This window comes from Mauremys reevesii, linkage group 23, assembly GCF_016161935.1.
Source record: "Mauremys reevesii isolate NIE-2019 linkage group 23, ASM1616193v1, whole genome shotgun sequence".
NCBI classification, from domain to species: domain Eukaryota; kingdom Metazoa; phylum Chordata; order Testudines; family Geoemydidae; genus Mauremys; species Mauremys reevesii.
In genome coordinates this window covers 22,299,790-22,370,101 of record NC_052645.1, presented here as the reverse complement: position 1 = coordinate 22,370,101, position 70,312 = coordinate 22,299,790, and the positions used below count along the sequence as shown (strand labels likewise).

Sequence of the window (70,312 nt, the reverse complement as noted above, 5' to 3'; positions counted from 1 at the left end):
AGCTCAGACCCGCCGATGGCCACGGGAGCACCTAGAGGCCCCAGGGCTGGCTCGTCATGGAGCTAGTGGCTGCTGACACAATCAGGGTACGTCTGCCTGCAGAGCAGGCGGTGCCGAGGAGACACACCCATGCTAGTTTGCTCAGGGCTAGTGCGCTGAAAATAGTGGCCCCGCGGCACTGGGAGGGGCAGCCCCCCCCGAGCCCATCCCCGTCCGAGATGCTAGGCCGGTATTCGGGGCAACTAGCCTCTCCCACCGCTCACACTGCCACGGCAATACTCCGTTTTCAGCACATTAGCTCGAGCAGTCCTAGGGCGGTTTGTCTCCTCGAGCTGGGAATCACCCCCAGTCCCTGCGTAGCCGTGCCCAGGCCGCGGGAGTCCTGCCCCGGGAGCTTGCGGGCGAAGTGTGGGAGGAAGGACAGGACGCCTGGGGAGAAGGTGTGGAGCTGAGACACAGGGATGAAGTGAGCTGCCCAATGACACACTGGGACTCTGGTGGGGCCGGGCAGCTAACCTGGCTCTCCTGAGTCCCAGCCCTGTGCAGTGAGACCCTAAAAACCTGGGGGAGAAAATCACATGGTGAGAACTCTGATTTTCCTCGGGCTGGGACCCTGCTGCCTGTCACGCGCTCCATCCCCTAGGCTCCTCCTGCACCAACCGACAGGCCAAATGGACTCTCCAGGCAGAGTGGAGCCAGGGGTCTTGCCCCACATTGCAGGAGTCCTCGGCTCTGGCATGTCTGGCAGGTGGGTCATTGTAAAACATGCAAAACTCATTCACCGCCCCCCAGGGTTTCCAATCCTCCAGGATTGTCCGGGAGTCTCCAGGAATTAAAGATTATGTCATGTGATGAAATCTCCAGGAATACGTCCAACCAAAATTGGTAACCCTCCCCTGCCTCTCAGTGTGAACATGACACAGGGTCCCTGTCGCGTCTGAGCTCTCCGATTCCTCGCGCTCCAGCCCAGGGGCTGTAACAGGGTATCCAACAGATCCCGGCTGAAGGCCAAGCACTCCCTCCATCTGCCAGCGGTGAGATTGCACCATTCACCTCTTGTCCAGCTCAGCACCTACTCCTGCCAGTGACATGCTCCTGCCTGGCTTGTGCAGATAAATCCTGCCCTCCGCTCGGGAGGAAACACGCATTCTCTCCTCTCGCAGGAAAAGGTGTTACTGAAAGGACTGGCTTTGCTGACAATAAACAGGAAAAGAAACATAAACAGCCCCACTTTGTTCTCGTCCCAGACTCCAGTGACTCCATGAGAGCATATGGTGTGTGAAGGTTACTGTTATCTGGGTCATTTGAAGTCTAGGGAGACCCCACAGCAGGAGGCTGTGTCTCCAGTGGAGACATTAATAGCTTCTTCAGGACGGGAAGTGACCTGGGTGTCTCTCTAGAATTAATTGTAGAGCAGACACATGCATAAGGTTGTTTGTTTTCTGGCCAACTGCCTGATGCAGCCCCACTGATGCGCAGGCCTCTCCCTGCGTCCAGGGTAAATCACTGCAAATGTCCCAGCCTAAAAATCACACTGCAAAACGGCCTCTGAGGTTCTGAATAAACAGGAACAGATGTGCTGATGTGCCCAACCCCCGGGCAGGAAAAGCTAGGGTCTCATTGCAGCTGAGGGTACGGCAGACAAATGTCCGTCTGAGCCAAGGATCGGAAGCTTTGGGGCTGGGGAAGGCTGAGGGTCAGTGTCTAGTTTGGCGGCCCTGTGGCATTCAGTCAGGTGGGCTCCTGTCCAGTGATTCTGTATCGAATGGTCCCATTCTCCTTCGCCTTTGTTTCCCCTGCTTTATCGCTGGTCTAGGGAAGCCTCCGCTCAGCTGAACCCGTCCCTGCTGCCAGGCCCCAGCTTCTGCCCAAAGGGAGCAACAGGAGACCAAACAAGGGAGGATTTTGGAGCATGTCCCAGTAGCCAGGAGCCTTTTCCGGTCACAATGCAAAGTTTCCTTGCCCTCCACGAAGTCTCCTGTATTGTCCATGTTATCAAGAGCAGCAAGGAGGCTTCTGCAAAGCCAGGCAGGGATTTAATGTCGCTTGACCTGTGAAATATCTTCTGAGTTTGGGACGGTCATTAAGGGGCTTTATTTCCTCCTTGGCTCTGTCTTTGCTGTTTAGCCTGCCAGCTCTTTGGGGCGGGGCCTGTCTCTCAATATACCCATGTACAGCCCCGAGCACAGTGGAGCTCCAATCTGTGCTGGGGCCTCTGGACACTGCAACTCACTCCTCACCAATCAATTTTGTTAGCTAGCGGGTTGCATGCGGAGACGACGTCCCTGCTATAACATGGGCTTTTCAGCGCTGTATTGGGTCCACCTCTGCAGGTGTGTTGCTTTAACACTGTGGCTGGGAGGGTGTAGGTCTCGTGGAGAGCAATGCTTCGCTGCAGAGGAAACACTTTGCTGTTATTTCAGGGTCTGAGCTCTGTCTCGGTGCAGGGGCAGAGATCAAAGCAATAGCGTGTGTTCCGATCATTCATTGTTCCCTAGGGGCGGAATCTGCTGTCCGAGCACCGACGTTCCAGGCTTGCTCACCCTCCCTGCCCAGAGGAGGGCACCTAACCTTTTGGGCAATCATATGAGGAGCCCAGTTTATATATCGGCCAGGTTAGAACTCAGGGCGTTTTACCCTCTGTTGCTTGAGAGAACCCTTGAGCTGGCAGCTGTAGTAGGCTTTTATCCTCTCATGTGAGCCAGCCACTAGAAAGGGCCACAGACGAACACTGGGCTAGTGTGGGTTACCAGATCACCCGCTGGACACAGCGCCCCTATATTCCTGGGTCAGTGCCCCTGAGATGACTGCACTAGCTTGCCACTCCTCTGAGCTGACGATTCTCATGCTCTGAGCAGACATGCAGAGGGTGTGAGACCCTTCCAGACTGCCCCGGAACACCCTTGGTAGGTGCAAGTACACCGGTGGGTGGGAGAAGCTGTGCTGGCACCAGGCCCTGCCCCAGTCCAGGGCCCAGCTGGGTTCGGCAGGGTGTGGGATCAATGCCACGGAGCTGCACCATGCCCCCTGTAATCATGGGACACCTGCCAAGCTGGAGCATTCACTACGGCCTGGCGCTGAAGTCACCCGAGCTCCCAGGTTGGGCACAGCAAGGCCAGCCTGGCCCAGAGAGGGGGTGATGCTGCAGATCTGCATGGGGAAGGCTTTTATTGCAGCTCATAAATAAAAGAAGGGAAACGCTGTGCAGAACAGATGGCAGGTGCCAGATGGATAGTGTCTGCGGAGCAACGTGCTATTATCCAGAGAGAACCGTCAGTTCCAACGAGCCCCACTCCAATCAGGAATTAACTCGGGCCATTAGTGCCAAACTTTGCCTCTGCAGTTTCCCCCCTTCGCAACCAGGCCACTTCATTTCTAGGGCGAGCTGGGTATTCGGTGAGAAAACGATCCTGTAATTCATTCGTAGCAAGACGCCCGGCTTCCAACCCCGTGAAAAACCACCGGATGGTATCGTCCGGCACAGGCCCCAGGGAAGGAGGGAAACTGGTTCTGTCTTGCAAGGCAGTGGGGAGCCCTCTGGTGCTGGCGTTGGCTTGGGACTCCTCCCTTAGGGGACGGGAAGGAAAGGGGGCTGCACAGGTGACATTCCCCAGCCTTAGGGTGTCATGGCAGAAGTGAGCTGGTGTCTCTTGGGCACACACTGCACAGTGCTCTGCTCCCATCCAGAACACTAGGCAAACCCCCACCCCCAGCCGCAGGGTTGCCCTCCCTTTCCTGCCTGTGTCGCCGTGATCTTAGAGCGTTCTCCTTGCAGGCCGTGGGTTCAAGTCTAGCCCAGGCCGGCAGTTTTTACTGGCTGGCTGGGCTCTCACTGGTCCCCACTGGCCAGGTATGTTCTAGGGGGAGCTCTGCATAACCTCAGTGCCTGCCTGGAGCAGGGCTCGCTGGCCCATCTCACTGCCCAGAGGGAGTCCAGGGTGGGCCGGGAATGCAGCAGCGGTCGGCTGGCGACTTTGCCGGGCCCGGCCCAGTCTCTCTCCTCTTCTCATTATTGTGCACATTAAAGGGTCGCTGTTGACACCCCCTGGGTGAGCTCAGTGCCCAGGATAGGGAGCAGCCTGAGTCAGAGTGGCCGGGTACTGGGCCAGTTCCCCCTCCACCCTGCAGGTCCTCCTGCTTCCCCAGACCTGGACCTGGACCCTGACGCTGCCCGAGGGCGGGTGAAACTGGGAGACAGATGTGGGCCCCACTTGCTAGCAGAGGGAAAACTGCCCCACGTGGGCAGCCAGGTCTAGGGAACCCTGGAGCCCCCAAGTCAGAGGTGAGACGGGAAAACTCCATGGATGTCGGGTGAGGCGCCGAGCCCAGGGAGTGCCCAGTCTGCCCCCTACCCCCCCCCCCCGAGCTACGCAGCCTGTGGGGGACGAAGGGAAGGAAGCTCCTGGTGCGAGCATTACCAGTGGCTCAGCAGCGGGGCTGGGAGTCAGGACTCCTGGGTTCTATCCTGACTGCCCCCTTGTCTGCCTCTAGCCTAGGAATGACACCAGTCGGACCGAGCCACCCCACGGGGCTGGGGAGTGATGATGGTCCCTTCCCTGTTTGAATGCAGCATTCCCAGGGCTAGGACTTAGCGGACCAGCCTGCTCCAAACTGCACCCTCCCTCCCCAGGGATGTCTGCTCGGCCTGCCGTGGGCAGTGACTGTGCATTTGTTCATTGGCTTGGTGGGAGCCCCTGCAGCAGCTGTGATCGGGGAAATGCCCAGCAGGATTGAGTTCACCCTCCTCAGGTCCATTCCCCCAGGCCAGGCTCTCCCTGTTTTTCCTGCTCTCTGTCATTCACTGCTAGCCTGCCAATTGCCCCTCCATCCCCTCCCTCTCCCGCCCTCAGGCAGGGTGGCTCTAGGGCCATGCTGGGCAGCAGCTGGGCAGCCACTTGTGTGGAGAACTGAGCCCTCGCCTGACCAGCTCCGAACAGCAGCTGCCTCATCCTGCCTCCCGCATGACACGAAGAGTTCAAGGCTGCTCCGTGGGGCAGTGCACATGGGGCATCTTCTTGCTGCACCATTTGGAACTGGAGCCCAACTACTCGTTGCTAATCGTTTCTAATGATATTTAACATCTGTGATTACCATGTCCCCAATCCCCGTTGCTGCTGCATACGATTAATCCCGTTACCACGAGGCTTGCAACCTCAAGAGCTGCATTTAGCTCATCCAGGCAAACAAACCTGAGCAATCATGTACCGTCTGGCTGTTGTCTCTGCCAGCCCCACCGCCCAAGTCCCATCAGATCGAATGCAGCCCATCCACCCCCTCTCCTCTGCACAGGCAGAGCGTCCAGCAGCCTCCACACTGATGTGCAGGGGCCCTGGCCTTTTTCAAATCAGATTCAGCCCCGTGTCCTGTGAGCTCCCTGCAATAATCACCTAGAGGCTTCCCAATGAGTGCAAGAAGCTGTGTGTCTATATTGAAAGTCCTGTCCTCAGCCCCTTCCAATGCCAGTGTCGGCTTCAACGTGATGCTCAGCTGCAGCTTTTCCTGGCCTGTTCCCCACCCTGCGCCATCCTTATCTCTGCAGAGAGGAGCCATGTCCCCCTTAGACTGGGAGAGTTTCGTTGGGTTAGGCGCAGTGTGATTGTCCTGCGAAGGGCTAGCCATCCCTGGAAATGAGCCTGCATGGCTGGAGAAGCCTCGCGAGTGGTTCCCATTCCACGTGATGCCGCTAATGCCTCTAATGGTATCGATGCTCACTCTGATGGCCTGTTCCATCACTGGTGTACAGGACATAATGCGTCTAAATGCACCCAGGGCCATTCCCTAGAGCAAACTAATGGAGACCTTTAATTTTAACAAATGTTACAAACACCGCGTTTGCACACTGCCGCCGATGCCATTATTTCCCCCTTGACATATGCCGCATGCCAAGCTTTCTCTCTGTCTGAGACACTAAATAGGGTACGAAATTCCTCTTTAAAGTGTGCCCTGTAAGTGTGAAATGGGTGGGGGTGTGTGTGTCAATTTTTATGAATTTGCTGAGATGCTAGTTAGGTTTTAAAGCTGAAATCTCAACATGACAACCCCTTTTTACTGAGTCCAGTGAAGGGGAGCTTATGAAGTTTAAAGCTGTGTCCTTTTCAGGTCAAGTTTTAACTTAACAGTATTCCTCAAATCAGGACACTGGCTTACTCTGAATGAACCAACAGTTGACTAATTCACCCAGAGCCACATTAGTATGCAATCAAATATTCCCCACTCAAGTGTAGACACTACACAACCAATGTTCTAGGTGTGCGCTGAACACACAATACAATCTTGCAAGCAATTATCACAGACTGGAGTTGATTCTCGGCCGTTATCTCAAGCAGCAATGCAATTTACCAAGATTTCTCATTACATTTACTTACGGTCATCAGTTCTCAAGTACCTAACACACTTATCACACATCTTTAAAGCACTAACAAGTGTGTTTATTACTGTTTGAATGGACCGGGCCCAAACAGACACATTTAGAATTTAAGCAATTGCTTAAAGCTATTATTTTCAGTCTCTCTCTGGCCAATTTGCTTGGCCTTATAAAGGAGTTGAAAAGCTAAAATAGAGTTACCTGAGGTTTTGCTAGAGAGAGCAGACTTAACAAGATATCCTACTGTTATTTATAGTAAAGAGTAGAAGAGGAAAAACAATCTTTGGGATGAAATCTCACCACTTCTTCTTATCCTCAGACCCTGGGCTTGGGGAAGAGCCTTTCCACGCAGTTGGTCTGTACATCGCTCGCATTTAGGGTTCTGCAGCTTCTGGCTGGATTCAGTCAACTCTCAGTTGCACACATGGTGACCTCAGTTTTATATACCCCAGTTTCAGGGTTACTTTCCAGGTTCCTTCTGATTCCTATTTGACATGTGCCAAATGAGTCCTCAGATTTTAGCTCTGTTTTTCTGCTGCTTCCGTGGGTATCCAGCAGATTTAGAGTGCAACAGTCATTGACAATGAAAACCAGCGGAATCCCTTGTAATCCCCACAATGTGGAGAAAGTCTGTACGGTCAAAGAAGGCCTGGAGTTTGCATTTCACAGTATTTAGGATTTACAATAGAACAAGAACCATTATCCATGTAGAGAAAGGTGTAGCTCTCATGCACAAGACAAACAAATGTGCAGCTTCTAATTTGGCACGAAAGACAGATTCTCCGGGGTCTATTTGATTTACAGGGGAAAACAATGTATAGTTTATAATTTGGGTGAAACCCTATGGCTGGGGTTTCTTGGGGGTAACTGGTAGTTTGTCCAATTCGACTGCCCATCTTAAGCCAACCATTTCTAGTTTGCTTAACCTGCAGTTTCCCTGCCCATCTCTTGATCACTCTCAATGTGCAGTGGCCACTTTGCACAGGAAAACAGGGAGTCCCCCTTGCTGGGTAACTTGCAGTTCTTTTTAGTTAGGCTGGGAGGGAGAAAGAGGTTTTATTCATGTGCAAGTTGTGAGGGATTCTTGCCTAGGTGAGTAACAATACTCTTGTTTAGCCATTTGACTTTCTATTCCCGGAGAAAGGAGCTCTGGCCCCTGGCTGATCTGTGGGTCCTTAGACAAAGTGTCTTTCATGATGTGAACCATTTTTTTATTGTCTTTGCCTGTTTTGGGATAAGCAGAGGTGGATAACTTTTCTCATTTCTTTTTGAGGGCCAGAAGGAATCAGGTGTTATGAATCATTCAAGGCCTATCTGGTTTCTATAGGTATGTCCCAGTTCCAGCCGATTTCTCCTATCTAAAGCCTGGCATTTAAAAGCAAGGTGACAGGACTGGTTCCGAATCCCAGTCAGACACAAGGCGTCTTGGAAAGTCTGGGAAAGCCTTTAAACCAAGAATTATTATTAGTTATGATCCTGCCTACAGGTCACAGTGAGTGCCCCATCGCACCAGGCCCTGCTCAAACACACAGAGAGAGGCACTCCCTGTCCCTAGGAGCTCAAAGCCTGGAGAGACAAGACAGACAGTGTACAGTGGAAAGGAGGCCGGATATAAACGTTATCCGGTTGAGGGGTGGTAAGAAGCATGTTAGTGCCTCAGGTTTTTAATTGTCTTGATTTGCTTTTTTTAGATTAAACTGCAGCTTCTGGGGGAGATTTTAGAACCATCTGTAGCTGCCAAATGTTCCATAGTCTGGGCAGGCTGAGCAGATCTGCTAATTCTGCCTGATTTAACCAACCATCTACCCACAGAGATTGTGTGTGTGCTGGTTCTGTCAAAGGGAAAGCACAATACACCGACGCACATAATTATAATGTTCATCTATCCGCAGCAGCAGCATGTGTAACCCTGCCATGAGGATGGCTGCTACATTCCCATGGGATTCCCATGGAGCCTCACACCACTGATTCTCCTCTCACATACACTGGGGCAGCCTGACTGGCTCCTGCCAGCTGGAGGAGGGGGGTTGTTAGTTAATTTCAGAGGCATTTGTTATGGGTGATGTTAAGTGGAATGTTAAAGTGATTAGAAGCTCCACCATTGTCAGACCCAAGCATTCATAGTCATGAGTCCCCTTCCCCCCCAAATCATGAGATTGGCTGTAAAATGAGGAGATTTTTTTAAATGATAAATGTGAGGTTCTTTTTATTTGTGTCCCGATGCTGGAGCCTTTGGGGGTCACGTTCTCAGGCCTTTCTCCACAGCCGTGAGAATTAGAAACTTACTTTGTATTTAAATGAAAGTGGAGGGTCTCAAATGATCACAACTCCAGCAACCGGAGGGTTGAGGAAAACACCAGACTCACGAGACTCACGATAAAAATCACTAGAGTTGGCTCCAAGAACCTACCACCAAGTTCAGCAGCTTCACTAGCCCAGCAAAGAGAAGCAACAGCCTCAGCCATGCGAGCAGGTCTGCTATGTGCCAAACAGTGGGTCACCCACACGCAGGCTCACACATGTTAGTGTCTACACAGTTACATGGGTGCCACATGCTGTGACTTCTGCATTGATACCTGTTAGGCCCGGAACTGTGAGAGACCAGAAAGCAACAGCACAGAAGAAAGTCACCCTCCATATAACCACACACTGCAGAGCGGTTACTCATTAGCTAGTTTCAGAGGAGCAGCCGTGTTAGTCTGTATCTGCAAAAAGAACAGGAGTCCTTGTGGCATCCGAAGAAGTGGGCTGCAGCTCACGAAAGCTCATGCTAAAATAAATTTGTTAGTCTTTAAGGTGCCACAAGTCCTCCTGTTCATTAGCTAGTGCTGCCTTTGGGGTTCTCCAAAATGCCCTTCGGTGCGCTCAGTAAGTCTGTGAAATAATCCAGTGAGAGCAGGTAAATGTGTTTTAGCCCTGACCTTCCCGACAGAGACAGGATGTGGAACAGGAACCAATAGAACAAAATGATCGTCCCATCCTGACAGCAAACCTGTGGGGATGCAGGATGGCCTCCCAAGGGAAGTGCGGGAGCCCCAGTGGTTGGGGTGCCTGAAAACAGGCTCTTTTCCACAACTCAAGCTCAGTCTGTGGAACTCATTGTCACAAGATATCACTGAAGCTAAGCGCTCAGCGAGATTCGGAAAAGGATTGGACAGCTCTGGGGATAAACACCAATGTTCAGAGCTAGCTATGAGAATTGCAGAAAGGCAGGAAGCCTTCCCAAAGCAGGGCATAAGCCAATCTCTAGGACAGGGGGGATTAAGAAGAAACTTCTCCTTTGGACAGATGGATCCATTGGGGAGAGAAGTGCCTCTTATCACTGAGGTAGATGCAGTTCCCTGCACCTGGCCTGGCTGACATGGGATGACGTCCTGCACAGCTGGGGCTGGGACTCACTCATAGCAATGCTGTGGGAGTGCGTGCGCAAAGACTTTGCTATAGATCGGGGGCACTTCCAGGTTTGCTGAAAGATGCTTCACAGTTAAGATAAAGAGTTTTTATGTGGCTCTGCTCCCCTGTAGCTGCCTGTAACGCATGTGCATTGCTGTGCCAGCTGTTGGATTTGATCCATCAGTTTCCATGTAAGGTGTGGGAGTATGAATTAGATTTCCACCTTCTCCTTGCTGGGATAACGATGCCTCATTTCTGCAGAGGCTGGCCAACGCAGGCATGTCACTGAGCACGTCCGCAACCCGTGGCAAGTAGCTCCTTGCTTGCTAAGTTCCTGTGGAGAGCTGCATTGTCAGTAATAGGTTAACACCAGAAAGAGAGAGACTCTGTGTGTGTGTGCATGTGTGTGTGTGTGTGCAATCACTGATTCGCAGGCCGAGCTTTCCTCCCAAGCAGCCTGCTCCAGACAGAAGGCATTTTCAATTGCCTTTTCCATCTAGCATTGATTACTGTCCAATTTCTTGTGCCTTCATCGGCAGTCAGCAGAAGCAGGCTGACTGACACTGAGGAAGAGCGACTCATCAGATCTTATCAATCAGGCTCCATCAGAATTCAGTTTCCCAGGCTCTGGGGCCACCCAGTCGCAATCAGTGGGAATGAAGCTTTGAATCTGAAGCAGAGATTCTCACCTGCCCCATCCCTTCCCCGTGCCTGCGGCAGGTCAGATTTACAGGCCAGCTGTGTGAGATGTTCCACTCCCGGCAGTGCTGCTGGATGGTCACAAAGCCCGTTTCAGAAAAACGTGACACATTTCATAGAAGATGTTGAACAGTGAATTTCTGGCTCTGTCCAGATTGACTGGGAGACATTATTGAAGAGAGATCTGCAGGGGGGAGACTCGGCCTCCTGCTACACATAGAGCCACTGTCTCTATCTCCTCATTCCTGCACCCCTGGGTGCCCTGAGGGAGCCCCGATTCCAGGGCTGGGAGGCCTCAAGTGCCGAGCGTAACTCCAGCTGCTGCAGCTGCCATTTTCATCCCCTTCCCGGCACACAAAGGGGACAGGAAAAGCTGCTGTTGGGACTGTGCACCCTGGATAATGCAGGCTAAGCAAGTGCCCCCCTAGACTGAGGGGAGGGGGCAGAGACCTACCCTGTCCCTCCTGGTCACTCCTTGTCACTTCCACACCAGATTGTTCAAAACCCGCCTGCTGAAATCAGGCTCAAAAGCCACCCAAAACTCTGAATACAACCACATGCAACACGCCACATGTTAGCCAACCAACCGTGCGCACGTATTCCACGCCCCACCCCACAGATCCCCCCTGCCCTCACACGATATCCCGAGGGCCAATATTCCCTGGGGGGGGATGCTGTTTGCTTAGAGCAGCGATGTCCCTGGCTCCCAAAGAACCTTGCTGCTGAGTCTGAAGAGCCAGAAACACACAGCTCTTTAAATAGCCAGTCACAGACCAATCACTGACATTCACTTTCTTTTTTCAAACGAGTGGGATGGCCAATCACATGCCTCCGCTCACTTTTTAAAAACAATTGTTGCAGCCCATTGGCTGCCTGGCAGAGACGAGGGCGGGGCCAAGGGGGTGGTGTTCATGGCGGGAGAGGAGCAGGGCTTGACTGGAGCACACAGGAAAAGCCCAGAGGGAAAGGAACAAATACGACGATCACACTGGGTAGATGATCAGCTTTGTAATGATACCTCACAAGAGCCTTTTGCATGAAGCATATTCCAGTTACATTATATTCACTCATTAGCATGGGGTGGGGGTTTGCCTACTGTTCTGGATGGGAGCAGAGCACTGTGCAGTGTGTGCCCAAGAGACACCAGCTCACTTCTGCCATGACACCCTAAGGCTGGGGAATGTCACCTGTGCAGCCCCCTTTCCTTCCCGTCCCCTAAGGGAGGAGTCCCAAGCCAACACCAGCACCAGAGGGCTCCCCACTGCCTTGCAAGACAGAACCAGTTTCCCTCCTTCCCTGGGGCCTGTGCCGGACGATACCATCCGGTGGTTTATAAAACCATACAGACTGCAACATCACAGGAACACAGCGTGACTCAGAGCTGGAGGCCTGTGGAAGTTGCCAGCCCCAGTCTCTGGGTGGAGGTTTGTGGGAACGCAGTGACTGAACTGGACATGGGATGACATTTGTTCTATGCCAACAGTTCACTGCTGCCGGGAGGATGAAGCGGCTCTGTCTCTCTCTCTCCTTGGCAGCTCCAGTGCAGAGAAGGGAAACTCATCTGTCTACTCACAGAGCTCCAGCAAACACAAAGCAGCTCTCTCCCAAAGATAGACCAGTCACTTGCCTACGCCATGAAACACGTCCCAGTTGACTGCTTGGCTGGCGAAGTAGAGAGCAGCTGAGTGCACATAACTCAACATGGGTTCCAGGCTTGCTAGCAACCCTGGATGAACCTGACATGAAGTTAAAAGCTTCTGAGAAGGGCAGGGGCCTGGTGGGATTCTGTGAGAGGCTCTTGTCTCCACGCAATGGCACTGGCATTTCAGCAGGGTCATTCCTCTCCCTGGAGGGACTCGCTGCCTTCCCCCAACATCTTCTCCTCCTGGCTTTGAGCTACAGAGTCTAGGGCCATTTCCAGGGCGATTCAGAAGTGATTCAAAAAATAATAGCTGCACTGTTACTGAGCGCTGGTACCAAAGTCCTGACCTGGCCTCTTCTCTTCACCAGGAATAGCAAACAGTGCTCAAGTTCCCCCGTATTCTCCATCCATGAACATCTGAGCAAATGGGTGAAGGTTTGCAGAGGGGCCGTTCCTCAGGCGAATGCCCAGCTGTACTCACACGCCAGCAAGGCTGTTCCTTATCTGCCGTTTGCTAGTTGCTCTACTTTCCTTAAAATGTTTCCGGCACCCAGTCAGGAAGCAGAAGCAATATCATGCAACCTCTGTGACCAATCACCCCGCCCCAGGAATACAGAACAGTGAAGAGTTGAAGGGAGCAGTTAGCAGAAAAGCCAGAGGCTCAGATTTTTCACTTCAGCTGTTCATTGAATGATTGCAAATAGATTAATAAAAGCCGAGGCTTTTTCATGACTCATTTGCATGCAGAATAAAGGGCCAAATGCCCCACGGCTGCCATTCACAACGAATGACTGTCCTTTGCACATCAGAAAGGACGATCTTGTATGTTTTGTTCACAGTGAAGCTCAGCTGATATTACTTTGTCTGGTGAGTAACCCGGGTCTAGTCCACACTAGAAGCAGCTGTAGCGCGTCTGGTGAAGATGCTCTATGCTGATGGAGCGAGCTCTCCCATCGGCATAATAAAACCAGCTCCACAAGAGGCGGGAGCAGCTCCCCACCAGCAGAGCACTGTCCACACGGGGGCTCAGGTTGGTGTCACTTACATTGCTCACGGGGTGGGTTAGTCACACCCGAGAGCCACGTAAATAAGTGGGAGTTGGGACAAGCCCCCATTAGCAGCAAGCGCTGCAGTAGGCAGGCTGAGTGTAAGAGAGCTCCACTCACTGTGCTCAGACTCTAGAGCTCACAGGGGCCAGGCCTGGCTCACATTTCAATGTCCCTGGCTGGGGTCCTGCCAAACTGGGTCTCCTGTAGTCTCCAGTGAGCATGGAGGTGCAGAGCCCTTTCCCAGTGCACATAACTAGCCCAGCGGTGTCTCTCTGCCCTGCCTAGTCTTTAATAGCCTCTAGGTGCTCTCCTTGTTCCCTGGCCCTTTCCTCATGCTCCTTAAATACCAGGTTCATCCCAGTCCCCCTCCCCAGTCTCTCCTTTCGCAACCTTTGGGACAACGGTACCTGTTTGACTAGCTGGTTCTTTCCAAATCCCATTTCCCCTGCCTGCCTGGTGACTCCATCCAATCCCATGCCCCAAGCCTCTCTCCTCCTCGAATCTGTCCAGCTGCACCTGTCACCTCCACCCCACATGCCCACAGCCACACCAGCAGATGCTACCAATAATCTCCAGTGCTGGCTGGAGTTGGCCGGAGATAGGCTGTAATTAGCTGTCACCCCATGGTACTTTTGTAGGAGTGTTACTGGACAAGGATAAATTATCTTGTACTTAACCACCTGCTTTGTGCATCAGAAGCAAGAGGCAGACACGAGCACTCATTTTAAGATATAAGTATCCTCAGTAGAAAGCTTTCCTCATTCCCTCCATCTCCTAGCTCCGGCCACGGCACTGCCCCAGCGATTTCCATGCGGGGTTACTGACCTCATGAACAAAGAGGGGTAAAAACACAGCTCAGATCTCTGTCATGTTTCCAGCTGCCACATTATAGAAAATGAGTTAATTTCAAATTGTGTCTGAGCTGTTTCGGCTTTCCCCTCACTGTGGTATTGAGCAGTTCAAAATTGTCAGGGTTTGTTCTTTATAAGGAAGGTTGACCCATAACTAGTAAATATTGATTTTTCCCTTGAAAGCTGCTCTCAGCTCGTTGCCATAGGATTATGCAGACACAGCGATACAAAAGATAACAAGCTGTATAACAACACTGGACTGCAACACAGATTTTCTCTCTGAAAAAATAAACAGGGACTTTCTCAGGGTGGAGTTCAATGGTTGGTTGCACTAAGGAAGCTGACTGTGTGTATTTTGACTCCATTATATGGGAGAGAGAAAGTGTGCATGTAACTGAATCTGCGCTGGATTAGCTAGCATGGAGAAATTTGTTTTGGAAAAGAAAGCCCCGAATTTCATGCTCTTTCCAAACAAGTAAAAGCAAATACACATTTGCATTCTGGTGCTCAGCTGTGTTGTTCTGAGGTGTGGGGCTTTCTCTCACCTGTTACTGCTCTCTGAGCAAAGGAGTGTGACCAGCCTGAGTTCAGCGGTCATTCGTGTGCATGAGGAATGCTAATGGTGGAACATTAAGAGCTCCATGTACAGAGTTTCACACAGGAAGCCATTTGCAATGCACAACAATTACCCATTGGTTCTAGAAAACCTGAACAATGCTGTGTATGCTCGAGTGCCATCTACGGGAGCCTTGTCTATTAACTGACCAGCTACCTGCGTACAGACATCACTTTTGTGAGCAACCTTGTAATGAGGAGTAAGAATTAGAAGCTGGATTTCCAACCTTGCCAACTCTTACGATTTGATCACAAATCTTGTGATATTTAGTATGTTTCTTAAAGCTTTAGCTCCTGGAGTCCTGTGATTATGAGAGATTATCAGCTCTCAGGCATTGTGATTGGGGAGGAAAGCTTGAAAATGTGAGCTCTCAAGGCTAAGAACCCAGAAGACAAAAATAACTCACTTTCACTCATTCTTTCCCTGCTGCCTTCTTCCTACATTTGCCCTCCACTTATGTGAATTAGGGCCAGTGAGTGACCTGGGGATAATGCAGTGCTTTGAAGCAGGGTTCTGTGGGCACCTGTCAGACACATTTCATCTCAGCTCTGCTAATTTAAGCACTAGCAGAGCAACTACTCTTAGCCCCTTTTGAGCACTCAGAAGCCTCTAGCCCAATTCCCAGCCTCCCAGAAACTCCCACTACTCCCTGAAGAATGACCACTATCCCCTGAGACGCTGGGGGGTGGGGCCCTTGGATCGCTGCTGCTTTGCATGCTAGGCAGTCACTGACACCTGTGCAAAGTGGGTGTGCCATGCTACCATTCTGATTGGCTCTCATTCTGCACAGGTGTGATGGCCCAACCCAGGCTGCAGGGCCCTGGAAATCCTGTCCCAGGCGGATGCTCATGGCCCACAAGAAATGGCTTCATCTACCAGGGCAACTAATGAGTATTTTCCTGCCCATGCTAGAGCCCCATGTCCTTCCACAGCAGCTTTCTCACGTGGATGGAAAAGGTTCTGCTTCCATCCTGAAGAGCAGCAGTTCTGCCTTAGCTGCCCAACCCCCTTAAAAGAATGGAGCCATCATTTGTGCAAGGGTAAGAGGAAAGGCCCTGTGAATCCTGCTTTGTGCTGGCGGATGAACGTCCCTCTGCCAGCTCCTTGTGCTGCCCCTGTAGAAGTTTCAATGGGTTTTTCATTTCTGCCCTAGACAGACCTAAAACCTGTTGTTTCGGAAAGGAGCTGCTGGCACCCACTGGGGCTCTGCCCCCGCTGCCCAGGGGGCTGCTGCAGTTCAGCACCATGTAGAGGGTGCCCCACATTCCTGCTTGGGAGCCCAGGACACGGGTTGGTGTTGTGCAGTGCAAGGACCTCAGCGTCTGCCGCTGCTGCCTCTGGAGACCAAACCCTTGTATGTTTGTTGTGTTGCTATAGCTGTGCTGGTCCCAGGATATCAGAGAGACAAGATAATATCGTAAAAGCAGCAGAGAGTCCTGTGGCACCTTATAGACTAACAGACGTATTGGAGCATGAGCTTTCGTGGGTGAATCCCCACCTCGTCGGATACCCCTCTGATACTTGACAAGATGATTTCGGTTAACTTAGAGAAGCTGGTCCGATAAAAGCTGTTACCTCTCCCACCGTCTCTCTCTAAACCTTCCATGGCACACAGGGACTGAGCAGCGAGTTCCTTCCTAGGGTGGGTCACCACCAAGTGTCCCCTATTCCCATCCAGACCCAGGCAGCTACTCGCACTAAGAGAATTCCTCTTGCTCAGCTCCTTGTCATCCTCAGCTGTGCCCGAGACTTGAACTTCTAACCCAGTTTGGAATCACACCTTTCCCGCTGATTGTTTCTCCCCCTTTATGGGAAATTACTTTAATCGATTACACTGTAACAGGCAATATCGACTTTGATGGGGAGGCAGAAAGGCTGCCTGGGACTGTCGTCTGTGTGTGATTTAATATTTAACAATTCCATCTAATCTCATTTTCAGTGCGATCTCCCATCTCCGCTAGGTCTGTGCGAGGTCCTGTGCCTGATGGCTGCTAATTTCTTGAGATGAAGTAGAGATTTTCTACCTGATCTCATCAGAGCTGGGGGTGAAATTGCTCTGAAGCCCGTGCCGTTGTAAGCTTTGCTTCCTATTCCAGTATTTTAAGAGGGCATTTATATTTTGCTCAGCACTCAGATATGACAGCCGAGTCACGGTGCTCTGCAATTCCACTGCTCTGAAACCGACTCCAGCCACATCAGTTTTCATATTATCTTACTGTAAATGAGATTCACTGGACAATCTGGGTCTGATTTGCAGCGCAGCTGTGAAAGGATTCCTGCCTTTAAGAAACCCACCATCTATGAATAAATTGAATATACTTATTTTGAACTCTTGACAGAATCAAACTTTCTGTTGTCTGAGCGTGTGAAAAGAAAAACCCGGCCAGCTCTACAGGGAGGAAGAAGCAGGTACTGCTTTTTAAAGACAATAGTCTGTTTACATGACAAGAAAGGGCCTTGAATATGATGTTGAGAAGCGAGTGGATTGTTGGAGGGCACAGAATGAAAAGCCCACTGTCAATAGAGCAGCTTTCAGTGCACCGATGGGTTCACTGCATTGTGTGAGCCCAGCATGCGGCCTGGCCTGAGAGGCCTCGCAATCCTGGGAGGGGGGACGGGGAGTTTGAGTCAAAATGATTCCCTTTTCAGAGGGCTTGGCCATTTGTATAGCCAGCTCCTCCATTTACCCTGTGAGTAAAAGGCCAGTAACTAACCTCAGAGCTGCTCCATGAGTTCCAGACAAGGATTGCTAAGGAAAATGTCCACTGCTTTACTGGAGAGGATATGAAATCTTTAGCTCGCTGGCTGGAGGGGGCCCAGAGAGCAGGGTCACTGGGGATGTGGGGCGTGGGAAGGGCAGTTTGCCCTGGGTGCTGTCATTTGAGAGGGCCCCAAACCTATGGGACGTGAGTGAGTGGCAGTGTGACCTGGCGCACCGGATCACAGGGCCACGCGGGTTTGGTCCGGCCATCCCTCTAGCTGACAGAGGACGGCCAGGCCAAACTGAGTGACCTTGTCAATGCTGGAGGGCAGACCCAGGCCTTCATTGTGCCCGGCTTTCCTGGCCGGTTAGCCACCACACGCTACGAACCCAAGCCGCCAACTCAAGCTGTGTTCAGGACTGGTAGCTATCAAGCAGCTGAAGAACATTTGGGTGTGTGTGTGTGTGTGTGTGTGTGTAAGTTATTAGCTAGTGGTTATAGATCAAATTGTTATCATAATAAATGTGGCACCTTTGCCTTGCCCCCTGAAACAATCCTGTGTAGTTTTGTCTGCAGGACATTGCCAGATATGTGTTTGCTGTTCTCCTTTCCCCTAATCTTCCCCCTGCCGGTCCTGTTTTCTCTCTTGCTCTCCTGTGGGGGCTCAGAACTGCCGCAAATTGGGCCACCTTGGTTGGGAGCCTAATCATGGGTTCAGGAGCCAAACTTTAGCTAACCTGGCTTAGTAATTTTAGCCTTATTTACATGTTGCTCCTTGGTGAGAGGAGTCTGGAGCCTCGCAGGTAGGATTCCCAGCACAAGAGAAATTGGTGAGGTGGCGTCTAGGTGTACTCCAAGTATAATAGTCTCATTTACACACGCACCAGTCCTGGAACAGTGGTGATCACAAAGGCGTGCAGGGCAATTCCTTCTCCCAGGAAGCTCAGCCCAGCACCAAGGCCTGGTTCCTGAAGAGCAACCCTGCCTCATGAGTTTATGCCAATCAAAGACCAAGGCAGGGCAAACTCTCCAACTGCTCACACAGCTCCCTGGGTGCAGAGCCTTGCAGAACAAAACTAGCAATCCCAAGACTGAACATTTGCTCACAAGCTAACAAAAAGAACTTGAGGATTGTGTGTAGCAGAGCCCCTGGGGACACCTGCCATAAGAGAGCGTACACGCGTTCTCCCCCTTTTATGAAAAGAGATGGGAGAATTCACCAGTCCTGAATGACTTATCCCTCCTCTGCCTAGTCATTAAAAGAAATGTCCCAACAGATCACCCTGGTCTACTCTTGTACATACACACGCACAGAAAGTGGAGCAACTGTATAGCAACAAGCCTCTGCTTTCACTAAACATGTATGTGATTCATTCAAAATCCTGCAGCACAACCAGTCGAAGGAAAACAAACTGCAGCTGAATTCCTGGCAATGAATTGCTGTTTGATTTGCATTTCTGATATCCCTGTCACCTGCCCCACATGATACGGGGTCACATACAAAGGCCACGAGGTCCCTTAGGTTAGGAAGTGATGGGTGACAGTAGTGAGGACCCCACCGGCCTGGTCCTGCATGTCAGGATCTGTCTTGACACCGCTGGTCACCATGTAGCACAGCTTCAATTCAGCGAGGCTCCAGCCCTCTGAAAGGGCAGCACCAGTCACATCTGTTAATTACTGTCTGCTTAATTAAGGGCTCGATTGTTAACTGATGTTAGTCAGGTTAATTAAATGTTAAATCTTTGTCAGACAGCAAATACCGGAAAGTTACAGGAGCTTAAATTGCAAAACACGTGAGTAATGCACATACCTAGACGTACCCCCCAGTAGGCCCCAGAGTCAGCACCAGGGACCTTGAGGAGCCCAGGGAAGTGGTTTTGCTCTTTATCCCTAACCCTTCCCCCCAGTCCTGCCACCGTCCTTCTCTGCACTAGAAGGGTTGAGCACTGGCACCCAGTTCAGCAAGGCTTCACCTGAAGCAGGGCAGCAGTCCCACTGACTCCAATGCGAGTGGGTTTCACCTTGTGCTCCAGGGCCCCCAGGGCCCCCCCAAACGAAGTCTAAGATTCCCAGAGGGGCCCACACCTCCGTGTGAAATGTTTGAGGGGTCCCCACATGAAAAGGGGTTGAAAACCACTGGCTAAGTAAAGCCTGGTGCCAAGCCCTTTGCTGGATCGGGCTAGTGCCCTCCTGAGCTCGCAGGATCCCCGACTTGGTGTGGAAACAGGCTCAGAGTGGGGGTGTTGGGATGAGTGAGCACAGGCAGCATGGTGACCGTTCAAGCCTCTGACCTGGCTGGGCTGGGAAATGAAGCAGTTTCTCTTCTCCAGCAATGGGATTATACACAGCTAAGAGCCACGGTAGAAGAGTCTCGTATCAGTGACATTTTACAGCACAGGAACTTAAAATGAGGGACAGAGCCCAGCCTCTCATCTCCAGGCACCTGACAAGCTGCAGCTGTCAGATAAGATTCCAGGTAACACATCCTTGCCCTGGGGGCCTCCTTAGACACAAACGTACAGATTTCCTGATGGTAGATTGCTGCTTCCTGGGGTGTGGGGGAGTTCCCCTCCTTTTCTTACTGCCATCACCTCTCATTTCCGGAGAGGATGCTGGGCCAGTTCAGAGATGCCCCAGTAACTACCAGTGCTGGGCTGAAGCAAAACTGAAACATGGCTCATTTCTGAGCTACTCCGTGGCCTCCCTCTCTGAGCGAGTGGCTTTCTGAGGCAAGAAGAGCTCTTCAGAGCTGAATCCCCATTTTTATCTTGTGCTCCCCCATTTCTTGGGGCAGCCACCTGTCATTTCTCATCCCTTGTTTACACTGTCAGCTCCTGGGGGCAGGGACAAGCTTTTTATTATTCTATATATGGCTGTTCAGTACCCAGCACAATGGGGCCCTGATAAAGAGCTCTGGCACAACTGCAATGCAAATAATCAGTCAACCCCACTAACTGCAGCTGTTGCTGCCAGTATAGTCTCCTCCAGCAGGAGCAAGGTGAGAAACAAAATGTAGAGAGTTGCTAGTGTCACTAACCCCATCTCAGCTCCTCTGGAGTTGCTAGAGAAGCGGACTGTGGACGGGAGAAGTGACACTGCTCTGCATTGTCAGGAGAGGTGAAATAGGGCCAGACCTGCCCTGTGGCATGCCAGACACTCCAGGCTGCCATTTCATTATTCTACCACCCTTCATCATCCTGATGATCCTCAGCATCTCTCCTCACAGCAGATGGATTCTCTGCCTCTAATTAATGCAGAGTCGGGGCCCCAGCTTGCCCAGGTGCAGGAAGCAAACAGCCTAGCAGGGTCCGTGAACACAGATACCACGTTCCCAAGCAGACATCTTCTAATAGGGACAAATATTTTTCATTTAAAAATAACCCCCCTGCTCATTATTCAGCCATAATTTCCAATGTGGGAAGCATCCAGCTGCCCTGGGGTCACAGTCCCAGCCAAGCTGCAGTCACACACAATGAATCAGCTGGCAAGGCTGAGTCCAGCTAGAATATCATTGAGCAAATTTACTCTAAATAATGCCCCTCAGCATCCAGTCACATCGGACCTTTCACCCCTGGAGACCTCAACAGTTCACTGTTGCAAGGATATCTCTCCAAGATTCAGCCTAACTCGTGAATACCACAAGTGAGTAATATGTTTACATACTCTGGCTGGGACAGTTTGTTACTACAGAGTGGAGTTGGGCAAATAATTAGCAACAGATAATTTATGCAACAAATTTCACCTGTTCTCACTGTCTGTGGACCCATCAAAGAACTCTGGAATTTGTTCATGAATTCCATCAGTAGATAATTCTTGGTCTGCAGTATAGTCTAACTGCTACTTGCAAATACTACAATAGAATATAAAACTGATATTTATGCTGCAATTTATGCCACAAAACTAATTAATTTGGCACAAATTTCAAACTGTGCATTTGACCGTATCCACACTTCCTATAAGTCACCCAATCAGGGAACAGAAACAATGCACATCACCACGTAACTAACCGATACATCACAAACTGCAAATTGCATTGTGTATTTAATACACATTTTGCCACTTTTTGCTCTTTCCAGGTATTCACTGTAGCTGTACATGTGTATTGGCAGAAAGTTAACACAAAAAGGCTACATTTCTAATGAGCATTCATGGATAAAGTGTGGTCCTCATTTGATCAGTTCTGATGCATCACCCTAGTACAGCGCTACATTAAGCACAATCCAGAGCAGGCGATCCCTTTCTTAATACACAGGAATTGCTTGTTCACGACTGTCCTTCCAGCCCAACCGTACTGACATTCCCCACTCCTTTGAGCCCGTACTACATGCAACTTCTGAACACACTAGAAGGGTTAAAATTCATGGTTAGCTCAGGGTCTAAGGCAACCCTGAGCCCTGGAACCAATATTCTGCCATTTTGTAGTTATTCACTTTAACTGGGAATGAGGTATTTTCCCCTGGCTACTCCAGATGGAGCAGCACAGGGTGAAAGATTGTTGTTGGGAGGGCCAGTGCCAAAGACTTGTTAAGACCACAAAGGGGCACAGATTTTTCAGAGGATGTTCTGTCCAGTGAAAATAAATCTAGGCAGCTGCACAAATTACAGAGCTATGCCGCTGACAGAAAGGCAGCATCTAGCTTCACCTTGCACCGCAGCTCAGGCATGGACTGCACTCACGAGCAGCACTGGTTTGGTCAGGCAACAGATGGTTGGTTGTTTTCCAGTGACACAATGCTACACTTTTCAAGGGGCTGATTTCCGGAGAGGCTTGGCACTGGTTTCATCAGTGGGAGCGGGCAGGTATGAAGTCATAGAGGGAAATCTTGAGAAACCAAGAAAGCAAATTTGAACTGGAGTTGGAACATGGCCAGGAAGGATGGCCTTGAAGGTGATGGATAAGGACACATGGTCACCTTTGCCATATCACCATCACTGCTCTGCAGCATTCCTATTCCGTTTCCCAAGCCCTGCTGCTGAGTATGTATGGACTCAAATCGAGTCAGGTCAGTGGCCCAATACCATCGGTCAGGATGCCATTTTAGTCCCCAGAATCAGTTTCATATGATTTTTAAATCTAACAAGTCTCTAGCCCTTATGGTGGCAAAGTAAAGCTTGAAAACATGAGCCACGTGTAACTGATGCAGCGATGTTTGCTGACGTTGGGAAAGAGCCTGAAAAACGTTCGGAGAGAATAGCGGAAGGCATTCCCTATCCAGCTCGATGGGATGTTAACTGGGGATTAATAATGGGGTGACTAATTAATGCCAACATTAACTATTTCACTGCGGGTCCCAGTTTCTAAGAAAAGACAGGGAGATTTATATGGTGAAGCTTTACACACCCTGCTGAGTAACATTTCATTTTAGTGGCAAAAGTTAGTTGAGGCTGGAAGATACACCCCCCTTCTGACCCTGGGCACATGACAAAAATGACTTGACTTTGGGTATGAAGCAGACATGTCAGCTAAAGGAGGAGCACATGTGCTACCCTGCACCTTTAAATCCAAAACTCCCACAGAAAGTGAGTGCCTAGAGCCATCTTGAATGTGTTCTATGCTCTCATCCCTCTATCAGCAGGCAGGGAATTATCATCTATTTACGTCTTACAATGTCACCGAATTGGTGACCACCTGCAAGGTGTCCATGATGATAAACGCTTGCTTTACAGATGGAGCTATTTTTGACAATGCTTGATAGCGCACATCTATCAATTTGCCTAGAAGAGCCCCCTATTAGGATCATTATCTAACAGAATCCCTTTGTGGGAAGTTCAATGTCAGTGCATCTTGGGAAAGATACCTTGGTGGGTATCTTTTTTGCTCATTATATTCCTGAAGATTAATATTATTTCAGATTTCCATTATAAATTTGGGCTGAACTTTGGAGTTTGATACCCAGAACGAAATTCACGGCAAGCAAAGGTTGGAGCCTGCATACAAGAGAGAGCTACCCCGAAGCACGGCTTTCTGCTGCTCCCATCTGGCACAAGTCTGAACTGCTGTCCTGAGGGCCGGGTGAGCTTTACAGGTGGGCGGCTGGGAGGTGAATTTTTCTGTGATGTTCTTGCTCTCCTAACATGTAAACACCTTGTGGGAACAAGGCAACTCACTGCTGCTGCCTTGCTTCATGGTGGGTCACCTACACACTAGGGACCAGCACAGGCTCTATTTCTGCCCAACCCATTAGAGGAGAAACTTTTTAAAATGCCAGGGGCCCAGGAAAGCTGCTTGGACCCTAAAAAGATGTGCTGGGCCCCAGCCACCTCATCTGCAGGTAAATAATGAAATCACTTTTCCAGATTGCTTGTTTCATGGGATTGCCAGGCTCCTCCCAGGAAAGACCACAGCTCCCAGCTTTGGCAGAGATACCTCTGCGCACACCCAGCACCACTCCCGTTCCAGGGAACTAGCCCTGAGAAGTGGAGGTCTCCCAATGCCTTCTACTTTAAAAGAAAAGCCTATAACCACAAACCACTGAACAAAGCCCTGGAAGTGTTTTTGCTTTGACTTTCAAGATGAATATTTGCAGATCCGCTGTTCCTGGGCTCTCTGTGTGGGAAAGAGGCACCAGGCCTCTCCTCCTCCTTCTCTGAGGGGTGTTCCCTTGACATAGCACAGTCCATACAATCATTGATGCCCATCCAAAGGAAAAACTCTCAGGTCTAGCAGTGGCAGCAACTGTGCATGTAACACACGGCTGGTTTCAGTCTCATAGCAAACACTCAACCACCCGTCAGTGATGCATGCAGATGCTTTTTCAACTTGACAATCGTTGCTTTGCTGCATTGCTTTTCATTTCCCACGACTTAGTTCGAAAGGGCAATGCTGGCACTAGCCAGGCTGGCATGCAAATAAACGCACACAAGCACAAAACCCCTAAGCTCCTTCCTTGTAATGTCCCAGTAATCCCCGCACTGAGCAGAAAAGGGCAGTTGTAATTATTTTGTTAAACAAAATGCATCTGCCATGTAATGTGCAAAGGGGCCAGAAGTGTTGCTAGTAATTTACATGAGCGATAGAACAGCAGAAAATGAACTACTACTTACCCGTGTTCCAGAGAGCAAACAGCACAGGCAGCATGGGGAAATGGACTCAGGTAATGAATGGGTTTATCTATTGGCTGCCAGGTTGCTTTAATTCATGTCTGGTCTAATTAACTCTGGCTAACACCAGTTGCAAATGTAGTTGATTATCAGTATTCTTTGCTGCACTACAACAAAAACAGAGTCATTCTCAGAAGGTACCGACCCAGCCCCAAGGAAGGCTGCAGCTAACGCACCCTCAGACCCCACAGAGCAAGTCCATCCCATGCTAGGGCCTAGAGGCCAGTACGAGTCACAAAACAACCCAAACAGAAACAAATTAGATAGGGATCCTAGAAATGCAGCCATAAAACATTAGGTCCTGCTTTGTCCCATTTGCCAGGGGGTAAAGTTTGCTATGGCTGTTTGTTGCTGCGGGTGTAAATGCTGTGTTAATTCCTGTGCCAGCATGGATGCAACTGCCTTTCATTGCACAGAAACATCAGAAATGTATAGCAAGATTTCAGGGACACTGCTCTGAGGATTAGGACTTGCTATGTTCAGCTGAAAAAAGCAGCATTGCTATTCCTAGGGATCAGTGCCAGTTTTAAAGTCCAGTAGCTCAGGAGCCACTAGAGCTAGGACTGAATGCAGTATTCCATCACTGGAGCGCTGGGAAGGCAGGCTACGGGTCTAAGGCATTCGTTTTTGTCTAGGGTATGTTCTGAGACAACAGACCATAAATTCAAGTCATTCCAGTTAGTATCTTGTTTCTTCCCATCACCTGCTTTTAATATCTGCAATCTCAAAAGCTACTAGCACTAGAAACTGATGCTTTCTATGAACGGGGAGCTAGTGAACCCAGTGTTAGAAAGCTGAGAGGTAAGTGTCAGCAATCAGTGGAAGCTGGAAGTGGAAACTGTCTCACAGCCTTAACAATAGTGTATCGAATGGAGCTGCATGAAGTTATGTATAGATACACCATTCAGTACAGAGCAAAGCAGGAACAAACTCTGCCTTCATTTGAAGTTTGACTTGTGCACCTAATCTTTGTCATTTCTAAGGGGCTCCTCTCCATAGCACCTTGGGTCAAAGCAAGTACTTAGTTAAATGACAATCCAGGTGCAAAAGCACCATGCCATCCACGCCTTGTAGTTTGTTCTGGCTTCAGGGTATTTTCTGCAAGGGCCATGATCAGGAAAAGGCTTGCACAGAGCTTTCTTGCGCTTTTGAGTTCTGTCTTTCCACGAAAAATGCCATGCTCTGGCTCCTGAGTATCTGATCAGCAATAGCACTACTGCAGCTCACTGGTGGGCCACAGAGACCGACGATTCTAAAGTAATTAGGTACAAGCCAAAGTAGGTAGAACCCTGTGCGGATTCATCCGCTCCGATCTGCAAACGTGGTCTGCAGACAGCTGCAGATTTGCAGGACTCTAAAAGTAGGGCCTTGAAGACTAGGACCAGGATGTTGAATTAAATCCAGGATTTGATAGAGAGCCAGTGTAGAGGGCAGAGAAATAAGGGAAATGTTTGATCTATGCTGGACAAATTTGCTTTTCCATGGAGAAGCACTGAAAGATGAAAAACATACTTAATGCAGGTTTTTGGCTTTGACTTCTGTCTTCCAAACTGCAGTATTTACAAAGCAATTAGATTCTAAACAAACATGATCATTTTCATATTTATGTGTCAGTGGAATTCAGCAAAGGTAGTAAAGCTGAGACAAAGCCCTGAGGCTTAATAATTTGCACAGTGCCACCTGCAGTTAGGATTTAGAGAAGGCTGCCAAAACCATCAAGATGTGAATAACTGAGCTCCTTTAGGGTATGTCTAAATTGCAATCGGAGGCGTGACTGCGGCTGAGGTGAGTATACATGTGCTAGCGTGGCTAGAAATGAAAACAGTGGCACAGGCTGCCCAAAGCCTGCCCTGGACATTGCCTGTGGACTCACATTGCTAGCGGACACCGCCGCATCCACGCTGCTATTTTTAGCCGTGATAGCAGATTAAAGCTAGCACAGGTATGCCGACCCTACACTATGCTCATCCCTTCAACTGAAGGGTAGATGTATCCCAACTGTATGCAGCCAGTGCTTGCACTACACGCTGATATGCTTAGCTACTTTCTAGCCATACTCATACTTTGTATTAAAATATTCTTCACTGTGGGCTGAAACTAAAGAGGCAGTGAATTGCTGGCTACCAGCAGAGAGAAACAGTGCTTTCTGTGAAGTGCTATCATTTTCTAATCTTTGAGGCCAGGTTATTCTTACTGGAGCAGGGAGTGTGCGTGTGTGGTTGTTTCAGAAGTAGCAGTCCTTCCATATAAATATATGGGCTAGAAAGGGGTTATGTTTACATGTTTAAAAGGAACACTGTCCACCTAACACACAAAATCACATTTCTGCCTACATTTTTGCAACCACTATTGGCTCAAGTAACATTATGCTAAAAGGGGAGTCAAAATGTTTTTCCTATTTTTTCCAGCTTGCTGATGTTATGCAGCTGGTTAGCTATCTTCACCTTTCTTTTGTGCAGATTTTTCAATCTCCTGAAAAATGAAAAAAAGTGAGGAATTTCAAGTTGATGGCATCCCTTGAATCCAACTGCCTCATGAAGCTGCATAGAAAGTATGATGTGCAGGATGAACAAAGACAGGGTAAACTATCCCATTCAAGACAGGGATGTGGCTCCTAAATTCTGATCATTTCCCCTCCAAACCCTTGCAGTATGATCACCATTAAGAGCTACAAAAAAGTCCAGCCTTTCTTCCAAACCCTGCAGGTTGTCAGATATGCAAACAGACGTCTAGTGTCTTTCCCTCTATGTTAAAATAGCCTGTAACTCTGCCACTCTAACAGTTCAAAATTTCCTCAGCTTGGAAAATGTTTGCTGTTCTAGGTTCTCTGAAGTTGAAGGAATTTTGGAAAGTTACAGAGTGGCAGAGTCACAATTTCATTTTTCCTTTTGCAACTCAACTTTTCCACAGTCGGAGAAGGATTTGAAAAGTTACAGCAGATAAAGGATAACTGAAAAGAAATAACTGAAAAGCCAAACCCTGGACAGTCATCGTATTGCAGTCAGTGGAGGGGAAAAAAGCAAAGGGTGGTCTGGAAAGGGAAAAAACCATAAGTTTGAAATTTAAATTCAAATAAAATCTAAATGAAAATTTTCCTACAAAAAAGTTCAAATGAACTTTCTTCCCATGATTTTTTCCCCCCCAGAGAGTCCCATTCCCTTTTTTGACAAGATGATAGTTACCTTTTGTAATGCACATTGAGAATTATAGCCAAGTGCTATGTGCTAAGTGTCACTGGAATTATGTGGTGGGAGAGAATCGGGAAGACGGCATGTAGTTTACTGTTAAGAACTGCCTTAGTTTATCTAATGTTAAGTACACTATAGAAAAACAGATATTAGAGGAAAAGGGGTTGACGAGCCATTATTCTTGTAGCTCTGGAATGAAGCCCAGACAATTTGGGGCTCGTGTTCCACTTTGGAAAGACACAGAGTGTTAACTCTTGTTGCTAAGTTCAGCTTTCTGAACTTTTATTCTGGCTTCTTAAAGTTACTCTTCAGAAATCTGCCAACTATGTGTAAAGACACAGAACAGATGATGTTGTTCCAGGCCAGGTTTCAGCCAAATGATTCCTACACAGAGGTTATGAAGTGCTTCAGGCTTTTTCCACCACAGAGATGCTGGAGAAGAGTAAGGTGCTGGACACTGACCATTCTAATGCATCAGTGCTGACCATGCACTATTAAGCGAAGCAGGAATTTTCTAAAACAGTAAAAGTCAATGAATATGTAACTAATTTTATTTCATATATAAACAGTATTTATTACGTAAAACGTTTTTGGTTCATGAAAAGAACGTAGGGAACACCCCAGTGGAGACCCAGACATAGTGGAACTTGGTTCTGCCACATCCCCATCTCCTCCCTAGGAGCTGGTGCAGGAAGCAGCAGAGTTCCCCTGTGCAGAGGGAGCTCTCCACCGGCTGTCCCCAACCACTCTAAAGGGACTTGCACCAGTAAGTGTATGTGCCTTAGAGGATTGGAGTTCTAGATTGTTTTTGTAGATAGAAGCTTTAAAACTCAGTAAAATTATGGGTTTAAGAACATACCAGTGTATTCATTTCTTTAAAAACAACGGCAGGATGTACAATAAAAGACTTCAAGTACATTGTTCACTGTAAACTGGAAAGCAGGATCGAAAGTTCAGTGGCTGCTGTGAGAACAACAAAACAAAGGATTCGTTGTACCACTATCACTCGTGGCAGCTTCATTAGCCAGTCTGCAAGAAAATATTCTTTTAGCACCCGCCTGTTAATTACTTGTAATTGAAGTTCATATTCCAGCTCTTAGACTACAACTAACTAGCGCCTTTCAACGACGACATCAACAGACAGAAGACTTGCCTGGTAATAAGTGCAATGAGCAGCTCCACCGCTTTTGCTCCCAAATCAGATACGACTTTTGTCAATCACACCATAATCCAATAGGTCCCATTGCTTTGATCTTCTGCAAGTTGCAGGGCAGCTGTATCCACCTGACATGCCTCTCATGCACTCTGGAGGATCCAAGGCCAAGGGGTAGCTAGCTATCTTGAAACAGGAAACTAAGTAGTTTTTTCTGTACAAAAAGAAGTCAACCTATTCTAATCACATTATATATTACAGGCTGAAAATCTGTTCCTAACCTCCACCGTGTAACAGAAAAGTAAAACAGAGTAAGAATTCAGGTTGTAGTCCTAAAATTGATGTTCCAGATGTACAAAGAAAGTCAATATCCCTGAAATTTCATCTTTGGGTGTTCGTGCTGCTGCATGCTTGTGCAAGACGAACCTAAAAAGGAGAAAGATGAACAAATAGAACTTGTAAAGAACACATGCTGCCATATCCTAAAGTAGGGGTGGGCAAACTACGGCCCAGGGGCCGCATCCATCCCTCCAGACATTTTAATCTGGTCCTTGAGCTACCTCTGGGGAACGGGGTCTGGGGTTTGCCCTGCTCTGGTACTCCCAGCCGGGGGCTTGCCCCATTCCGTGTGGCATGTCCCTCCTCCGGCTCCTACGTGTAGGGGGCAGCCAGGGGGCTCAGCACACTGCCTCTGCCCCAAGCGCTGTCCCTGAAGCTCCCATTGACCTGGAACCGCGGCCAATGAGAGCTGCAGGAGTGGCGCCAGCGGACGGGGCAGCGCACAGAGCTGCCTGGCCGCGCCTCCGCATAGGAGCTGGATGGGGGATATGCTGCTGCTTCTGGGATCTGCTTCAGGTAAGTGCCGCCGGGAGCCTGCCCACCATACAATTTCCATACCCAGATGTGGCCCTCCGGCCAAAAAGTTTGCCATCCCCCATCTTAAAGCCACCTACACTGGAAAAAACCAGAGGGCATGTTCACCCTTGAATGAAATCCTAGGCACTACCAGTAGCTCTCTCCCACTAATGAAAGCACTGTTTGTATACAGCCCAGTTAAGCATAAGCCCCAAGTCTGTGTATTTTCCTGATTAGCTGAACGGGCCACATTGTGTAAAATCATATTTTCTGAGTGTGCCAAGATCCAGGCAGACACAGGAGGAAAAGAATTTAAGAAGAAAGATTACAGGCAGAATCTAATGGATACTGATGTCCCATTAACTTAGCTACAGGGACAATGACAATGCTAGGCACCACAACAGACCAGTTTCAATTCATAGCCAAGTATATATTGACTTACTGATAACGTCTTCATAATTCCCAGGGTCTCTGGATTGAGATGACTCAAATGCCTTTTGGTCAGCTCACTGGCTGCTAAACGAATGCTCTGTACAGAAAAGACCACAAGTCTCAGTTACTGTTCAACAGTGTCAGACTGGTACATGTGAGTTTGTAAGTGAAATCAGTGAAAGAGCCAAACAAGATTGAAGCATCTGGATTATATATTAGAAAGATTGATAGACCACTATATTTAAGAGCAGGAAATCATGTACTGCTTTTATAGCAAGTGATGGACCCACTGTCCTGGGAACAGCATAAGGTCACTGATAAAACAGGACTAGTTACAAATAGAGGACCAGATGCAGCATGAGACCACAGACTCATCTCACACCTTTGCTGTATTGCATCATGGCACATACTGCTATCAACCATTATTTTAAATTGCATTTGGTGGACTTCAAAACCCACTAAAATATTTCCCTACATTTTTAATAACTTTCTGCTTTACCTCCCCTCCTCCGACAGGGACTGTAATAATGACATCATTGCTGTTAGCAAGAGGGCTGCCGTTTGCAGAGACTATGTAGACTTGCTCACGCGCTGCAGGCGTGCGTAGACCTGGTGTCTTGAAAAGCCTGAAAGACATTCCCAAGTTACTGATGAATAATTTATTCCAGCCAATTAAAATGATCAGAAGTACATTTCATGAGATTCTCCTGAACTAGAGATTTCAAACATCTCATTTTCAAGGGAAACAGAAGGTTGGAGAAAAATGTGTAACTGGAAGCGCAAAACCAATAGAGCTTGTCAGAAACCAACTGTACTGACAAAAAAAACTCTGATTAAACTAAGACATGATTTATCTTATCTTCTTTTTTCTAGCTATGACCTCCATCTACCCTCTCCTGTGGGACTACAGGCTCTGGCTCTTAGTCAATCAAAACTGAGGCCAAAAGCTAAGGCCATTAAGTGATGTGTTGTAGTCATCTTTATATTCCATATTTTACACTGAAAGAGCTAGTTCAGAGAAGACATTTGACATATTTAGGCCAACGTTTCAAAAGCAGACTCTGGATTTATGTGCACAGCTCCAGACATCCTGAGCCCGGTCTTCAGAAATGACGAGCACTCACAGCTCCCAATGACTACAGCTTTACTTGAGAATGATAAGCACTTCTAAAAATCAGGCCCAAGGGGTTTAAAAAACAAAAGCACCCAACCCTAAAAACGAAAGCACCTTCTTTTGAAATTTTAGATCCCTATCATATCCCTCCCTCAGTCATCTCTTTTCTAATCTGAACTGTCCCAGGTTTTTTAATCTGTCCTCATACGGAAGCTGTTCCTTAGCCCTAACCATTTTTGTTGCCCTTCTCTGTATCTTTTCCAATTCTAATATATCTTTTTTGAGATGGGGTGACTGGTACTGCACGCACTATTCAAGGTGTGGATGTACCATGGATTAGTATAGCAGCATTATATTTTCTGTCTATCCCTTTTCGAATGGTTCTTAACATTGACAGCTGTTTTGACTGCCATTGCACATTAAGCAGATGTTTTCAGAGAACTATCCATGATGACCCAAGATCTTTCCTGAGTGGAACAGCTAAGACCCACCATTTTGTATATATAGTTGATGTCACAGGTCCACTTGCCCTTGGGGTATTTCCTTGTGGCCTCATCTGGGTATTAGCTCCACTAAGGTCTGATGCTGCCCCCTCCCCCTGCACCACTAATGGCTCTCACTACATCCCCCCCTCACTCTACAGGATGTGTAGTGCGCCCTCTTCATGATTCAGCCCTTAGCTAGGTCATTATGTAGTCCTCCCCTTCCAAAGACCCACTAGATCAGCTGTCCTCGTCTTCTCCAGACAGTCTTCCCATCCGATGCCAGGCCCTGTGCCATTTTCCCAGTGGCTGGAAGGGGAACCCCAGCCCACACACTACTCTGGGTTCCAGTCCAGGGACCCTATGTCCAGCAATCATGGTCTGCTTGCTCCCTGTTGCTCTTTCCCTGGACTTCTTTGCTCTATCTTCTGGCTCCCCCCGCTCTGAGTTTACCAACTCAAACTTACTCCTCCCAGGGAGTGACTGTAGACTACTTCTGCAGCTCCCTTGTGGTTTCAGCTTGCTGGCTTTATATGAACTCAGCCTGCCCCTGCCCAGCTGGGCTCCATCTTCACTTAGTGCTTGTCTATCAAGCCTAAGTCTCCTCCCAGGTGCAGCGTACCAGGTTAATTGACTTAATTTAACCCGCTCTGCCTTGTGTGGCATGGACACCCCATCACAGCTGAGACTATGTTTTCCAATGTGCATTACTTTGCACTTATCAACTCTAAATTTCATCTACAATTTTGATGCCTGGTCACTCAGTTTTGTGAGATCCCTTTGCAATTGTTCAGTCTCCTTTGAACTTAACTATTAAGTAATTCTGTAGCATCTGTAAATTTTGCCACCTCATTGTTCACCCCCTTTTGCAGATCATTTATGAATATGTTGAACAGCACTGGTCCCAGTATACATCATTGAAGGATCCTGCTATTTACCTCTCTCCACTGTGAAAACTAACCATTTATTCCTGCCCTTTGTCTCTTATCTTTTAATCAGTTACCGATCCATCAGAGCACCATCCTTCTTATCCCATGACTGCTTACTTTGCTTAAGAGCCTTTGGTGTGGGATCTTGTCAAAGTCCAAGTACACTAAATCCACTGGATCCCCCGTATCCACATATTTGTGACCACCCCCCTTAAAGAATTCTAATAGATTGGTGAGGCATGATTTCCCTTTACAAAGGCCATGCTGACTCTTTCCCAACATATCTGATAATTGTTCTTTACTGTAGTTTCAACCAATGTGCCAGTTACTGAAGTTAGGCGTGCCAGCCTGTAATTGCCAGGATTGCCCTGGGGCCTTCTTAAAAACTCGGTGTTATATTAGCTATCCTCCTCTCATCAAGTACAGAGGCTGACTTAAGCAATAGGTGACATACCACAGTTAGTAATTTGCACATATCAGACGCACATGTTTGAAAAACGGGAAAAGGAGAGGGAGAAGGGACAGTGTGGAGACAGTTCAAACAAATAGACTACAATATTGCTGATCTCACAGTACAAGACTGAGCACATTAAGCCATGCACAAATGAATACGGAATCATGAAGTCTCAAATTCTAATCCTGGCCCGCTGGTGACACTCTACTAATAGTAGCCAAATAATCACACTTCTCTACCCCAGATATCTCATCCTTACTATTTCAGGGTTGTGAAGGTTAGTCAATATCTCTACAGCACTTTGAATATGTGAAGTGTTATATTATGGCTCTTATAACATGCATCAGATATGAACGGCCACTGCCATGGGGCAGAATGGTAACAAGCTGATCTATATTGCAACTGTTCTGTCTTATCTCATGCAAGACTAATGACAAGACACACTAGATGCCTTGACACCTGGCAAATGCTGATATTTAATAGAGACATTTTGCAGGATATGATAAATACAGTTACGTGGCTTTGCTAATTAATGCACACTCACCTGGAATCAAACTTAGGGGTGACAGTGGCGGTCCTTCCCCATGTGCAGGCATCGGGGACTCGGCCAAGGGCTGGAGTGACAAAGTTATTTTTGCTTGACCTGCTCAAAGAGAGTGGCTGTGGTAAGATGATGCCCTTTTAAAAGATTGGCTTAGCAGTTGCTTCTCAGTTCTGACCATCTGTATTATTAGTTAGAAAAGCTGAGAACAATGTGAGGGTTTTTGGAAACTACAGGTTTCTCTTGATTTTAGGTAATGCCTCTTGACATGGCAGCAAAGACTGCAGTTTTATGATAGCTTGATTCAGTGTAAAACCCCACACGCCCCCAAAGAGAATAGCTGGTGAGTCACCTCACCCTACTATGAGACTGGAGACTGCCCTCTGTAGAGCTCCTCCATTTACCCCTACTATACCTGTGTTAGCTCCTCCAGAACAGCTCACTCCCTCCTCCATCCATCCATCCACCCCAACCATGGCTACTTTGGCAATATCATTTCCGGTCTCCCCTTTCCATCCCCCACAGTGAAGAAGATGGATTCACATCACTTCAGACTCTTACCTTTTACTAATGCGTTTCACTCTTGCTGATGGAGCTCTTCTGCTCTTCGAAACTGGCACTTTTTTGGTTGATGTCTTCATCTGGAACACACAGAACTCAGTGAATTATTTAGTTTCTTGAACAAACTACAGCTCACCTCCAGTTCTGAAGAAGTGTTCCCATAACTGAACTAACACTGGTAACAGGAACTGAAGAACAAGACTCAGTGTTCCCCTGCTCAGATGATCAAAATTGTGGAAAACCTTTCCCTTTCGAGTCTTGGCTTTATCATAGCCTAGAGCTGAGCTGGGGAAGACACAGGGATTTGTGCAGAATCCTTTCCCATAGATATCAAAGTTCCAATAGCTAGTTAGAGCAGTCTTGGGTAAAGAGACTCCTGCTCCCAGAACATGATGGAGGTTTAACATACAATTTAAGAGAAAAGGGATAAGAAATGTTTCTTTACAAATTTCAGAAGTGGTTGGGTTCTACCTTATAACACAATCTATCTAAGGCACTCACATATCATAGATTATTAGGGTTGGAAGGGACCTCAGGAGGTGATCTAGTCCAATCCCCTGCTCCAAGCAGGGCCAATCCCCAAATCCTTAAATGGTCCCCTCAAGGACCGAAATCACAACCTGGGTTTAGCAGGCCAATGCTCAAACCACTGAGCTATCCTGCCCCCATCCCAAACAGAATTCAGGCTATGAAGCAAAGGGGAAAACTACAGTTTCCCATTGAAGGTTTAGAGAGACACAAAATATATGAAAATACCCTGAAGTCCCCTGAGAGTTTGTGGTTTTACACATTTTCCCCTTTTAAAAGAAATTCTCTCCCCAATGTGTGGTCTTTCACACACAAGCAAACTAGAAAATTGACTTTACAGTACAGAGGGAAAACAGTGAAAGAGATTACATAGAGAACTTTTGCATCAGAGGAGAAATACACATTCTTCTGCAAAATAAAACTAGTTGTAAAGTTATTTTTTACAAATTTAAAATAAAAAGATTATATAAACCTATAATTCTGATTAAAATGAGTAGCTAGCCTATGGCAAGCAAGCCTGTAAGCATCACCTCGATCAACAACGGTCAACTCACTTCCTGCCTGGGCCATCACCACAATACATCAGTTATTTACCTTTCCTATTTTGGGATTAACATTTTCATGTTCTGGCTCTGATTCTTCAAGGGCTTTATCATCCTGTTTCCTCTTCTTTGCTACAGGGAGCAAATTAAGTTCTGTTTCTTCAATGGCATCGATATCCTGTTTGGATTTTTCAGCTAGAAGAAGAAAATAGTGTCCAAATTGAAAAAAATTAGAAGCATATTAAATTGTCCACGAACAGGTAGGGTGAAAAGAAAACAGTTGTGAAGTCTGTTTGGCAAACAAGTTATTGAACTAGTAGTTATATACTTATACAGCGATAAAGTAGGATTTTATAAGAAAAGCGGTTTTATGGAAGGAATATACAAATGTGAATAACACTTCTATAAGATTTAGCAAATCTAAGTTAATACACTCCAGATGTAACAATCACATAGACTGAAGCAACAGTTGTTTCTTTGAAACCTATTTAGACCAGTTAATAAGTGTTGGAAGATAGTTGACAAGATCCATAAGGAACGAAAAAACATTCCACTATTGATTGCACCCAGAACATTCAGCAATGCTTGTAAACAAACTGACCTTTGACAATTCTGAAAGGCGTCTGGATAACTTCTGCTGTAAGTTTGTTTATTTCTGATAGTTCCAAATCTGCCTAAAACCAAAAGCAATCAGAATACCATGTGTATTGTTAGTAAAGAACTAACTCATTCCTAACTGCCTGCAAACAGCAGTGTAAACCCATAATTACTTTACAATAAAAATGCTTTTATGCTGCTTTGCACTTTGCTGTGTTCACACTTCCCCAGTATTTTAGAAATGGTAACAGCTTGCAGGACCTGCATAGCATTTAGTACTGAAGGGCTTTATTCAGCTATTACAGCTATTCCCAACCCTCAGACATTTCAGTCCAATCCCAACGTAGACGTTTTCTGGTATACAAAGAAATGCATATTCTCTGGTGATGAGGCAGGGCAAGATAACAGTAAGGAAACATTGTTTAACTGATAGTCTGTTTAGTTGATTAGTATCACTGGTAGGCAAGCCAAGATTTCATTGCCAAAAAATGGCTTCCTATAGGAAGACTGCTAAAATTGAAAACTTTCAGCTATCTGGGCCATGAGAGAAAGGATGTCAGGACACTTGCTATTTAAAAATCAAAGGCAAACACCCACCATCAACTGCCAAGACACAGCTTGAATTACAAGATCAATTTCTGAAACTTGAGAAGCCTCTGAGTAAGAGGAGCAAAGAGGTAGTTACTGAACTCAGGAACAAGTCTTCCAGTTACCAAGTGCTTCAGACTCTGGGCTTCTCTACACTTGAAACGCTGCAGCTGAGCCACGTAAAGCTTCAGTGTAGACACTCACTACAGCAAAGGGAGGGGTTTTCTAATCAGCATAGTTAATCCATGTCTCTAAGGCAGTAGCTAGGTGGTGGAAAAATTCTTCCATCAACCAAGGGCTGTTTATACAGGGACTTAGGTCAGCTTAACTATGTGGCTCAGGGGTATGGATTTTTCACATCCCATAGTGATGTAGCTGAGCCGACCTAACTTTTGAGTGTAGACCTGGCCTCAGTAAAGATTCTGGAGAAGTCTGTGTTAGGTGGCACCCATAACAATGAAGTGAGTTTCAATAGTCATTAAAATGCACTGCAAGGGAGACTGGATACGCATCTTGGAGAAAGGAGCGTCAAGATTTACGACAAACCAAGTAATTGAAGGAGAAGGCGACCACTTTGGACAGACAGAAGAGTCTACAAACATTACATGTCTTATTTATTTCCTTTCACCAAGTGCTGTGCTAAGACTCTTAAAATGATGCAATGGTTTAAATAAAGATTGGGTTCCTAAAAACATTATACAGCAGTACCAGAAAAGAAGTTTCTATGTGACTTAGGAGCTACACTGGATGTATGTTACCTACCGTTGCTGCTTCTTCTAGGGCCTTTACACTTCCTCCTTTAGCTGGAGACAGAACATTGTTTATCAATGTACAACCAGAGTAATTTATGCAATATTAAAGTTTTAATACTTGGGTAGAATTAAACAACAAACATCCAAACAAATAGCATTTCTTGACAGTTAATGCCCAGCTTAAGATAAAGAAACTAGTGGGAAAGCAGGATTTATCGTAAACAGAAAATCTGTGGTTGTCTATGAATGGATAGGATATTCAATTTGCCTCTTCTCGTTCCCAAAGATTTTTTTTAAACACATGATTTTGCAATCAGCTAAGCCAGTGCCACACCTCATGTCTCATGTGCCACTGAGTTTAAGACGTCCAAAGGAAAAACATTTGAAGCCTAATTTTGAATTAGCACTTTCATACAAATAAAATTATCCTATATACTGACTTTAAATGTGATGTGTTACAAAAGAAATAATGTAATGTTATTATAGATAGCAATGTAAATAGTAATTACGTTTCTGAAAATCATGCAACTAGGATGTGTCACTAAACAGAGTCCACTAACTCACTTATAGCTCTACATTTAGTATATTTTTGAACTATTTTGTCAATACATATTGGAGTGGATGGAACATACCAAAGTAGTCAAGCCAGTTCATTTCTCTCAGTGCTAGAGGAAGTCTGAGGTTTTCTATGTTATAAAGATTATCCAATTCCTTGAGAAGATTTTGCCCATTTGTTTGTAGCTGATGAATTCTCATTTGGACTAAAAGAAAAAAAGGATTTTGATTATTACATGCAACACAAATGTTATTCAGGAATTTACATATTAGGGCTAGAATTTATATTTCTCTGAATATCAGCAAAAATCTACTCCCTTGTGAACACACTTTTCTGATCAAATCTATTTCATTCTTCCCAAATGAGCCTTTTTGAGCACTTACATTTTCATTTGCTGTGAGCCAATGGTAGAAAATTAACGGAATGGTATAAAGGTATGTCTGTAGTGCTTCTGCAGAGACACTCCCTATATTGACAGGAGGGTTTCGCCCATTGGTGTAGGCAATCCAGCTCCCCAAGAGGCAATAGCTAGATTGGTGGAAGAATTCCACCAGGTGGAACAGACTGTCACATACCCTGTATGGGTTCCAATATGGGTGGTATCATTAAACAATTACAACACATACTTGATGGGACCACATCCTGAAAGAAATCTTTCCTGAACCCTCTCTTCTGGCCTTCAAATAACCCCCCAATCCCATCATCAGAAAAAAGTTCTGCGCAGACCAAGACACATTAACTCAAAGCAGCACCAGACACTGCCAGAACAACAGATGCAAAACCTGTAGACATATCTCCACTGCTGCAATGATGAACACCCCTTACAACACACCTCTCAAAATCCATGGCTTCTACACATGCCTATAACAACACACGGTGTATCTCAGCCAGTGCACTAAACGTACCTTGGTAACAACTATGTGGGTGAAACCAGGCAATCACTATGCTTCTGAATGAACTCTCACAGAAAAATGATAAAGACAAAAATACCACATCACCTGTGTGGTGCACTCTTTTCACAAAGTGATCACTCTCTGTCTGACCTCTCAGTCCTCATCCTCAAAGGAAACCTGTGCAACACCTTCAAAAGATGAGCCTAGGAACTTAAATTCATAACTGTGCTAGATACTAAAGATCATGACCTGAACACACACACACACACACTGGATTTATGGTTTATTACAACAATCTATAACCCACTAAACCTCCCCCCAATAACTGGAAAGGTATTAACAGGCCACTTCACATTGAATGGTCCCTTGAAATATATATTAACTACTTAGAATGAACAGTCTGTTCTACCCTGTATTTAGCTGTGACACTGAGCATACATTTTCCAGATCTGAAGAACTCTACGTAAGCGTACAAGCCTGTTTCTCACCAACAGAAGTTGGTTCAAGAAGAGATATTGCCTCACGTACCATGTCTCTCTAAATATCCTATTGCCAAGCATCCAATATTAATATTTGACAGCTGCCAGTGCCCCCTGAAAAGAGTTCCTATTTTAGTTTAATTCCTAATAGACTTGCATCAACATTGCAGCATTCTCATCACAACTAGCCCACTGGATAGAAGCCTCAGGAAAGGGCAAGGATGGCATGAGCATCAAGGATTAAACCACCTTTTCAAATCCCTCAAAGTCATCCCTCTGGATCAAAGCTATGGCTTTTGTGCTGTATCTGTCCTGCCTGTACAGGACTTCAGTATCCTGAGGTGTCAGTCTCCAGGGTTGTCAAGACAATAACTTTCACCACGATTAAATTAACCTGGAAAACAACTCGGGACTCTGAAGCCTTTGTAGAAAACAAGTTTTATGAATGAGTGCAATGGTTACCTTCACGGTCAAAGTCCTTCAAAACTGCAACGAGCTTTTTCTTCTGCACATTGTTTTTGCTGGTTTTCTTCCTGGATGGTGCCATGGTGTCGGATGGAGCTCTGCAGCAGAACGGAAACAGCCAGTTGGGTTCATACAAGAAGGGGACACTTGCCAGTCAGAGACAAGAGGCCCCTAGTCTTCTGGGATGCTGGGAGCTACTACTGCTCTATCCCTATTGAAAACCAGGGCTCCTGAGACTATTGCAAGCCACAGCAGAGAGCCTGCTTTGGTGCCCCACAGAGGGGAGTGGTGCCCCAGGACCATGATCAGGCAGCAGATGCACCACTGGTGGCATGAGGCAAAAAGCCTGGCGGGGGCTTGTCTGAACATAGGGCTGATCCTGATCTGCTCCAGCGGTGGGGGCTCTGGGCTGGTGACGCTAAACAGGCCCAGCGCCGCCCCAGTCCGCATCAGCGCTCTCTGGAGTAGACAAAGCCGGCTGGGAACCACCTGCCCAGCGCCCTGCCAAGGCACCTGTGACCCCCTTTCACACAGGCACCTCTGAACGTGACCCCATATGAATTAAAACGGAGGGGTCAGGTCACTGGGGCATGGGGCTGGCAGCTCGTGACCCCTGTGCGACCCCCTGTGCTTGGGGAGGGCTGGGGGGTGAAAACGTGACGGAAGGGAGAAGGGGGGGTCTGCATGTCCCCCCCCAGCGGGCCCCTCCGTGTCCCCCCAAACAGCCCAGCGGGCCCCGTGTCCCCCACACAGCCCCCACCCCCGCCACGAGCGGGCCCCCCCATAGCTCCCCAGCGGGCCCCCGTGTCCCCCAAACAGCCCCCGAGACCCCTCCCGGCCGCCACCTCCGGCTCCCGGGACGGGACCCCGCCGCCGCTCACCAGCTCGCTCCGAGCGTCCTCAGCGCGCTCACGAGCCCCAACAACTGTATTCAAACCCGAGCGCCCAATCAGCGACGCGGCGGGACGGCGCACAAACGCGCATGCGCTCCCTCCCCATGGGCCGCGCATGGAGACACCCCCCCCCCCACCGTCAGGGGCCCCGCAACCCCCTGTGCTTGGGGAGGGCTGGGGGGCGACAACGTGACGGAAGGGAGTAGGGAGTGTCTGCATGTCCCCCAGCGGGCCCCTCCATGTCCCCAAACACCTCCCAAACAACCCCCTCACGAGCGGCCCCCGTAGCTCCTCCTCCGCCCCGAGGGGCCCCGTAACCCTCCCAAACCGCCCCCATCCCCAGCGGGCCCCTCCGTGTCCCCCCCAAACAGCCCCCCCCACGAGCGAGCCCCCCAGCTGCCCCCCCGAGACCCCTCCCGGCCGCCACCTCCGGCTCCCCGGGACGGGACCCCTCCCCCCCGCCGCTCACCAGCTCGCTCCCAGCGTCCCCAGCCCGCGCCAGCCCGAACAACTGTATTCAAACGCGAGCGCCCAATCAGCGACGCGACGCGGCGGGACGGCGCACAAACGCGCATGCGCTCCCTCCACCAATAGAAAACGGAGCACGAGAGAGAACTATAGTTCCCAGCATGCCCTTGGGGAGGCAGGGGACTTCCACCTCTCGCGAGAGCGCGTCGCTGGTCTCACTTCCGGTCTGAGGGGCGCAAGCAACGACACTGCCCAGGGCCACGGTTGTCTAGGGCTCAGGTAAGGGAGGGCCCTGGGGTTAGCCTGACCCCCGCCCCCGCGTGCAGACCTCCCCCGGGCTCTGCCCCCCCCATGGGCCCCGTATGGAGACCCTCCCCCCCGGGGCTCTGCTCCCCGTCAGGGGCCCTGAATGCAGACTCTCCCCCGGGGATCTGCTCCCCCCCCGTCAGGGGCCCCGCATGCAGACCCCCCCCCCGGGGCTCTGCTTCCCCATGGGCCCCGCATGCAGACACTCCCCCCGGGGCTCTGCTCGCCCCTGTATGGAGACCCTCCCCAGGGCCCTGCTCCCTTCCCCTCCCAAATCTGCCCTGCACGGAGATCCTCCCTCCCTTTCCCCCAGCTCTGGCAGGGCTCGTCCCTCAAATATGTTCACCCCCATAAGCAGCAATCCACCCTGAACTGCCCCCACCCCGCCTTTCCATTTCTAAAGCAAACTCTTGTCTAGGCACTGCCTGATCCCCTAGAGGCCTGCGCTCCTCAGCCAGGGGTGCTGGTCTGTGGAGGTGCGGGGGGGGGGAGGGGTGAGCGAGCATGGACAGTGGCTGCTTACTGGAAGGTGGGGAGGGAGGGACCCTCAGCCCTAGGGTCTCTGTACCTGTGTGTGCTTATTGCTGGTTTCTGTGTGGTTCCCATCACCAGAGCCTCTCTTCCTGCAACTGCAGGTCTGCCTATAAGAGGATGTCAGAGAGCTCAGCCATCCTGGTCCTTCATCAGTCCCTGCGAAAGTGCTTCCAGGCCATACAGCAGCAGCAAGAGGCTTGGCAGACAGCGCTGACAGACTGTAAGCCCCTCCTGAGCTCCCTCAGCAATTTGGTGGAGCAGATGCAGGCCTGCCAGAAGGTCACATTTGCACATACACCACTGCGAGGCTTCCCAGATCTGGAAGAGCAGTTAAAGTACAAGCAGCGCTGTGCAGCAGAGACCCTGCTGGAAGAACTGGGGGGCAAAGTGTAAGAGGCTGTTGTGTCAAGACCTTGAAAGTTGTGAGCATTATGAAAGCTTGGGCAAACATGCTGAGAGAGGTGCGATTCCCCTTCTGGCCTGTTGGCAGAATTCACATCTGAAGGGGAGGTGATAATATCAACCTAAGCATCCCATTTCTGTCTGGAAACATTGTACCTCTTGTTCTAACAATAAGTGAAATCATAACAACTGAAAGTGATGAGCAAAAAAAAATTTTCCTTGCTTTTCAATTTGACTTTATATGGTGGGCCAGATTCTCAGGTGGTGTCCATCAGTGTAGCCCCATTGAGTTCTGTTGGACCTTTGCTGAATTACAATAGCTAAGAATCTGGCCGAGTATTGTTAAATATTCGTTTTCACCCTTTGTCCTCGTTTTGTGTCATCTTTCTCACAGAATCTTGGAAGTTTGTGTGGGATGAGCATTTTAAAAAAGGAGAAATATATAATTTTAAAATCACAAGAATTATCAGGAGTCTCAGCCATGTGTGATACTTAATAGTTTAGAGGTGTTAATAGTACTCATTAGATTTCAAGTTACAATGTCTCTTTAAATTATGTAATTTGTTCATGCTTTCAGCAACATGCTCTATATTATCAGTTATGTAGTCACATAGGTTTGCCTTTTCCTCGCATTAATTCCCTAGTTCCAGTTCAGGTTTGTTGTTCAACTTACCAAACTGTCACTGCAGGGTGAAGCTTTTTCTTTTTTTTTAGACTTGTCCATGTAATTCATTTTGGAGTATAAAGTGAATGAGCAGCAAAGAATCCTGTGGCACCTGCTTCTTTGTGAATGAGGCCATCCTTTGGAAAACACAGCCCTGAGTATTACTCTTTTTTCGCAGAGCTGACTTGCAGAAGGTGCGGGATGTAGTTAGTGGCTACGTGGGTGCTGTTTTCCAACTCTATGAGCAGCATGCGGATGTGCTAGGTTTTGAGGCTTCTGTGCAGCGTACTGCTCTTATCCCCTCGGTGGCTGACATGTTGGAATGGCTGCATGATATTGAGAGATATTACCGCCATGTGTATCCTTCACTAGAAGAGCTAAAAGTTCGTAGCTCAAACAGGTCAAGGAGGTTGTTGTCTTGATTCACGTCAACAGAACTGGATTTACCTTTATTTATGAGTTGTCATCAACTGGTGACCAATAAGGTCACAATAAAACCTCACCAAGGATCTTGATGGACAGCTCTGTCAGATTGCTCCTGCCCCCACCTTCAGGAGTCAGTCCCCTGGCCCTGCTGTTTGGCCATGGGAAATGAGATGAATAGGGGAAATTTTTAATAAGTGAATTTCTCAAAGAATTTAGAAAACACAGCCCATAGAGGGCAAAGAAGCTTAGATACTTGGGGTGACTCTCGTTATTGGGTTTTTACAAGGAACAATTTGAGCTCTCTCAGCATGTCCTGGTGGGAGAGGGAGTTGGACTTCAGGGCTACAATGGGGCACTACTCTCTCTCTTGAGCTCATAACTTCCTAAGAAGTCAGCTTGCTTGTGTTTCCTTCTCTCCCTGACCTCCCTCTGGCCCCACATTTCAATCCTTACCTTCCAGAAAGATACCTGGAGAGTAAACTCCTCCTCCTCCAAATCAGATATGAGAACTTGCCAGACATGCAAACCCTGCCACAGTCCTGGGAGAGGATTTTGGAGCACAATAGCCGAAACGTGGTTCAAGGTATTTTCATAACAACTCTTAAACATCTTAATGTGAGCTTAGTGCTATTGAAAGGGGCTGGTGTGGTGGCCCTGGAGACTGAAGGCCACTGTTTATCACCTGAACCTGTACTGTGCTGGGTCTCTTTAGTCTGGAAAAGAGAAGATGTGGGGGGAGGACACACAACACAGTTTTCAAGTACGTAAAAGGTTGTTACAAGGAGGAGGGAGAAAAATTGTTCTTCTTAACCTCTTGAGGATTGGACAAGAAGCAGTGGGTTTAAATTGCAGCAAGAGAGGTTTAGGTTGGACGTTAGGAAAAACTTCCTAACTGTCACGGTGGTTAAACACTGGAATAAATCTCCTGGGGAGGCTGAGGAATCTCCATCTCTGGAGATATTTAAGAGCAGGTTAGACAAACACCTGTCATGGATGGTCTAGATAATACTTAGTCCTGCCATGAGTGCAGGGGACTGGACTAGATGACCTCTCGAGGTCCCTTCCAGTCCTGTGATTCTATGCAGCCACAACAATGTCCATCAATTAGCGCTAGCATTTCGGGATAGTATTTGTTATATAGACACTTGTCCTCTGGGAACTGGACTGAGACCCACTGACCAATCACTATATGGTAACAACTTGAAGTCGCTGCAAACCTGGAGTTGACTGGAACTGGGACCTTTGAATAGAGGCAAAAGGTTCAGTATCCCATCTACCAGGCCTCCTAAGATATTGTATTGTTGGTGGGTTACTCACCGTTGGTCCTTGGTAATAAGCGCGGAAGGTGGGTGGGGGTGTGTGAGAGTGACGACAAAAATAACATTTAGCACAACATTAATGGCTTCATTTCTTTCCTCGCAACTTAGACACTCTTCTGAAGGTCTCCTTTCTGGAGACTCTGTGAGGGGCTCTATTATTAACCAACTTGCAGAGAGAAAACACCAGAGGATTTGTATGGAATGATTAGTTTTGGGTGCCCAGGATAATACCTGTTCAGGGTACCCATGAAGAACCTGGATTTGCTGAATGAGCTAGCCCAATGCAGGGGTTTGCCTGGCTCTCTGCTGTGAGCTAAGTGGTCTGTTAAAAGTCAGACAAGCCTGGCACCTGGCCCCCAATGTGAGTGGCCCTGCTGCTTCCTTGGCTTATGAAAGTGGACTTGATGTAGCAGCTGAAACAGTGGCTGGGCTCATAAACTGAAGACAAGTGGAAAATGACAGATGTGGACTTTCTTCTTTAGCTCAGGGAGAGCTGCTGGCAGCAGCCCTCGTGGACTTTTTGTATGCTAAAGGAAATACATTTTTTAAATAAAAAATGTGTCTGAGTATTTGTGGTTAATGACACACTGCAGTTATACCCCAAGTAGCTAAATAAATGTTAGAGTGAAAACCTCCACTTAAAAATATTCCTTGTGTTATGCTTACCTACTGTCCTTACATGTAACACTAAAGATTGCTACAGCATGAAGTCTAAAGAGAAACTTCTGATTGCTTCTTTTTTGCATTTGTCAGCAATCCATCTGTTCAGTTTCATTGTTTCCTTTTTTTACTTGTGTGGGGCCTTTACCCAGCAAGGCCAAAGAATAACCTGTTTTCAAAAGGTGATTATGAAGCTGAAATACTGGCAGGTGCCACTGTAGTTGCAGAAACTACATTTAATATTTTCTGAATGTACTAGGTTTCAAACTGCTGGCTCCAAGTAGAACAGAACTTCTTTAAGTAAAGGATTCTAGCTCACTTCTCTAGCAAGGGCTGGCATTTTACCGCTGCTCTCTGTCCCATGAAGTAAAGTGATTAATATTTAAAAGTAAGATAATTCTCCATTACGGGGCAGATAGTGATAAGCAATTCAAATTGGCTTTATACCCCAGCCAGGCAGCTGTAAGACAACCTTCCTATCAGTGCTGTTCTGAGCGAGCCCCTGATTTTAGCATTTGCCTTTGGTGGGGTGCAGGCTTCTTACATGTAGAACCTTGGGCTTCTGCAGGGTAAAGATTATCCAGTATGCTGTGCTTCTGGGTTTCCCACTAATGTTAGTGGGAGCCATGGGCAGTGTAAATCCATTTAGCTGTAGACTGATGGTTTTGGAACTGAGAACACCAAAGTCATTCCACTTAAGACCTAAAGATGGATTTGACCTCTGTCCTAGAGGTGGAAGGTGAGGGCTTGTCCATGCTCTGCACACCAGTGGGGAAAATAAAATGGCCAAGCATCCTATTGTGAAAAGTTTAACATTTTCATCTTCCTCCACAAGGGGGTGGTATTGCAGTTCTTTTTCTAATTAAGTAGTTTTGTGGGGGGTGGTGCCAGGAAAAGGAAGGGCTTTGCCCTATGTAGAAGGGAGAAAGTTGACTTGTGGCATTGCTTACAACCCCTCCAGTCCCTACCAGGAAGGTGCTGGTAACAAAGTGCTGCCCTTTGCTATACAGCTCTCCCTTTTCCTGCTGGGGGGGTTGATGTGATGGAGATTTTGAAAGCAGTGTGTAGACCAATGTTCTCCATGCTAAAAGCACCCCACCCTTTTGCTTGGGGCAGCCATGTGCTGAATAGGGAACGGAAGACTTAATTCTACACCTTTCTAAAAGCACGTGGCACAGGATACTGAGAGACTTGTTCCCTGTGTTTCTCTGCAGCCTAGCGAACAAGGGTGGGTGCCTTAAGCACCACTGAAAGCATTGCTGAGAGATGTATGAAGAAGGCGGCATTCTCCACAAAATGTGAATGCTTGGTCCTCACCACGTACTGGTGGCAAGACACTCAGACGCCAGAATAGACTCTGAACTATTAAACCTTAATCTGCAGCTCGTCCTAACCCACCTCCACTTGCTGCCTGACAGCCTGAGCGACAGAGCTGAGCCTTCTCGTGTGCTGGGGGGAGTGAATTCCAAACCCAAGGGCCCTCAGCTCTGCAGCAAACCACCTCCCCTACCATGAGCCGGTCAGTCACTAACCAAACATGCTCAATGTTATTGAAGGCTGCTGACACCACGAGGGATACGCACCTGGCCTCTGATCACATTGCTGATCTCCCCAGGCAATGACCCAAACTAGCACAGTCACTGTGCTATGCTGGGCCTAGGCTGACACTAGATAGATTTCGCTTCTAAAGACTTATTCAGTGAGAGACGTAGCTCCTTGTTTCCTGGGCCCAGACACTGTGACATTAATAGGAATTAACTGCAAAAGGGAGAGAAATGCCTCTTTGTGCTTTGCTTTTAGAACAAATTGACTCTCAAGCCCAAGGAGCCATTTGGCCACGTGAGGGCACTGCTAGACCTGCCTACGGAGGGGAGCATATTATCAGCTGTGTGCTTCTGAGAGCACAAATGCCTCCCATCTGCTGACAGCGTTGGCTTTATGAATTTTTATTTTATCTGCACTTTTAATTGGAATGGGAGATAAAAAGAGCTGCCTCCCTGCCTTTGCTGTGTCTCAGGTCTGCCCAGCCTGGTCCCTCCTCTGCTAATATAGAGCGTACATTAGATGCAAGGGGACCCCTTGGGTACAGATGCAGTGTACATGTTCTCTCAGCAGTCAAAGGGGGTGTCTAGCTAGGGGGCAGTGCTCCCACACAGGCTCCATCTAACGGGTCCCCATCCCTGCAGCATGTGTGATTAAGAGTTAAGGCAAAGGTTGTCAATGCATCTCTCACATGACAAGAAGGCATTTGTACCCAGCAACAGCAGGGGTATCGACTGGGTATGCAGCACCCTGCAGTCCTCTGAGCTGGACTAAGGGAAGTCACATGGCAACTTCTGCACTGGCACAGAGAGGCCAGCAGTCCTGCTTGTGCAGTAGCAGCCTTGTGAGTTACAGTGCTTGTTGGTTTTTGGCTTATTGCAATTGGTGAGAGATGCCTGGCTGGCTGCCTGGTGAAGACCATGCTGCTTTCCCCCTCTGTGCCAGGGGAAGCAGCTTGGAGGGAGATAAGACTCCTGACTCTGCCTTCTCACATGCTTGGTTTAGAGATTTCACCGCAGAGGCTCTGTCTTCCTTCAAGAGATGGACTCTGGCTTCCAGGGCTGGGGGCCTCTGTCCCTGTCAAGAGGCATTTATTACAGTAATGCTCCCCTCTGTGTGCATTAAAGGCAGATTGGCTAAAGGGTGGGCTCAAACCTGCTTGAATTCCATGTGCGTGTGGATTCTCTGCAAAAATATGACTGTGCAATGAGTCAAGGTGCAACTATCGCAGAGCCTTGCACTGAGTCATCTCCCTGTAAGGGAAGAGCAATAAGACCTCTTCCTCCTCCGGCAGGGTTTTAAGATAAAGCAGATGATGTGGTGAAGATGTTAGTTTGGGAGCTCAGCCTTGAAGAGCCTGGCATCGGGGGGGGGGGTCGGAGGAATGCTCCACCCTGCAGGGGAAGCACTCTTTTCCCCAGAGAGAAGCTCTTTTCTAACCACAGACCAAAACCCACCACTCGCGCCCTTCCGTGGGCTGTATCAATGGCTCCTCGCTATTTAGAGCTGCTCTACCACTGGCACAGACAGGGCTGCAGCCCATTAATGAGGCTGATGAACGTTTCCCCGAGTACCTCGCTGCGGGGCAGCATCTCGTGTTTCCTTTCATCTCACATTCCCCCCACCCTGAGAGTTGATCCCCCCCACTCCACTCCCAGCCTCTGAAATTCAGCACCTGGCTTTATCTCTGGTTTGTTTGTGACCATTTGTGTCCCACCCAATGACGGAGTCACTGGTTAAGAATTAGGAGCCATTGGCTGCTACCTGGGATTCACCTCATCCAGGTTCCCCTGAAATCCTGCCTGCTTCTCCTGGGCTTGAGCGGGAGCTGTGGAAGGTGAAAGGGGAGGACTGAGGCTGTTCTGTGGGCTTGTGGGATTCTGGCATCCGAGTGTTACAGCTGCACCTTGTGGCTCTCTCCAGCGTTAGAGCTTCAGTAGCAAGTGCTGGTGGTGTTCCCTGTGATGGGTCGATGCATCCTCCAAAGTGCCGGCCTTTGGAGGGGAGCTCAAACTGAAGTCCCCTTGCCCACGTAGAAATTAAAGCTCCCAAGAAATAATCCAGGTGTCCGTGGTCATATCACTGCCTCCTCCCTTCAATTGCTGTGGACGAGCTATTGCAGAACTGTAGGTCCATACACCTGCACAGGGCTTGTGCTGCCAGGACATAGCACCTTGTTCTGTAAAATGTTTTGGGAACAAGTAGCATTTGGGAGGTGGTGGGGAAACCCAAGTCTGTTCTCAGGTGTGTCAGGATGATCACAACTTGCTTCTGAGTATATGCTGCAACTTAGTCCCTCGTCCCTCCATTTTGTACACCCGACCGAACCAGCCAGGAGAAGAGACGCTGCTTCTAAGCTCCATCTTTATACATAGTTGGAGTGTGTGCAGAAGGATGCGAATAGCTGGTAATACAAGCAGCTGAGGCTGACACATCCCATCAGCATATTGGCATCAAGCTTACATGTTTTATGGGCTTTTTTCGGCCTGTGTGATGGCTTTCACATCCCATGACTGACACCCATGAACATCTTCTTAGTTTTAATAACATGCACCCAGCCAGCTTTAATAAAACTTGCTTGGCCAAAGAGTTGCTATAAGCAGATAATGTGCAGCGTGATATCTACAGCCTGGGAGCCTCATCTCACCCCCTTCCCCAGCCCCCGCCCTGCACCAGTCATGCCACAACACTGGAGCAAAACAAATGCCAGTCAGAGGTGAGAGACTTTTGTCAATGGTTTTTCTAAGGGGCAGGGCTGCAATTTGATTGCTAAAGCAAAGGCTGTGGGCCAAAGGCTGCTGCCCGTACATGATGCAGGGGGGCAGCCCCAGCTCAACGGGAGTATTTGCAGAGTAACGTACTATCCCACCTGAGTAAGGATGGCAGCTAGGAAGTCAGGCTGTTCTGGGTAACTGGCCACAAATAAAGACCAGGGTTTCTAAGGTTTAGAAGTCACTCTCCTCTGAGCTGCTTGTCCAGGAAATGCACCCCCCACACACACCCTGTGTGTCATACGTGGGTAGGACGGGCTCATCCAGACCCAGTCCATCAGTGCTGCATCCCTCAGTGACCTTCATTCCCCGGTTCTGAAGCAGCATCAGTGAAGACAAAGCAAAACATGAAATCCCGGGAGTTTAGGAGCCAGATCTTGCAGGAAGAGGGAAGAGGCTAATGGAAAACATGCCAGTTCCACTGCAAATGCTGATGATCAGTTCTTCAAATGTCATTTAGCACATGGACTGACGCCCTTCTGGTTTTTGAGGGATGGAATCTGAGAGGGCTGGCAGCCCCACCTAATGAACAACAGCTGTGTGGGCTCATTCCCAGCACTCATGGCATGACGCTGGCAAAGACAATGATCGGAAATTGACTTCTGTTGAGATGGAGGTTGAGGTATCTGCCTTGGTCACCAGAAATCTCAGGCGACAATAGATCGTGATGTTCCCAGAGCCAGGCAGCCTGTGTACTGCATGCATCACTACATGTAGCTCTGAGTGTGGATTCCTCCACTCTGACCGCGAGTTTCTGAAGCGCAGCTTCATAAAGGAGGAATGGAGCTTGGAGACCTGGCACAAGCCAGTATGAACTTGTCATATGTATGAACTCTCAGCCAGTCACAAGCCAGGGGTTTGGGCTATGTGTGGTGCACGCTGGTATAATCCTTTGTCCTTTTCAGCTGACGCTGCTGAATTGCTGTGGATGGACAGTTAGGCTGAGATTTTCAAAGCTGGGTGCCACATTTCCATTCAAATGAATGGGAATGGGTGTCCGGTTCCTGTAAGAAGTTCTGTGAATCATTTCCCCCTGCCGGTACATAGTGACTCTGGAATGGGACCCTGCTATTGGTGGTGTTTGCCTCTGTCCAATGTGGTGTCACATCCTGAGATCCCAGAGACTGCCAGAGCCCGGCTATACCTGTGCATTGTGGGGATTAGCTGAATCTGCACTGACATATTAAAACAATATGGGGTGGGATCTTCAGAAGTGCTTGGCCTTGGCCTCACACTTCTCCTACTACAGCCCATGGGAGTTTCACCAGACACCCCGGTGGGAGCAGACTTAGGCCAGTGCAAACTTTTGAAAATTCTACTCAGATTAAATTAATTGAGCCTCACAGCGGCTCTGGGAGATAGTTACGGGCTATAGAGGGTTTTACTTCTCTCACCCCTGGAACGTAACCTGCGCATCGTAGTTTAGGACAGGAAGTGAAGACTGTCTTGTCTAATTGAAGCTGTAGGGAGGCAGAATATAATGGAGTTGGAATTTGACCAGGACTGTTGAGAGCTCATTAATCAGGGAGCCGTTTTCAATGCATAACAGCAGCAACTTTATTGAACCTCTAAAGTTATGGACAATGTTCCACAGTCGTCAGAAGGCATCTGAACTATCCCCACACAGAGATATGTCTGTCCGTTATGCAGAACTTTATACAGAGCCTTCATTTAAAACACTTATTTCTAGTTCTCATGGATATGGAGAAATGCTTGAAAACATGACCCGAATGTAACCTAGTGGCCCAGAAGCCATAAGGCAAACAAATCAAAACCGACCAATTTTATTTTTAGTCGAATGATTTTTTTAGTTATTGTCATGATTTTTGGGGAACCATTCTTCTGGAATGAGTTAACTAATAATCAGTGATCCAGGGCTGGCCACACTGCTCCACTTTTGAAGAATACCATGAGATCTTGATGGGTCACAAGTGGCCGTGACAGCGCTCTGACTCCAAATGAGGTGATGCTGGATGCCCCTGCATTTTGGAGGTGATTATTTCATTGTGCTGTAACACTCACAGCTGACAGGACATTCCTTTGAGGGCATTTGCCTGCAGTTCTCTGGGAAGGCCAAGGCGCAGACACATCTTCACATCAGAGTACTCTAATTGAACACAACTGTGGGCTGAGATGGATTTCGGGAACTGTACCTTACAGCTCAGACAGCCTGCCAAGATCCCCAGCTGTTAACAAGAATGTCTTTCCTCACATGTGTTAATTCCTTTTAAGCCAGAATCCATCAAAGGATCTCTGCAGGGCACGAGGCTTCCCACACTGAAGCTGTGAATTCAGGACATCGCTAGTTTGCATTGTGGAGGAGAAGGTGGTTTCTACAGAAATGATACCCATTTCTCAACACTCAGCTTTGCTTTGGAAAAGTGTGGGAGGAGAATTGGGAATGGTCCTTTGGACAGAGTCTTAGCAGCATCTGAAAACAGTTAATCAGTCAGCATCCCTTGTAGCGCCAGCCAGGCAGGTGCCATGGCCCGGAGCGTGCTATGGGACATGTCTATGCTACAAGCACTGCTGCAGCTGGGCCGCTGTCGTGTCGACACTTGCTGCTGTGATGGAAGGGGTTCCTCCGACGTAGTAAATCCACACTCTGGCGAGGTGGTAGCGAGGGTGGCAGAAGAACTCCTTTGACCTGGCAGTGTCTGCAGTGTGGGTTAGGTCAACCTAACTATATGGCAAAATTGTTCCCAGCCCTGAGCTAGGTTGATCTAACTCTTCAGTGCAGACCAGGCCACAGTTTTGTTTTTTTCACAACTCTTCCTCTTGAATGTCCCATTACAAGCTGCCACCCGCCCTGTCGCCAGGCGGTGCCTCACTTTCTCCTCTGGCGATAGAAATCAGTCCTGAGGCAAACTTTAATTCAATAACTTTTTGTTAGGGGGAAGAGGGTGGAACTTTCTTCATTAATAACCAATAAACTAACAAAGAAATGGCCCCAGGCTTCAGCTTCGCCTCACCAGAGTCTTATTCTTCTCCTCATCCCAGGAAATCACCCGCAGCACCTCTTGCCCTCCCAGGCTCAGCTGCTCTGGCCTGTCCATGCTGGGGTTGACTCTTTATTTGCTCCCTCTCAACACACCCGTCAGCCTCCTACTCCCTTCCCAGGAACCAGGCTCACACTGTAGGCCTCTCTGGTGCCGCACTCTTCCTAGAGCTTATTGCTAGGAGCTCCCATCTCCAGACAGTTCTCTTGAGGCTCTTCCTGCCAACACTTAGCCCTCATTCAGGGCTTGTCCCTCACTTATTCCACCTTCTACAGGTTCCTCCAGCCTGCAAGAGCTGCAGGACTTCTCCACAGAGAGCCTTCCCCTTCCCTGGACCATGTCCTCTTTGCCCTGCTCTAGCAGTCTCTCCCAAACTCAGCAGCTATATTTCTCATTAGCTAACAGGTGCCGCCTGGAGCACCTGATTGCTCCCAGGGTAGCCCACAGGTCGTCAGGGGCCAGTTAGGCACTGACCCTTCCTGAGGAATGACACTGCTCTGAAGGTGCCATTTTGAAGAGCATGCCACTGGGACAGCACACTCTTCAAAATGGCATCCCCCATGCAATAGCAGCCAAAGCCATATTTGGTTTTGTCTCAGTATGGGATGGGGACAAACCACCCCAAAAGATGACTGTCCAGTTTAAACCGGATGAAGGGCTGGCTGGCCCGTGTCTGTCTGATCTCATCACTGCAGTAGCTGAGGACCTATCCTAGGCCTCAAGAACAGAAGTTCTGTTCCTCCTGCCAGGCAATGAGGAATCTCCTGGGTGGTGTTCAGTCACCACTCAGTGCCCAAGGCGCTTGTGAGAGTTCTGCTTATTCTGTATCTGGTTCCAACTGGCTGGGCAGAACAATAATAAAAACTTCCCAGAGCCCCACCCAGCCTCTCTGTCTGGGGAGCTCAGCCCTTACAGGTGCAGCTCATAATACCACATTCTGTAGCTCTCTGGGGGCTGAAGGTTCAGAGTTCTAGTCTCCATAGGAGCATCACAGTCCATGTGACTAATTCACCCTGAGTCAATACATCTAGACATAAATGAAAGTGAATCTGAGCTCTTTTACTCATGGAGAAAGTTCCTTTACAAAGTATGCTGGGCAGAGCTCTGTCTTTCAGGAATGCAATAAAGCAAGATTAGCAGCTGGAGCTACCCTGTTAAAATAGAGTACAAAGTCCATGCTTTGATTTTCAGCTCTGCCCCCCTCTGATTTAATGTGAAAATAGTTACTTTTCATTTGCAGGAAAAGCACAAAGTAATAAATCAGTTACTAAAATTAAATAACCACAAAGCGTTTATAGAAGCAGCTGATTTTTATCAGCTAGTTTGTATTTCATATAAGTAACATTTTAGTACAGACTTTGCAGTGAGCTTCAAATGTGATGCAATCTCTGCACAGCTTTGCTTGAAACATGGGGGATTTGCTAAGGGTAATTTGACTTTCAGTGCATTTTCCTCTCCTCTGCCTCTTGCTTTCCCCATTGCTGCTTCACTGAGCACTAATCAAGGTTCTTCCTTTTGGTCTTAGAGTGGTAGCTGTGTTAGTCTGTATCAGCAAAAACGAGGAGTCCTTGTGGCACCTTAGAGACTAACAAATTTATCTGGGCATAAGCTTTCGTGGGCTAGAACTCACTGTAAATTTGTTAGTCTCTAAGGTGCCACAAGGACTCCTCACTGTTTTTTCTTTTGGTCTTGCCACCATCAGAGCAAATTTAGGGTCTGCTGAGCAGTATGCCTCGGAAACCTGCCAGATGGTAATAACATTGTGTCTGAGAAGTGCCCTTGAGCGTAGGTATGTCTAAAAGCTGCCCTGAACTCCAACTGATGTGACAGTGACCCCAGGCTTGGCAGCTAAATGAATGTGCTGGATGAACCAGTCTGAAAAAAATAGGAACCAAACGAGAACCTTTGCACCAAATTTATGCCTGTCTGTCTGTCTATCCTACGTACAAATCACAGCAGTTTGCAAGCATTAAATGCAATTTTAAGCTAAGCACTACAAGAGCCCATTGAAATAGATGCTTCTCTTGCCTAAGGTTCAGAGAGTTACATTTGCTTAGATTTTTTTCTCTTTCTAAATCCTTCTCCTTGTGGGTAGAGGCGTCTGCAGAGAGGGGAGTTTTGCACTGAGCTCTGAAAATGGACAAAGTAGGGTTCGTTCTGACCTCCTCCACTGGGAAGCTGCCCCATAGTCTAGCACCTAGAACTGAGAATGCCCCAAAATGTCCCTTAGCATTTTTAGTTTCTGCTTCCTTGGTGAGTGAACCTGTCTGAGTGGGTCCCTGATGGAGAGGTGCTGTCTGAAGTAGTCTGGACTCACCCACCATGGAGATGGGCACACTAGAAGATCTTTAATAGATAGATAGACCACAGAGGGCTTTGACACTTAGGACCAAAATCTTAGATCCAGAAGCAAACTGGGAGCCAGAGGAGGGCCCAGGACACTGTCCAGGGTTGTGTAGCAGGGCTGCTAGGTCCTCATCTGGGAGAAACAGGCCCAGACTCCCAGTCTGTAGATGAGGTGGATAAAGGCGCTTGTCATTTGTTTAGAGAAGGCTTTCGCTGGTGAACAGCCTCTCCCAGTGCCTTGCCTTGCTCTGGCCTGCAGGATTCCACTTCATTCTGGCCATTGCCCACATCTGAAATACCAGGCCCCTGACCTTGTAACTCTGATGACTGTCTTGTCTCCTTACCAAAGGATTTTGTGGATGAAATCATCACATCCCTTTGGTATCAGGCCTGGGGCTTTGCTGGCCTCTGCATGAGCAGGACTTCAGCCCTGGGATTGCGTCTCGCTAATATCCCTCGACATAGCGCAGGCACTATAGCTCTCGGGCTCAGTCCAATGCAGATTTCTGTTCCCTTGAGCCTTGTCTTTGCATATATTGCTGTGCCTTATTGACCCACCAATACCTTGGCGAGCTGGCATGAAGCCGGCAGCTGGGGAAGCAGGGAGGATGCATGTGAGAACAGTTTGACATTTAGTGTTTGATTTTTTAAAAGATGAACGTTTTCTGACAAGGGGGATGCACATGAGTTTACTCTGGTCTGCGGACAAATTCATATAACCAAGTTCCCAAGAACTTTGCCCCCATGGCATGCTGGGACCAGTGTTCTGAAAAAAGTGTGTATGGGGGGGGGTCTATCATAATCTGGGAGCAGCAGTTTTGGTAAGCCAAGTACTTATGGTGTGCCCATCAGTGACCTGCTCAATTTTTATTTTTTTTCCTGGGTCTGCGACTCCTTGTGACTCCTTCTACCTTTAAGCATTGGCCCCTGTCGGCAGACAGGATACTGGGCTAGATGGACCTTTGGTCTGACCCAGTATGGCCGCTCTTATGTTCTTATAATGGGACTAAAACACACAGGTGTCTAGCCCCAGACTCAGCACTCCAGACTTTACCGATTTGATGGAAAGCAGTACTTCCTGGGCTCCTTACCAGTGATGAGCAGAATACCCTGGGTTTCAAGTAGATTTGAAATCTGAATTTAGTACAATGGCATTTAGCCATATAGGAAATGGCAAAGGGATTTGGAATTTGAATTTCAGTTTAAGGTTTAATTAGGGACAGAAATGTGTGATAAAAAGCTCCAGGAGCCATTTAGTTCCATAAGCCCCCGTGGCTTTCACACTTCCTCTCTCAGACTTTCATCTTGGCCTCAAACAGAATTCCTTTGTGATTGCAGGCAGCTTCAGAGGCTTCTTAAGTTTTATCCACTCAGAAATAAAACAACCCCCCCCAGCCCCTTATACATGAACAAGTTCAGTCTCTCTCATTTCTACCCTTTGCCTGGCTTCATGCTAATGTTTCTTTAGTGTTTTTGACTTTATTACAGCATTTGTCCTGTTGATTCATTGCTGAGTCCCAAGGAGCGGGAAGGCTCTTAATCCTATAGATGGGGGTTGAATGGGAACACATGTAAATGGGAAGCAAGTTTTTGTTCTTCTGAGCTGACAGGAGGCTCCAGCAGAGTAGAGAATTAGGTCATGCCAACAGGGGAATCCATGGAACAAAAGATTTTCGGGGCTGGCATGCTCCATCCAGCCCAATCTGGCTCAACCCAGCCAACTACATCCAGTCCATCCTGTCCCTGCTATGGTACCAGCACAGCTAGGATGGACTGTTCCGCAGCCTCGCACAGCCAGTCCAGCCAGACTTGGCAAATGTACTCCAGCCTAACTCACCTCCTCTGCCAGCTCTGGTGGTTTTTTTTAATCATAATCCACCTTCCCGCTTTTCCCCTATGCCCTTCCACCCCCTCTCTCTTTCTGTAGAAGCAAGTCTACAGTAGGTGTCTCTTGAACTCATTAGAACTCCTTGTCCCGGTTGCCTTCCCTCTAATCCATTCCAGATGTCTAGGACCCTTTATGTTTAGCAGTTCAGCCTTCATTCCCCATTTATTCTTGGTTTCCTAACTCTTAAATTAAGCTCCCTTTGTTTTCCAGCCTTCTCACCAGTTTGAGCAAAACCAATTATATTTCCAAACCGAAGTCACATGAGAAGTCTGACATCTGCCTTGTATAAGGCTTTGAAAACTACCAACAATCAACATTTTAGAAAGATCATAGTCTTCCATTGCACCCAAATTGGAGATGGCATTTACAATAATCATCAGTCATAAAGAGCCCTGTTCTAGCCCATTTCATTCAAGACTCTGACAGCACTTTAGTGGGGAGCTCTGCTTATATTCTCCACCGCTCCCCAGAGCCTGTCTTCTCGCCACCCTCCTCTGGCACCATGACAAACCTGCAGAGCACCACAGGAGGCTGGCTGAGGGAACTCATCAGGTCTCCCCAACCCCTCTCATCAGAGCAATGACCTCCCACTTCGGACAGTAACAGCCATGAGATGAGGCAGCTGCCGCTCTCTGCGCTGCCGTTTCTTACCGCTGACTCCATGACTCATTCATGTCTGCCTGTTCCCAGCTGAGGTTTAGGTGCCCAATGCTCTCCACTGGTGCTTGCACCTTTCCCAGTTTTGCTTAGTGCCCTTCCGGTTTTAACCCTTCCTCAGATAATTTTATTGCATCCACCACTCTCATATTCCCTGCAATTTTACAAACTTCTCTCATGTCCCCTTCCTTGTGCCTAACAAATGCAAAGTGTGGTGGTGGAGGAGAGATGGGGAGGACTGAAGAGACTGAGATCAGAGCCAAGCCTAGAAATATTTGACCGGTCTCAAGTGTTAGGGGTGGGAAGAAATGCTCAGGAAGGAATAACTGGCAGTGACAGGATCAAAATGAGCAGAGGACAATTTAGGTTATTAGGGGGAAAAAATTCCTAGCAATTATGTTGCTTAGATTTTGGAAGAGGCTTTCAAAAGAAGCTGAAAGAGCCATACTGTGGTGTTATTGGAGCGTGGGTCACACAGATTCTCAGGAATTGTCAGTAGGAACTGGCCTGGCCTGGCTGGGACCAGGATGGATATTCTATTGGGCGTTTTCCATTTGAATGTCTGCAACAATTACCCCATGGCTTCTAGTTATGCCACAAGAATAAATATTGTTTATTGGCTCAGAACAACGTGACCTCACCATCCAAGCCTTGTTAAACAGGGAAAGGTTCCCACTCGTTTATCTAAGCTGCTTAAAGAGACCCCATTACGGCAGCATTTGAGCACTTCCCAAGGTTTAATGTATTATTCTGGCAGCATCCCTGTGGGGCGGGGCAATGCAATCATTCCCCTTGTCCAGATGGGGAAGTGACGCACAGAGAGGCAAAGTGATTTGTGCAGGGTCATCCAGGGAGTCTGTGGCAGGGCCAGAAATTGAACCTGGGTCCCAAGCTGGTGTTACTAACCACTGCACAATCCTTCCTCTTCAGCTGGCTTGGAAATGTCCAACATGAGAAGTTCACCTTGGATGTTGCTGCTGTGATGCCATGGACTAGGGCAGCAGTTCTCAAACTGGGGTCGCCAGAGCTGGCTTAGACGTGCTGGGGCCTGGGCTGAAGCCTGAGCCCCACTGCTCAGGGCCGAAGCCTGAGGGACTCCGCCCTGGCTTGCAGGGCTCAGGTTACAGGCCCCCTGGCTGTGGCTGCAGCCCTTGGGCTTCGGCTTGGACCCCTTCCCCACCCAGGGCAGTGGGGTCTGGGCTTCGGCTCCCCCCCCAGGGCAGTGGGGTCTGGGCTTCGGCTCCCCACCCAGGGCAGTGGGGTCTGGGCTTCAGCTCCCCCACCCAGGGCAGTGGGGTCTGGGCTTCGGCTCCCCACCCAGGGCAGTGGGGTCTGGGCTTCGGCTCCCCACCCAGGGCAGTGGGGTCTGGGCTTCAGCTCCCCCACCCAGGGCAGTGGGGTCTGGGCTTCAGTCCCCCACCCAGGGCAGTGGGGTCTGGGCTTTGGCTCCCCACTCAGGGCAGTGGGGTCTGGGCTTTGGCTCCCCACCCAGGGCAGTGGGGTCTGGGCTTCGGCTCCCCACCCAGGGCAGTGGGGTCTGGGCTTCGGCTCCCCACCCAGGGCAGTGGGAATCAGGCGGACTCAGGCTTGGGTCTCCCCTCCTGGGGTCGTGTAGTAAGTTTTGTTGACAGAAGGGGGTCGCGGTGCAGTGACGTTTGAGACCCCTGGCCTAGGGTAACTCACAGTGATTTACCTTTAAATGCTTCTTTATGGAGCCCTCCAAGACAGGCTGGGCTGGAGTATTTGTCCTGAGTTACCTGTGCAAGGGGAAAAGCAGCAGTTCTGCTCCTGAGAGGTGTCCGTCTTGTGGCTGTTTGCCCCAAAGAGGGGTTTGTGCTCTATGAATTTGTCCATGAGTCGGATGTCAAAAATGGGTATGGGTGTGAGAGAGGCGAGAAAGAGAGTCTGGAAAAGAAAAATGGATTTGAAGTGATTCTGAATCTCTGGCAGGAGCTCAAAGCCCAACTGTCTGTGGCAGCCAGCGCTGGCGTGATATCCCAGACACAGACAAAATGTCCTGCTAACAAGGGATTAGTGAACACTCTAACGTTCCCATTTGCATTAGTCACATCTCTGCTGCAGTCATGTCAGGAAAAGGCAAATCTTGGGGCATGCGGAATCCTCAGTTAAGGCAAAGAGGGACCAGAGAGCCTGAGTTTGTCAGGACAATCCTTCTTTCTAGTAGCAGTGCACTGGCTAGGAGCCGCAGTGGTGGATAGACCTGCCTGGAGGTGCTGACACAGGACACTGCTATTGGTCAATGGTTTGGAGAAAACCTAAACATGCTAGTGGAATCACCCAGGGCCCCTTGAGCTGGACACTGTTCCGCCAAGTCTAAAAGGCTTTTTGGTTGAGTTTAACAAGCTTAGTCTCTAAGCCTTTGAGATGTCAGTTTGCTGGCAGGTTTGCATTCAGTAGTTTCTGCATTGCCAGGGAATGCAATTGCTCATTTCATTGGCTTGCTTTGATTTCACTAAATCAGACTGTTGCTTTGCTTCCCAATTAGCCCCTTCTGCTCAGCAGTAAGAAGCTGAAGAGAAGAGTCTGGGGAGGGAGTGCAAAACATTCACCATCACGGGAGGAGCGTTCCCTGCCTTCCTCCTTCTTTGGGCCAGTGGAGGTTCAGAGCCAAGAGAGAGAACAGCAAAGCTGTAACAATGAATGCTAGGGTGACAAAGGACTGTGGGTTCCAACCCCCCCCCCTCTCTCTGCAGCTCCGGAATAAATTCAAACAGCAACCACTGATCGCGCTATCTCCTGGGACATCTTTGTGCTGCTGCTGCGGGTCAGAGAGCTCACATCCTCTAACCAGCCCGGACCCCGGAGCCTGCACTGACATTACTGAGGCTACTGGGGACAAAACATGCCACTGACCACTTTGGACACTGCGATGGGGAAATAAAAACTTCAAGCAGATGCAGGGCCTGATTCCAGGGGTGTGGGGCATTCGGGACTCCAGCTGGAGTCTGTAGGAGGTGGCACCTTTCCCACCTGTGAGTCTACAGAAGGGAACGGGTGAACAGGTGGGATTTCCAGCCTCCTGAAGTCAGGCCACTAGTGAAAGTGTAAAACACTCCCACAGAAATGAACGATGAAAGACGCTCGTCAGTGGCTCCACTGTCCCATCGCGAGCTTGTCACGCTTTGGAGCTTGGCTGTAGCAATTTGCTGAACTGGCTCAGACAAAAATCTGTCTTGACTTTTCTGTCTAACCTGTCTAGGTATTTATACCTGACTCCTCACCATGAGATCTACTCCTACTAGTACTGGCCCAAACCCGAGCAACCCTTTTTCAGGCTGGAAAAATTCAGCTAATTTCTGTGGGGGTTAATTTACAACCCTCCTCCATGGTGGAGCTTCTGGTCTTCCTCCTTTCTGCCAGAAGGGGAAATGCTATGGAAGAATCTGCTCTCACTTGTATCAGCTCTGGCCAGCATCCCCAGGAGCTGAATCTTTCGGTGCATCTCTGAAGCCAGCTGTAGGACCTTTTGATGTTCGTCTGGCTTTTCCGAGTGTTGCTAGCGCCTTGTGAGGCTCTGGCCTTGAACAAAGCGCAGTGTGACAACCAGTGAGGAGGTGAAGCAGAACATTGCTTCAAACTGCAAAGAAACAACTTGCAAGGAGGTGCCGTTCAGGGTGACTTCTCATGGTGCAGAGATTATTTCATTGGCTTTTGTTATAAATAGCTGAGAAATGCAATAACGCCGCTTGAATGACTATTGTTAAACAAAAACCTTGGGCCCTACAGCGGTTTAGTGCATGATTTACAGCTCTAATGGGAAGGGATGATGGGAATAAAAACACGCCATCGGAGGTGCTTTATTTACCATTGGAGGAGTTGTGTAGCTGGTGAGGAATCCATTAGAGAGATGCAGTAAATTCCAGTCAGTCAGGTAGGAATTGCATTAGCTACCTGTGAGGTATTTCCTTTTATCAGCTAAGCTACAGAAATCACCCAGAGCAATGTGTGTAACACTAAGGGTAGGACAGTGACAAGGGGATAGCATGGAGGTTCTGAATATTGCTGCTTGCAATCTGAGCAGCTGTTTGCAGTTTTTACAGGGCCGTGAAGGGTGTGGAATACAGAGGTTTTTTACAAATCAGACGGAAGCTGTTGGTGCATCTCGGATTCATATTTAGGATGTGTGCCAAACGAACAAAAGACAGCTTTGGCCTTACAAATAAAACACGCCAGGGAATATTCTGTGTCAAACCCTGGATCGCAGTTTAGAGCCTAAAACTGGCATTCGGACATTTTTGTGCAACTTTCTTTGGGGACTGTGAGTGTGACTGACTGAATGAATTTCTTATCCCTGCTGAGGTGCGAGTGATGTCATCAGCTCCTGCCAAAGAAAGAGTATCCCCAGCTCAGGTTCCGGGTGGAGTCTGACCCGGCTGCAATCTGAAACGGATTAAGCTGAGCTATATGAATTTTAGAAGCAGTAATACAAAACCAATGTACACATTAGGCTGATATGAAGCAGAAGATGAGTTGGTATTTGTCTTAGAGGGAAATGCATGGTAATGAAATGGAAACATCAGGTTTTGCTCATAACCCTGTCATGTAAAAAATATTTAATAGAATTATCCCAGGGGAGGAGACTTACTGAAGGACAATTTATTAAAGACAAATGGTATCTTTTAAAATATGTCTCATTGAGGGCAGAGGTCTGCATGCCTCAGAGGGTTGGTAACTAGAGATTGCACCTTGGCCCCTGCAGGTCACTAATCCAGACCACTTCCAGAGTGCTGGGGATGGTAAGAAGCTTTGCTGTGGTAGGACAAGTATCCATGTCAAAACCCCGCCCGCCCACCATGCACAAGGCTCGATCCTGCAAGATGCTGAGCACTAGGCCCCAAACCAGCAAAGCATTTAAATACATGCTTAACTGCAGGCACACGCAGAATCTCATTGACTGTAATGGGACCACTCCCATGCCGAAAGCTCAGTATGTGCTTATACACTTTGCTGGACTGGGTCCACAGTGATGGGCTGCCCCTTTCAGGTGCAGCAGAGTGTCCAAGGATGGAATGGGGTTGCGGAGAGTGAACTCCCCTCCCTCCATGGGATCTCTGCAGGGTGCTCTCTGTGGAGCTGCCTGGTAGCCCGGGTAGAGGTAACAGCTGATTAGTCGCTGGCTCAGTGGGGCTGGCTGCAGAGGGAGCACAGAACAGCTGGGCTCTGGAGGCTGCACTGGTTCCTCTCTGCAATCCAAAGTGCCAGGGTTGCTCTTTACCTGCTTTGGATCCCAGCCTCTCTCCTGCCACTCAGCCGCCTGGCTCTGGCTACCAGCCCTGGACTCAGTGTCTAGGGCCAGTGGCAGGGCAGTCAGTGGAGAGAGACCCACAGTGGAAGGTGTGTGACAGCCTGGCATTCCTCTGAGCTCACCTGCTCCTTCTGGACGGCGTTTGGAGGTTGTTTCTGGGTTAATGTACAGTGCGGCTGTAGCCGTTTCGGCCCCAGGATATTAGAGAGACCCGGTGGGGGAGGAAATGGTCCAAGAAAAGACGTTACCACACCCGCCTTGTCCCTCTTGCTGCTTAACTCGTTTGCCTTGGTACGAGTTGTACATACCCGGGGGCAGGTCCACCGGGGGGTATGTAAGAGACACTGTAGCAGGGTGGCCACTTAGTGAGCACCCCCTCATGGCTGGGGATGCTTGACAGGCACCTTGCCCTGATTAGCCCCCTCTTCGAGGCTCCTTAGGGACTCCAGACACTGCTGTGGCTCCCAGCACCCTTTCTGGGGCTGGATTAGTGTCAAAGAACCTTCACACAGAGCGCAGAGTCCTCAGTCGCAAACTAACCCAAACACTCCTCCATGGGTCACACGTCAACAGTTCAGACTTGGCTCTGGTTCTTCAGCCACATCCAGACTCTTTCTCTGTCTGCCGGCTCCATCTGATCGACCAGTTCCGGACCCTTTCTGGCTGGAGTTCAGCCCCCTGGCCCTCATGATGCCTCCTGTTAGTATCTCCTGAGCATCTCTCAACCACACCCTCCTGCAGCTCTTCTGCTTGAATGCTGATTCCCCTCGGGGGGGCTCCTCTTGTCCTTAGGGCTCAGGGTAGCCCCAGGCTCTCCAGCCCAAGGGCCAGCCGCCCTGTCACAGACACCAATCAATGAAGTATAAAAGCAGGGAGATGCAATTAGACCCCCCTAGGAGTCCCTACCACAGTCCCCTAGGAGTAAGGCCCAGCGTGTTCCCTCCCTGCTAAAGGGTAATTAGCATGATAAAGATGCATGGCAGCATTTACATATCTAGGTGCGCCTGCTGCAGCACAGCTATGCTGGTGGGGCTATGCTGCTGTAGCACGTCAGTGTAGTGCCTCCCGCCTAGTGTAGACCAGGCCAGAATTTAACCATATTGGACCAAATTCTGCCTTTATTTACCCCCAGGCAACCGCACTGATTTCTGCAGTGTTGCATTGGGGCACCTGAAGCAGAATTTTGTGCCCTAATCCAGGCCTACATGTTCAAAAGTCACTGGTGATTTTGGGTGCCTCTGCTTTTGTGAACTCAGTTTAAGATATCTTTAAGGGTAGATGACTTTCAGAGGGGGGATGCTCAGTACTTTTTGAAAATTAGGCCCCTTTGAGGCAGCTTAGCTTGGACATCCAAAATCACTTGCCACAGCTGAAAATTTGAGTCATTGTCTTTTCATTTTCTGATTTATTGATTCTGAGCTGCAGGGCAATTGGTTAACAACTGCTGTTAAAGTCACATCTGCAGGTAATTTCTCTGTTCATCTGGAATGGAACAGCTTTCATTCAATTAATTAGAAAAATACATGCTGCCTTTCTGAAATCTATCTGAAGAGGTCATGTCATACCCATAAGGCTGTGTTTATTGTACTTTACATATGAAATTATATGTCTGGGACAATAATGTTATTTGTAATAAACAGTAGGTAAGTTTGCATGGTCAGTAGAAGCATAAATTTAGTTGGCTGCAAGTAGGAGAACTTGCTGGCTAAATTTAGTTTGAAATTTACAACTGTTTAATTTGAATACATATCCTTTTGTGCTCCATCCAGCTTTTAATAAATCAGCCAAATCATTTGTAGGGGAAGAACATAAATCCTGCCACTGTTTTTTCTGCTGTGCTATCACCAGTATCTGTTGTTTGCAAAACTGCTTGTTCCCTTCCCTTTCCAAGCCTCACCCAGGTCAGCAGTTCAGATGCTGAAAAAGATCTGGAGAAAGTTGGAGATTACTGATGAGTGCAAAGTGTCTCCAACATGAAATGTCTCGTGCTCTTTGTCACTACTGAACCTGCTGGGCTGTACGGCAAATCAATACCTCTATGCGCGCCAGGCCCGGGGCTACAGAGGAGAACAAAGGAGATGGGCCTTTGAAAAAGGTATTTGTACTGCAGGGGATGCTGCCAGACGGCCACTCACTGCACTTTGCCCAAGTGTCTGGAGCTGTTGTGCAGCAGATGAGGGAGGCATGTCCTCATCCTGCCTTTAGGAAGATCACTTAGGTCATTGGTAAAGGAGCCAAATCCCTGGGAAATGCTGCTCTGAATTGTACAGCGTCACAGAGACAAGGGTCACCTAGCTAAGGTGACTGTGGTGGTGTGAAAGGCGGCACTTCTAAAGGAGAACTCTTCTATGGGGCAGCGCCAGACATCTGGCAGCGCTCATATCCCAGTCAAAGAAGTGGGCAGTTCCTGACTTTGGCCTCTTGTGAGAGCTGTGAGCGTCAGTGTCAGGAGACAGACAATTAAGTCAACAGTAGGAGATTTGAAGGCAAGAGAAGAAAAGTTCTATCCCTTGAAAGTGCTCTGCCCTCCATATTACATATTGCTCCAGAGACTTCGGTGAAGGAAGGGTTCTACCTACAACACCGTGACTCTGGCTGGGCTCTGCTGCAGATCAGTGGAATCACTAAGCCAAAGACTAGTCCATGATCTTAACTGGAGTGAGGCTTCATAGCACCATGTCTTGGACAACGTCCTGTAGAGATTGATTCATAAGTCTCGTGTCTCCAATCAATTAGCCTTGTGGCACTTTGAGGCTGCCATCTCCCTGCTCTAAATGGGAACAAGAGCCCCCTGAGCTCTACAAGTGGAGACACAAAGAGTGTCTCTGTCTTGTTCTGCGTTTGAAATGTTCTTGGACAAAAAGCGTCACAGCCGTGGAGGCAGAATGGTGCCTAGATGCCTTGGGAAGTCAGATAATGCCAGATGCAAACAAAGCTAGGGAGTGCTGGAAGGAAGAGAAATTAGATGTGTGCAAGGCAGATTGTCATGCCCTTATTCGTGCTGAGTGGCCCATTGGCGTCCATGGGACGACTCACAGAGTAAATACACTCAGCATGAGTAAGGCCATCCCATCTGAGCCTGCACTGGGAATGAGGAACAACTTGGGGCCTCCCAGAGTCCCAGAGGGCTAGGATAAGAGCATGGTTAAATATTGATTATAGAGCCTGAAATCCATAATGTGATGGGAACATCCCAGTGCAGGGACACATTTACTTTGCAAGGTTTAAAATGCCCATGCCCATGAGCCATGACTTTATAACCCTGTGACCGGGTGCAACTCACCCCGGCAGCACCCCCTGCTGGATGTCCCAGGGATCAGCTCTGCTAGCCGGTGTGCCCTCTTCTGGTGGCGTCTCGCCGCCGTCACTTCTGTGCCAGGGACCCACATCCCTCCCCGGACCGCAGCGTTCTCGTCATGACACAGCCCTCCAGCTGTGCCACACGCTGTGCTCTGCCCTTCCAGGGGAATGTACTGCAGCCCGACGGTCCAGCCACGTCCCTCAGTGCAGAGTGCAGCCCAATGTCTGGCCACTTCCTCAGTGGTGAGGGGGAGGGACCCAGGCCCACCCACTACTCCAGGTCCTGGCCCAGGGACCAGGTAAATAGCCACCACTTGCAGCATCCCCTCCGACTACTCTATAGATCTCCATGTGCCACTTCCCTGCGGCCCCAGCTCCCGCTTGGCCCTTGCCTCAGCCTGCAGATCCCTGCAGCCCATCAGGAGCTGCCTTTAGCTCCCTGGGTCTCTGCCTGCAGCACTGCCCTGCCCAGGGAGCTTGCTGCCTTCAGCCTGCAAGACAGCCAGTCCTCCTCCCTCCTCAGGCTCCAGGGAGTGACTGAAGCTGCTCTGCTCTGCGGCCCTTCTTATATGGGCCTGCCCAGCCCTGATTGGCTGCCTCCCACACAGCCTCCCTATGGCTCTATTAACCCCTTAGAGCCCAGTGTGGGGCAGGCACCCCCTCACAGACCTGCACACTAGCACATAGACAGATGGACTGATTCTTTTACCCCAGCTACAAGCAAAGAGGAGAGTCCGTGACAGTCAGGAGGATTCTGAGGGGATGTCCTATGCAGCAGGCGGTGGTGCTGCTCCTAGCAGAGATGGAAGGCTGTGATCAGCAGGGAAGTAGGGCTCAGAGTCCTGAGCAAGCTGGGGACTGTCTGGATTGCAGAACTCTTCACAGACGCCTGGGGGGACACAAAGAGACTCCTCTTGGGGAATGGCTCATACAAGGGCTTGATTTTCATCAGCATTCATGAGTCCCGTCATGTCAGCCGCCTGGTCCTGCTCCACTGCTGCCTTTCTGTCCTCCCCAGCAAAGCTATGACACCACACAGAGGGTCACTGACTGACAATGACTTGTCACTGGGCTGGACAGACGTCGTGTTCACACTGTGCCATTACTGGCTGGGGCAACACTTTGCTGTTGGGGTGAGGGAGATTATTTGAATAATATTATTCCCATTCCATTGTGTCTTTCAGCCCAGAGGCCTTTGCAAACCTTACAGAAGGGTCAGGAAGCCGCCTCTGGCTGCCATGCAGACAAACAGCACGCCCCGGGCTGGGGACATTTGCTGGCTAAGGATCCAAGCCCTGACTCTTATGAAAAGTGCCCTGCCAACTCTGATGCCCAGGCAGAGCAGAAAGGACCCCGGTTGTTACAGGGTCACCAGGAAGAGGCGTACAAAGTTCACTGACCCGCCCCTCAGTTTCTCTGCCTGGCCAGGTGAAGGGCTGGTTTGCTGGATGGGGATTCAGATTTGTGGTTTCAGGAAGATTATGTATGTCCAGCCCCATGCTCAGACCCAGGCAGGCAATGTTTTCAAAGGCAGGTACCTAAAGTTGGACACCCAAGTCCATGACGGAGCCCCTCAGGAGGGGTGTGGTTTTCAGAGATCCAAGTACAGAGGTAGCTGTCTAGTGTTTGACCCTCAGTTCTGAAAAGTGTGGCCTAAAGCAGTAGAAAGGATCTGCTTCCATGGCTCCAACCCATAATGGGGAGTTGGAGGGGAGTGGATCCCTCCACCGGGGGAGTGACTGGGGCAGTGCATGCTGGTAATTATGGAATCCTCGAACAGTTGGGCTGAAGGGTACCTGAGAGGTCACCCAGTCCAGCCCTCTGTGCTGAGGCAGGGCCAAGTAAACCTCGACCTTCCCGGCCAAGCGTTTGTCCCACCTGTTCTTAAAAACTGCCAACTCCACAACCTCCCTTGGAAGCCTGTTCCAGAGCTGAACTAGCCTGAGAGTTAGCAAGTTTTTCCTAATATCTAACCTAAACCTCATCTCCTTTGCTGCAGACTAAGCCCCTCACTTCTTGGCCTGCCTTCAGTGGACATGGAGAACATGTGATCACCATCCTCTGTATAACAGCCCTTAATATATTTTAAGACTGTTGTGAGTCCCCCACCCAGCCTTCTTTTCTCAGTAATGCCAAGGATATCGCAGGATTTATTCACTCGTCAGTTGTACTTAGGGGACCTGAAGATCCCAGTATTCTCTCTCTCTCTTTATGACATACTAGCTGCCAATCTTTCATTTTAAAAGCGCCCTCTCTAATGACCTGGAATGTCCATAGCCCTAACCAGCCCAGGAAAGACCATTTAAATAAATTGTGTGCAGATGTGTCTTATCTGTGAGGAGCACAAATCTCAGCATCGGCAGGTCTTCCATGAAGGAGCAGTGCGAGGCTAGCTTTTGTCACGATGACTGATTTCCATCCTGCCCAATTGCCTGCGGAGCCGGTGGGTTACAGGTGACTTGTTACCAGGAGCTTGGCTTGTGTGCGCTGAATTGTTACGGGGGGGAAGAGCTGAGACGTGACTTGCTCTGAACACCCTCAAATATTTGTCTTTTTGGCTGTAACTTTCCATCCTCGGCCTCAGCTCCATGGCCAATTTCTTGGACGGCTTCAATTAAAGGCATTCAATGCTGGGGGGTGGGGAGAATGGTTGTGGTGTTGATTAATTTCTGACTCCCACCATGGCTTGGTCCCATTGTGCTCGGTGCTGCTCCGACACAGTCCCCGCGCCAAAGAGCTTAAAGTGCAGACAGGCAATGGCTGCAAGGGGAAACAAAGGCAAAGTGGGTGGAGGCAGGACTAGAACACACAGCACCCGAGTCCCAGTCCAGTGCTCGAGTCACTTTGATGGTTCTATGGGATGTTCATGGCAGAACTCGGAGGGACTCTGCTTTCCATAGTAACAGAATCCTTGGGGCATGCTGGCTAAGAGTGGGACAGCAGTTCTGCAACCTAGCGTCCCAGAAAGCAAAATGCTCTTCCAGAAATAAGACGAATCTTTTATTGTGTCCATTGTTCTCATAAAATGGCCACTCCACATGTAGCAGACTTGCCATTACACATTGGCCCAGTGCGGACACCATGGACGGCATTCTGACGGCTTCACCCAGGCTCGTGGTATCCCCCCACTAAAGGCCTGTAAAATGGACCATTCGTTATTTTTGTATCTACTCTGTGTGACTGGAGAGAGGAGCCCATTGAAATAACATCTTCCTATTAAAAAACAAGTTCTCATCTTCCTGGGATGGTGGTGGGGAAACAGGTAAGACACTAGATGAGACTAAGGCCTCCTCTCAGAACGGTGTGGTTGTGATGGAAGTTGTGTTCGGTGTGCAGGCACTGGGAGCAATAGCGATGAGAATGCTGAGCTCCCTAAACCCATTCAATCCGCTCCCCACTCAGCGCCAGCCTCAGGACCTGGGGGCTCTGCTGGGAGAACCAGGGAAGGCACATTTAGAGCCTCACATGCTTCTGGCAAGCTTGGGGCAGAAGCTGCTAATGGCACCATAGCAACTGTTGTGTTTACCTTGCTGGTGCAGCGTTCTGTATAACTTCAGAAAATAACCCATCAAAAGCACCATGGTTTTGATTACGCAGACTTACATCTCCCTGGGCAGCAATGCAGGACTCATTGGGTGGGGTTCTCTGGCTTGTGCTGTGCAGGTGGTCAGAGGAGCTTTCAGAATGTGTCCTTCTGGACTCCATGAAATCTCTCAATGTTGTAACTGGTTTATTTCAGCGTCTTTGTTTTCATTGGGTAGGAGGAGAGGTGGGGCGGGGGTTGCAGGCATTTCCTCTCAGTGTCTTTATTTTATAGCATGGCTGCTGGTGCTCTAGATTTGAGCCCCGCCTGTTGGTTGCAGCTGTGCAGGAGGGAAGAGTGTGCATTGACTCCTTCCAGGCCATTGTTTGTGCCGCTCTCTGAGTTGCCCAACTCATATCCCATGACACACCGGCCAAGCAGCCAGTGACAGATCCAGGCTTGAAATGCAGAGGTTTGCCATGACACCTCTCCAGATTTACACTGGCTCCTTTGGAAACCACAAAAAAGTTTCTCCCTTCACAGTTCAGCGGTGCCCAGACAGCGATGACGTGAAATCTGCAGGAAGCATTATTTTATAGCACTATAAGAATTCACTGAACCAGATGTTGTTGCTTAGCTGTCACCCCTTCATGTGAGCAACATTGTCTACGTTCAATGGAATCATCTGCAAGATTATTTCCAACCTCTTCAGCCTGGGTCTCTTGCTGCTGGGCTCTTTAAAAGCTGCCCAGAGCTTAGGAAGCCCGGGCAGGAAGGCTCCTATATTCTTCTCAGTTGCATGTCACGGTGGGGATTAAAAAG

At 48.6% G+C, this 70,312-nt stretch overlaps 2 protein-coding genes across 5 annotated transcripts; one reads left to right on the top strand and one right to left on the bottom strand.

Moving 5' to 3' along the window:
• Positions 1-28,444: 28,444 nt before the first annotated feature.
• CDCA8 (cell division cycle associated 8) lies at positions 28,445-41,019 on the bottom strand. Of its 3 annotated transcripts, none has more exons than XM_039511816.1 (11): positions 40,889-41,019; positions 39,524-39,624; positions 37,766-37,894; positions 37,144-37,184; positions 35,798-35,870; positions 35,249-35,391; positions 34,127-34,206; positions 33,569-33,667; positions 30,545-30,671; positions 30,056-30,142; positions 28,445-29,184 (listed from the first exon to the last, which is right to left on the bottom strand). In XM_039511816.1, exons 2-11 carry the CDS (start codon positions 39,606-39,608, stop codon positions 29,140-29,142), a joined length of 909 nt encoding a protein of 302 aa, XP_039367750.1. In that variant the 5' UTR covers positions 39,609-39,624; positions 40,889-41,019; the 3' UTR covers positions 28,445-29,139. The 3 variants fall into 3 exon arrangements, with proteins under 3 accessions (XP_039367750.1, XP_039367752.1, XP_039367751.1); XM_039511818.1 differs by lacking the exon at positions 40,889-41,019 and adding an exon at positions 40,408-40,536; XM_039511817.1 differs by lacking the exon at positions 40,889-41,019 and adding an exon at positions 40,065-40,210.
• Positions 41,020-41,032: 13 nt separating this feature from the next.
• On the top strand, positions 41,033-45,107 carry C23H1orf109 (chromosome 23 C1orf109 homolog). Of its 2 annotated transcripts, none has more exons than XM_039511820.1 (5): positions 41,033-41,166; positions 41,829-42,116; positions 42,972-43,151; positions 43,684-43,802; positions 44,647-45,107. In XM_039511820.1, the coding sequence occupies exons 2-5, from the start codon at positions 41,845-41,847 to the stop codon at positions 44,682-44,684; spliced, it is 609 nt and encodes a 202-aa protein (XP_039367754.1). In that variant the 5' UTR covers positions 41,033-41,166; positions 41,829-41,844; the 3' UTR covers positions 44,685-45,107. The 2 variants fall into 2 exon arrangements, with proteins under 2 accessions (XP_039367754.1, XP_039367753.1); XM_039511819.1 differs by having other exon boundaries at positions 41,061-41,166; positions 41,806-42,116.
• Positions 45,108-70,312: the final 25,205 nt, after the last annotated feature.

Excerpts from the sequence above, each read along its gene's own strand:
- CDCA8 (XM_039511816.1), bottom strand. The coding sequence starts at position 39,608 with ATGGCACCATCCAGGAAGAAAACCAGCAAAAACAATGTGCAGAAGAAA. Across the intron at positions 35,392-35,797 it reads GCCTTTCAGAATTGTCAAAG|CTGAAAAATCCAAACAGGAT; the intron begins GTCAGTTTGTTT and ends TTCTTCTTCTAG. Across the intron at positions 33,668-34,126 it reads GTGAAACGCATTAGTAAAAG|GTCAAGCAAAAATAACTTTG; the intron begins GTAAGAGTCTGA and ends CTCTTTGAGCAG.
- C23H1orf109 (XM_039511820.1), top strand. The coding sequence starts at position 41,845 with ATGTCAGAGAGCTCAGCCATCCTGGTCCTTCATCAGTCCCTGCGAAAG. Across the intron at positions 42,117-42,971 it reads GAAGAACTGGGGGGCAAAGT|AGCTGACTTGCAGAAGGTGC; the intron begins GTAAGAGGCTGT and ends CTTTTTTCGCAG. Across the intron at positions 43,803-44,646 it reads TAGCCGAAACGTGGTTCAAG|ACACTCTTCTGAAGGTCTCC; the intron begins GTATTTTCATAA and ends CTCGCAACTTAG.